The 72,089-nt window shown below is 31.1% G+C and overlaps 2 protein-coding genes across 2 annotated transcripts; one reads left to right on the top strand and one right to left on the bottom strand.

Annotated features, from left to right (window-relative positions):
* Positions 1-837: 837 nt before the first annotated feature.
* Positions 838-41,609, bottom strand: LOC132720941 (uncharacterized; the record flags this gene model as incomplete). Its single annotated transcript, XM_060705187.1, has 4 exons — positions 41,324-41,609; positions 7,688-7,838; positions 7,045-7,329; positions 838-995 (listed from the first exon to the last, which is right to left on the bottom strand). Coding segments are annotated over exons 1-4 (653 nt in total), but the record flags the coding sequence as incomplete, so codon positions are not given.
* A 24,434-nt stretch (positions 41,610-66,043) lies between these two features.
* LOC132720942 (uncharacterized) lies at positions 66,044-67,104 on the top strand. Its single transcript, XM_060705188.1, has 3 exons — positions 66,044-66,157; positions 66,350-66,526; positions 66,697-67,104. Exons 1-3 carry the CDS (start codon positions 66,125-66,127, stop codon positions 66,994-66,996), a joined length of 510 nt encoding a protein of 169 aa, XP_060561171.1. The 5' UTR covers positions 66,044-66,124; the 3' UTR covers positions 66,997-67,104.
* Positions 67,105-72,089: the final 4,985 nt, after the last annotated feature.

A 72,089-nucleotide genomic window follows, 5' to 3' on the forward strand; every position in this document is an offset into this window, starting at 1 on the left:
ACAGCAAATTAAAATTTCAGAACAAAAAAAAAATATTTTTATAAGTGAAGTTTGAGCCGAATTAAAATACTCTCACTAAAATATCTCAAATTGCCGTGTAAAGCGAATATAAGATCGGGTCTACGAAAATAAGATTTATATTTGATATAATGTATTTAAAACGTATTTTTGTTATTAATAATTGATTTGTATGAATGAAAAATAAATTTCAGAACCAAAAAAAAAATTTTAAATGTGAAGTTTGAGCCCAAAATACCATCGTATGAAAAAAGCTCAAATTGCCGTGTAAAGCGAAAATAAGATCGGGTCTACGAAAATAAGATTTATGTTTGATATAATGTATTAAAACCTATTTTTGGTGTTATCAAATGATTTGTATGAATGAAATATTAAAGATTGAAATGTTTTGTAATGAAATATTAGACGTCTATGCGGCAAATATGGTAAATCATGGATTTATATGTAATATAAATCCATGGATAAATATTCCAAATTCAGTATAGAAAGAACGTATGAACATATAACCAAAATAGGCCATATAAAATTAACATGGTTCATAACTTATATTTTAATTACACTGAAAGGATGTTCTAACAAGACCTTATTTAAATTAAAATTATTCAATAATAATGGTAAAATGTATGGACTTTATTATTTGCATTAATTAATTACATGGCCAATGCTTTTTAAAAGTCATGAAAATCATCGACCGTGACGATATTCCAATGTGCACGTGCCTTCATGTGTAGTTTTATAATTATGCACGAGATTTTGTGAATTCAGTGCTCAAAATCGGTGATGGTTTGGGCTTGGATTTCCTTTCATACTAAGACCAACCTTTCGTAGTCATCCGTGGTAATCTCAACGCTTTTTGAGATATCAACAGGAGATTCTGATTCCGGAGGCCATTCCTCACCTGCGTGTCGGTGGGCGAGGTATGGTTCTGATGCAGGATGGGGCGACCCTGCACACAGCCTGCGACCACGGAGAGGCTTCTACGACAGCAACAAAGTGAGAGTTCTTCCATGGCCGTCTAAATCCCCGGACATGAACCCCATTGAGCAATTTGTGGGATGAACTTTGGCCGCCGTGTTCGGAACGGACCGAATCCGCCCGCAAATCTTGTTCAGTTTAGAGCAGATGCTGATCCAAGAATGGGCCAAACATTCCTCAGCAGACTATTTCAAACTATGTTATGTCGATGAGACAACGATGTGCTCACTTACTGAGAGCTAGAGGTGGTCACACCAAATATTAAACCAAAGAGTTTTACCAGGACAGTTAAGTGATATTGTTGAGTGACTTTCCACATTGTAATTTTCCGCCATTTTGCGACTTTGACTTTTTATAAGACTGTTTTTTTCTGTTAAGTTTGACATTTTATCGAAATGTGATTTGAATAAAATTCTACAGAAGTATGCATCTTATGTGTAGTAATAAATATCCGAAATATAACCTAAATTGATCAATACATTAAAACAATATAGCTGATTAACCAAAGGTCTAGTTAGAACATCCTCTCAGTGTAGTATTAACTTTATTTTTTATGATTTTGCAAATAAATTTTATTGGAACTCCACTGAGGTTTATAAGCCTAAAAACATGATATTTTAATTTTTCACATAGATGATATAACACTTAAAACATATATTAATAAAATATATCTAAGAAATACACAAGAAATACATTGAAATTCATATGTTTGTGCTATTGTCAGTCCGATTTGAGTGAAAAGCGTTTAAACCCTTTTCAATTTTGGGTCATTTTTTACTATGATAATAATTGTCCTGGAAAAACGGAATAAATCTTAAATTATTCTTTTTTTAACAGAGTGAACATAATTGATTTTTAAAGTATTTCCTTAACAATACTTCTCATTAGTATTATCATTTATCTGTTGTGTCATTTCTAAAGTAAAACATATTACAAAGAATATGTTTTCTCTTGTTACGAGCAACATTTGTGTTAATTGAATACATTTTGTAAAACAATTCAAATATTGAGATCCATTTCATTGTGTTAACATTAACTTAAAATACTTACACAAGTTAAAAAGAAAACAAAGAAGTGAACATCAGGTTATGATGATGAAATTCGTTTTGGAATAAAGAAGAATTATTGCAGATGGAAAGCTTTGTATCTAAATTTGCTGACATTCAAAACACTTTTAACAGAGTCTAAATTCATACATAAGTGAGATAAATTTCTTAAGTTAGGATATTTTGGGCATACTTAAGGAAAGTGGTACTCGTTTTCTATAACATTCATACTACGATTTGAACATATTCTTTCATTTCTGGGAATATTTAAACGTCTTCCTTTTTTAATCATTAAATCATGGGATGATAGTCGGAATCTTGTCAGAGCTATTTTAAATTTACTATTTGGTATTACATCTAAATATCGTTCTACTTTTAATTCTTTCTTATACCAGCTATATGACTGTAATCTATTTGAAGTTCTAATTTCAGCATTCCATGATTGTTTATATATATCTTTATATATATCAATATATATCAATTATTCTTTGTTTAATAGTTGTTTGTAAAGATACGATGTCAGCATTTATGAACAGCCAAATGTTTGACATACCTATTTCATCGAAAAATTTTTGAACATGTCCGACCCAATTATGACCATTATAGTTATTACCATCATTAAAATCATCTTTAAGCATATTGTATGTCATTTTAAGTAATGTATTATCATTCGTATCCAAAATCTAATCAAATTTATTTTACGCTGTATCATCATAGGATACCTTCTTAATTCACCATATAATGCAACAAGGTTTGTACTTCTACGAACGTGTAATACACACGAGATTCCAGTTTCAAACATTTACACGGTTTTTCAATCGCTTTCTACGCCATTAGGCATCTTTGTGTGAAACGTTGCTGTTTTCGTTGCTAGACTCGTTACAAAATATCGAACAGCTAATTGACAATGGCGTAGAAAGGAATTTAAAGACCGTGGAAAGGTTTGAAACTAGAATCTTGTGTGTATCAGATGCTACTGACAGTTGTGAGTGGTCCAAATTAATGTATTTAGTAAATTCAAGTGATTTTGACCCGTACACAGCTGACATACATGTATAAGTCTTTTTTACGTACCGAATTGTTGTGCCGCAATTCTGTCTACCAAGGATTTTTAGCACGAATTCGCTCTTTTCCTGATAGATATTTTATGAACAGGAAGGGCTAGAGACTTTGGGTCGGTCTCATTTTGAAGCAAACGTGAATTAGTTTAAATAGTGATAAAAGTTTTTTTTAATTGTCTTGCCAATTGTTTTCACATCGGCCCGGGAAATGAATCCCTTGCTCGTAGGCTCAAATCTGGAGTTTCCGGCCTTCTCTTTACTATTAAAGGGGTCATTATTACATTTTTTTAATTATGTGACCATATTAAGATGAACACAGTTTTTTTTATATCAATCTGGTCATATTTTTTCTTCCGATACTCGTGCCTGTGAGAGTACACTATAGATTTTATTTTCATACATATTCTATATAAAGTAGATCTTATATTCTTGTAGAAGTTGTTTCTGGTTTGTTTGTTTTTTTTCGCACTAGTTAATTCTTGCTTTTATTTTGATGCTTTTTCACACCACTACCTTTTCTTGTTTTATAAGAGAAGATTTACTTTTGCAATTAATACAATTTTATAAGTTATGATCTTATTTTCGTAGTCGCCCTCTTGGGTTATTTTTGCATGCCTTCTTTCTACACTATTTTAGATATTTACCATATTTACCGAACAAACGTTTTATATTTCATTACAAAACATTTCATTCTTTATATTAAAATCAACCAAAAAATGCATAAATATAAAACTTACATAATTATTTAAACAGATAAATGCACTATTTCAAAAACAAATCTTATTTTCTCTTATTATCGCGAAAATCGATTTATGATGCAAATAAATATAGGGGTATTACACTTTAAGTATGTTAGGAAAACCTTATAGATTTTTTTTCATCAATGATTCATTTTAGATACTATATAAAGAGGTCAGTACAATATAAATTTTATTTAAAAATATAACTGCCATAAAGAAGTCATTAAAAGCAAATGACCAATCATTGCACCTTAATACAAATCTTAGTAAAACTAGTAATTAAAACGCGATTCCTATAAGATATCTTCATAAAACTCGCCATCTTTTTATTTTACAAAAAAAAAAAAATCAATTTCTTAATTATAGGGCTTTCGCAAAGAAAATGGAAAAACAAAGCTAGTAAAATATTGTGTACAATGTAAAACATATATTTAAATAAATAATAATCCATATCTTTAAATGAAAAAGTGGTGGCACAGTTTAATGTTAATTTATTTGTTAAAGTATAACTGTGACCTTGATCCCAGTAGTCATATTAATATAAGAAGTTAGGACTGGTCTTTAATGTAAAATCCTTTTTTTCTACTCTTACATTAACATATAGACTGCAATATTTATTTACCTCTACTTTAATTTAACAACAGCTGTTTATGGGACCCAGTTTGTATACTCAAGTCCCTTGACACCGGTTCTTATCTCTGGATTTATAATTTTGATAAGCTCGAAACGTAGTAAATAATTCTCCATTTTTGCATTAATTGCCAATTGATAACTCAAATCACCAAATTCCAACTTGGTTAATAGCTACTTCAGCTAAAACAAATGTTTAATAATCATATATGGTATTTAATAAATAGATGTTTACAGATTTTTATGAAAACCAGTGTGACATAATTTGACCCAGTAAAATCACTAATTTAAACCCAAATGGAATTGAAATACCCATATAATTATTGAAACAACAATTAACAACCATCATCGATAAATTTTTAAATCAGCTTAAAGTAAAAAATAATTTCCGTCGAATGCCTGTAGAATTTCAGGTATTTTTACCGCCAATGGCGCTGTGATACCCGTAACAGTTGCCAATTGATATGCAACGACGTCATTTTCGAAACGGGCTTTGATGGTCAACTTTGATGTCGTGTGTACAAAAATTGGCCGAAACTATTGGAATAAATTAAACGGAATGTAATCAGAAACATGGTCAACCTTCTCATGCCAATTTCCAAGACGGTACTTGAAAGTTCGCAAAAGTGTCGCGTTCTACCTTAATAACGGCCTGGCATCGCCGCCGCATGCTGCTGATGAGCCTGCAGTCCTTGTGATGAGGAATCTGGGACCATTTTGTTAAGATTGCATGTCTTAGCTCCTGAACTGTTGTTGTTTTTGACGTGGCGTGAAAAATGGCTTTCTGCAGCGTATCCCTAGCATGCTCAATTGGATATAAATTGGGGACCTCGCTGGCCAATCAATGCGGATTATAGTTGCCTCCTCAAGATATCAATTTGTGATGTGGGATCTGTGTGCAAGAGCGTTGTCAACCACAAGAATGAAATCATGGCCGACTGCGCCAGTGTACGTGCGTACATGGGTGTCTAAGATTTTCATTGACGTACATTACTGCCATCAGTGTGCCGTTTTCAATGATGTGTGGGTCCGTCTTTTTCTGAGCGCTTATTCCCGCCCACACCATGACTTAACCTCAACAAAACGGTCGTGTTTTGCAACGCATGCAACAGCTTAGCGTTTATTTGGACTTCTTTAAACCCTAGCCGTCTGTCCGCGAAGTCAAAACATTGACTCATCGGTGAAGACGAACGGTGTCCAATCATTTACTGTCCATGTGACATGAGTCTGTGCCCATTGGAAACGCTCTTGAATATGGCGTTCTGTTAAAGTAATGCGTTCGAGAAACGTTGGCGTCTGGCCTGAAGGACAATAAGTCGGTCAAAGGCTTGAGTCGTTGAACGTTCCCGACCTCCGGTCATTTGGAATCGGTTCCACATCCTGGAAACAACTCTCTCGGACACCCCAATGACATGGCCAACGTGCCTTTGTAAACGGCCATCCTCCAACATTCCAATACCCCTGTTCATCTCATCTTCACTAAGATGACGTCTAACCTATCGACTTGCTATAGTATATTAATTTCGAACACAGTTTTACAATAAAACGAGAGAAGTGTTGCTGCTTGTATACGTTTATGTGAAAGCACAAGGCCATAAAACAACAAATTTCTATGAGCATGCTTTTCCACGTGCTTATCGTGCAAGGTGTACATGACAAATCGATAACGAAAGTATACGATTACGAGGTCCCGTTCAGGTGTATCGTTAGCGGAAATATGATTTTAACATGATGATAATAGGACTGAAATATGCAATGTCAAAAAGGTGATCCTTAGCAAATTTTTAGTTTTATATATACTCATATTTACAGATTGTGAGTAACGGTGTTAACGAAATCATTTTAATAACAATACAGATCCCACTTTGCCACAGGCTTCAATGTTAACTGTTTGGTTACATGAAACAACGAAACCACGATGTTGAAAGGTCGACAGAACGATGGTGAAAACACGAAATTATATCGTGCATTTACCACCGTGGTGTCGTTATATCATGTTATATGTGTCGCGAAGGCCCCTACGGGGGTACTGTTACACGAGGGATGGAGTTCTTAAGATAACTCCATCCTTTTTGAAACAGTTCATACCCCGTGGTATAGAGTGTTCGTGACTCAATTACTGCAAGACTTTTTGGCTAGGAGTCTGGGTCAGAAAGGCTATCAACGTCCTTTACGAATTTACTTGATCTTGCAAGAAGTGTCAAATCTGCCCTTTTTGTTGTTGTTTTTTTATGATAATCCAGATTTATATTAACACAAATCAAGCTATTTGAATAATCGTATAGATCTATGTAGTTTGTGAAGTAAAATTATATTAAATAGATAATAATTATCATGATGGCAGTGATGACTTTGAGTTTAATACAAGAAAATCATTAACAACTGACGTTTCCAGCTAAGTTATGTATATTTCTCTCTAAGAAAACATATTTAAGTATGAGGTAATTATCGACAAGCCAAAATATTGGTGAAACCTACTTGAAATCATTTATGTAAAAGTTGATATTTATCGAAAATTTTAGGTAGAAATGTTGTTTAAAGACATATATTCGCGAAGAATGATAGGCAACTAACAACCGACGGCTTGCAGTCACAAAAATGCAACTCTGAACACTGTGAAAGGAAAACAATTGACTTACCACCTTTGTGTTTGATATACTCTGGACTTAACACTGCGGTTTTCTCAAGCCGACTCTCTATCTCTTTTGTGTCCTGCCCATTCTCTGCACAAACAATCAGCTCTAATAAGGCAGTCTGACAGGTCTTTCTCAGAAGCTCTTTAAAATCTGTGTAACCATTAGCACCTTTGGATCTTACGTTTTTCAATATCGTTTCATTCTTATCAGTTGGGTCCTTACCCTGTAACATTGTATTTTATCAATAAGATTCACAATTGTTTTATTTTTATATAAATTTAATGTTGATAACGATTCCAATACGTTCGGTATGCGTTTAATTTGTGATTCTATAGTAAGAATAGATTTTATTTTAAAATCACTTTTTGAAATAGCTTATGCGGAAATGATAGGTTGTGTTTGAATAAATGTAAGTTTCAAGCATGATCTAAAATTATTCCTCGAATGCCTCAGCTTTTATACTCAAATATAACAATTTACAATATAAAATAAAATTCACCATTGTCACAAACTCATAAAATACTGACAATTGAATAACGTAAACTAAACTGTACTGGTCTTTAAAATATTTTATATCGTACCTTGATATTCTTTCTGTCTGCAACTGTGAGTAATTCTGTTTCACAATCAATGATAGGATCAGGCTGCAAATACTTCTTGACTGCCACATAATTCTTAACAATGGCTTTACGGAAAATCTCATTATTGCAAGACTCTGCCATCTCCAGCTTTCTTAAATATAGAATTATAATCATCAAATAAAGAGCAGCGCTTTGTAATTTAGTTTGTAGTTTAGGGTCATTGGACTTACATTCGTTTTCTTAAAAATTAGGGTACACAATTAAAATCTATAATATGAAATACGCCAGTTTACTATTTGAAAAATTAACTTATATGTGATCGAACGCAATAATTTCATTCGACATTTTAGTACAGTATTTCAATAATGATAACCTACTTGGGTTGTGTATTGGACATTTTCAATTATTTAACATGGTCGCATGCCAAAACCAAAATGTCGGTTGAAAAGGTTGGTCCGAACGTTCAGTCGTTTTTTTTTAATGTTGCGAATCACCTTCTTATGTTACTTAAATAGCATTTGTTTTACAGAAAGAAAGTAATAGTCTTGATTATCAATTCAATGTTTCCTATGTTAAATTGTTAAAACAACACCCCGTTCAATATCATTTACATGATGAGCAGAGAAAAATCTAATCTATAATTGTGAGGCGTTTATTAACTTTCAACAAGTTACAGATTTCAGTAATCTCATTAATATATATACATACATGATAAAACATATTGCAAAAATAAGTACATATACTTTTTTCTATTGAACTTTTGTCTTTTGGAATAATTTCATCCATCTTTATATTTAATTTGGTTGAAGAGGGGCCTTGGGAAGGGGATACAATTTATATAGCCGACTACTCGCGTCCATCTTTAGTTAAATTCTATTGCTTCTTCTATTTTATGTTTGGTTTTAAATATCATTTTGACTGTCCTTTGAGCCATTGTTCTAAACTATACACCAGTGATACTCAAACATTCTTCTCTATTAATAAATAAAACATACAAGCCAACACGGTAATCAATGAAAATATCATATTTCTGTTTTGCTAAACTACAAGTAGTACTTTATAAACATAATGATTTTAAAATTGGTTATTCAATTTGCGTGGATGAGACCTTACAACATTGATCAATTCAAAATTGATCTTTTTGATCATTTTGTTTATTCGTTTTACTTGATCTGTTTTCTGTTTGTTAAAAATCTATACAAATTGAGTGGTTTGTTTGGCGTAAAGAATAATAATAATATATGATAAATGAAGGTAAACGATTTTCTACAAGATTATTTTCGACAATTCGTTAGAAGAACTACGTGCGAATGGTTACATTACGAGCAAATAACTACGTTTTTAAACTTTCAACCAAATTAAAATTCATTTATTCATCCGATTATAACATTATGAAATTAATATGACATAAGTATAGAAAGGTTATTGGCAAGAATGCAATGGGAGTACAGAGCGATAATAGTAACAATTTCCATGTTGTTTCGCTGATTGTTTGTACTTTTCATATAAAATGATTATGATAAGCCTTAATTGTGTCGATTTTCATTGCTGCTTTGGCCGAAATGAAACAAACTACACCATTAATGCAATTGCTCCTGTTGCCGAATAGAAACTAACTATACAATAAAATACAGTTAGTTAAAATTGATACGATGTTATTACTTCAAATAGTCTTGATACACTTTTCATCATGCAATGTTTAATGCTCGTGACATCTCTTTGAAAAATGGCAATGTTTTTGGTAGTTCAAGAACTATATAATAGTACAAACAGAACATAATAGAATATTAAGTTTGCTTAAAATAATAGTAATGCTTTATATCATTCATAAAATGATAAAATGGGAACATCAGACAGTAATTGTTTATTGATATCTTACGTTTGTGATAATAAGTTCATGTACACAACTATAGGTGTAAGTGTTAACCCTAGACTTAACCCCTTACTATGACTTAGATAATAACATAAATGACAGTTTGTTTGTTTTGAGAGCTAGACCACTCCATGCGTCTCGATAAAGAAATATGCGGTTGACTAATTCTACTTGGTTATTGTATTCAAGAAAATTGAAATATGAAACATGCGATTCCATTGAATCATAAGCGCATACTTTATTTCCAAATAAATGTCATACATGTACTTTGAAATCAGAAGTCAAAGGATGATAATATTTGTTTTAGTTGTTCTTTTTTGGCTGACTAGCACCGGTACTACATGCTGCTTATTAATGGAAAGTATGTAAAACTGTATAATTATGTTTACTATTTTATGATAAGTGTCTACAATGATATTTGATTCACAATATTTAAATGTAGATGGTTTTTTTGGTTGTTAGGTTTATCCTTATATTATTAAGATTCACGCCTACGGTGTCTCGAATAGCAACAATTAAGTTGGTATACAAAAAAGAAATTCGAAAGCATGAATCAAAAACCTGTCTTCAAAATTAATATATTTGCTATTTATTTAATTATTTATATGTTATGTCTGTAATTGACCTAGCAGAAGCAAACATTGTAATAATTTATTTAAAGTTTGATATTACCAACCTTGAATACGAAACTTGATACTAATTCCTCCTCTAAATATTCTATAATAATTAGTTCCGCTAACTGCTTTCTTGTTAAGGTCACGCACACTTACTTTTGTGAAAAGTTTATTTAAACTTTGATATAATGGCATAGCATTTGCTCATATAAAAGCTATACAATTACCAAAAGGTATTGAATATAGCAATTGTATTGTACATATTGAATCGTGAAATAAACGTTGAAGATAGCGATCACATGTTATCTTTTTCAACTATGATAAAATAAAAGAAAGTATATACGTTTTTGTACTATTTTAAATAAAAAACGAAATCTCTGAAGAACGCCCAAGACGGCATAATTGAAAATTCCAAATGTTGCAGTCCCGGTTTGAGTAGATAGTCCATAAACTCTACTGGTAAGTGAAGCCTATCGATTACTTCCACTATGTACCGGTTTTATTAGAATTCAACAGTTTGAAATAAAATTGTTGAGTTTCAAATTTAGAAACACCGGAAGATGTGTTCATACGATAATTTTCATCGATATGACACGTTTGTATCATTCCATGAAAAGTTGCGTATGTTTCCAAATTTTTTAAAAAATCTCGTGCTCTTAAATTAGTACAAAAATGCCCATTACTGAACAAAACGTGAGTAAAATATATGGTGAAGAACTTGCTTTTTGTGTTCCATAATCTTTGAATTTTGGAAAGGATATTTGCGTTATTGTATTGTAGAATAACATAAGTATAAATATGACAATTTCTATTGAAAAGGTCATGTTAAATTGATAGTTTATAAAACTTAAATTGCATGTTAGAGGCAGTATTTGTTTTATAAATAGTGACTCTTTAAGACTTATGTATTTAAAGTATCAGATTCAGAGTCCTTGGTCATGTATGGCAGGCTATTTATCGGCTACATGCTGCTTATTAGCTTGAGAATAATTAGGTATGACAATGATACATTCATTCTTTAATTATTGTTGCCAGAGCTGTAAAAATGTGGTTTACATGGTAGACCGTTCAGAAGTGGCCCTTTGAGATATGATCCATATGGAGTTTTAATTTAAGTTTTGCGATGTTGCCATTTTATTTGGTATATACGAGTACATTCATTTTCAAATGAATGATTCTTGGCGCGGCGCATGCATGAAAAGATATATCTAGCGAACAGATAAGAACCTACATTCACAGAGTGAATATGAATTTCGAGGACTCCTTTATATTTTCATTTTTTAAATAAATGTCCCTCTTTGTATTTCAAAGTTTAAAGTTACATTAAATAAATATGTAAAAATATTTTGCCGTCGGCCTAAAAATCAAACATTCTACAGTTTCATTAACCTGTTTAATAGTATTGTTGTAAATCTCATCAAATATTGTTCATAAATTGAGATTTTAAACGGGAAACCCCACGGTAACACTAAAGTTCGTATACGAATTTTAACATGCAAATGAAGACTATAATGAGCTCGTGTATGCGCTACGTCACAGTTTTATAGTTGTTATCCGGAACACAGCAAATGTGATATTTTCTTGTGCAAACACAGTTTTACCGTTTAAGCTTCACGGTGCACTAAACCTGGGATTCAGTAAAAGTAATCATCTCGTAAAAAGATTAAATTTGTATGAAAACATCCGTTACAATGCGGAAATATACCGTTAAATTAGGACTGCCACTTATAGTCATGTTTGTTGATTTAATATTGATGTACGGATGATCCGAAGGCGGGGTTTCTCATGCAAACAGAAATTGTACTTCCCATTTCGCCACAATGAGGCTACCTATTTTCATGCTAATAAAACTCATTTTGGTTGTTTGGACACCAAAATAAGACATGGAGTCGATATTAAACCCAATTTATTAATGAAATGTCGCTATTTATTTTTCTATGAAATTTATTAAATGTATCTTTAATTCTTTGTCCTAACAACCTTCCTCTGATAGTCATCGGCAGTAAAGATTACATTTCAACAATTTAAATTTTGCTGTTATTTTTCTTTACTTTAAAAAATCTTTGTCAGTCATACATTCCACACATATCTTTTTCCAACGTATATAGAACCAGTTCTCTGCTGTCTGATCGTCATTAATCTTCACACGCTCCTCTGATGTTATAAAGACGCAAGGCGTTTTAATTTTCAACTGAAATCATCTAACCAGGTACTGACATGCCATTGGAAAGTGATGCATATGGAAGGGAGCAAATCAAGTAAGTCTACCTTCATAAAACAATTATTATAAAATAATTATTACAAATTATTTCACGCTATTTTCTATATTCGCGTGAAATAGTTTGTAATAAATGTTTTTGTCATATTTTAGATATTTTGGGATCCATGCCATTTACGTTTTCTATAATAAGTGGTGATAGCTAAATGACTTGTAATACGGTCTATACAAAAATGTACTTAAAATTATCTTTGAAGGTAACGAGTTAGCTTTTCATTTGTCTTATAATAAATATTCAGATTGGCTGTTAAAATTGATGAGTTTTTAAAGGAAAATTTCAGAGTTTACTCTGCAAAATGTTTATAGTTACTGACGCATGTTTAAATATCGCAGTTATTCTTTTGTGCCTGTTGTGAAAATTTCAGTCAAACATTTTTGTTTGTGTCCTAAAAATCGAGAAGACAAAGGCAACGTTCATAGGACGCAGCAAACCCGATTTAAAAAAAAAATGGAATCAGGGATATATGAAGACTCATTGCAATCGTAATAATAGCACATTAATATTCAATGTGTTACTTACCTTTAAGTAAGGTCTATTTATATTTAAGCTTTACCAGGCCGGTAATGATGTTTTCGAAATAAAAAAGATACTCTGCTTACGCAGTAGCTCCTTTTATCCATTGAATAGATATAGAACTGTATATATATATACAGTTTCGCCTTAACGTCTCTGTCACATGTATTGATTAAAGGGATAAAACTTCTATTGTTTATACGCGTTTAGATCTCTGCTGTCTTTTGTTATATATTGCCTGCTAGCGTGTAATGATATATATATAGAAATGAGAGAATATATACACACAGACCACCACATCGATATGCCAGTCCAATTACGGCACAGCGCCTAGCAGAACAGTCATGAAAGCATAGCCACTGCTCATCCAACATCACAAAAATGATGGTTTCAGAACAGCTTTATATACAGTCACAAACTGCACTACACATTGAAACAAGCTCAACATTCACATATATATAGAGTTTGTTCTCTGTTATCATATCTCACAAATCAACGATGACATTTTTATTGTCTTCTTCAATGATTGGGACCAGATAACTATATATCTATTTTCGAAAGTCAACTGGATCACGTAAGATCAAGTAGATCCGTAGGATACAATGAATTTAGACAGATAAAGTATATATAAAGGGAGATAATTAAATTCAATACAGTTATACTTTCACCTGCGTGGGATCACTTAAGATACAAGTGTGCAGATAAATTGATAGAAATGAGAGAATATATACACACATACCACCACATCGATATGCCAGTCCAATTACGGCACAGCGCTTAGCAGAACAGTCATGAAAGCATAGCCACTGCTCATCCACCATCACAAAAATATTGTTTCAGAACAGCTTTATATACAGTCACAAACTGCACTACACATCGAAACAAGCTCAACATTCACATATATAGAGTTTGTTCTCTGTTATCATATCTCACAAATCAACGATGACATTTTTATTGTCTTCTTTAATGATTGGGACCAGAGAACTATATATCTATTTTCGAAAGTCAACTGGATCACGTAAGATCAAGTAGATCCGTAGGATACAATGAATTTAGACAGATAAAGTATATATAAAGGGAGATAATTAAATTCAATACAGTTATACTTTCCCCTGCGTGGGATCACTTAAGATACAAGTGTGCAGATAAATTGATAGAAATGAGAGAATATATACACACATACCACCACATCGATATGCCAGTCCAATTACGGCACAGCGCCTAGCAGAACAGTCATGAAAGCATAGCCACTGCTCATCCACCATCACAAAAATGATGGTTTCAGAACAGCTTTATATACAGTCACAAACTGCACTACACATTGAAACAAGCTCAACATTCACATATATAGAGTTTGTTCTCTGTTATCATATCTCACAAATCAACGATGACATTTTTATTGTCTTCTTCACTGATTGGGACCAGAGAACTATATATCAATTTCAAAAAAGTCAATATATATATTTAAAAAGTGGCTTCGATATACAGTTAAAGAAAGGACACCTAGCTCTCTAGATTAACAACTAAATTGGTACCAAGTTTTGGTAACAATTCTTTGTTTTGATATTAGTAAGTCAAAAAGAATATAAAATTTCATCGCTAAGTTTGAACCAAAAATCATTTCAGGCATGAAAGTTTTTATCTGTTTGAGTTTGGCATCCGTTAGAACACAACAAGATCCTTCGACATAACTTTTCTTTCACTCTGTTTATTTACACTGAGCCTAAAAGCATGTGCTTCGATATGTCTATCTTTGGAAACCGAAGTGACCGAAAAAGATGTATTTGAATATCCCAATACAGAAAACTGTACACAAAACATGACATCTGTTATTCCATGAAAAGAGTTTACCTGATTACAAAATGTGCAAATACAGTACAAATAAATAACTACATCAGTTGACTAATACAGAAAGATTTATGATTCTACATGTATTAGACAAGTTAAAATATATTTCTTACGGTAAAGTATCTTCTTTAATACATTTACATTGTTTTGAATCAAGTGGTATCGAAACTGTGCACAAGGTTCATCTTTAAAATGTTTTCAATTCAAATGTATAAATGAAGTCTCATTATTGCATTTTGTCATATAAAACTTATAACTTTATTCTCTTAAAGAATGTAGTTCAATGTATTCCTCCCTTTTTTTGAATTTAAATGGTTGTTTGAACGCTATTATACTCGCGCTTGATAAAAAAATCCGCTTGCCTATTAGCCAATGAAAATGTAACAACTCATACCTTAGTGCAATACCAAATCAAATGGTTTATTTAAAGATATTACCTATGAATGAATAAAACAAGTTGTTGAAAGACAAATATCATGTTTCTGTTTGGCTTGTTAAAATCATTCAAATGGTGTATTATTAAATCAATTGATTTTGTAAATATATTTGTGTGCTATCGATCTTCCAACTTGATGTAACGTGTTAACCTTGCTGTCTGACATGTATTTATTGAACATAATTTAATACTTCATTTGATCAAATATATCAATCGTGTAAATATTTGATTTTCTTTAAATTGCTTTGTCACAACCTTATATTTAAAAATACACAAAACTTAAAATATAACCTTGTTTTGCAGACATTGTCGTTTAAATAAAAGTTTTGTTATAATTTAAACATTGAGTGAATAAAGAAATATTTAAAAGAACCTGTTTGCAGGTCGCATATCTATTTATTTATTCATATAATTATCAATCATGTTCTGCCAAATTATACGATTTTATAAAAAAAATGATCCTGTTCTTTTTTTACGATGGTATCTTAACAATAAAAATGAAGAAATATGGATCCAACTCCCATGCATTTATATGCTCAATGGTTACCCACAGTAACATATCAAAATATCTAAGTTTATTTATAATTTCATTTATGGTCTATGATTCGTATTTGCTGTAATTTATATGAAATATATAAGCTAATGATTTAAATGACTTACAAATGTATCATTATAAATTATTAATTTTTAGAATAAACGTTTTCCCCCTTGCTGAACCAGCAATAGCAAGTTGTTTTCTATCGCTGTTTGCTTTGATGCGCCGTTATCATCAACATGGTAATCGTTATCATTATCATCTTCATAAAAACATCATCACGTTTATCATTATCAATATCATCATCATCACCATCATGATCACCATATCACCGGGGAGCTATATTTGTTGAGAGTTGTATGTAACATACATGTAACACTGTAATATATCACTTTGGTTTAAACATATTTATTTAAGCTCGATTGCGAAACAAGTTCTTGCAACTTATATTAATCACTTTCGAACCAACCAGTACTGGTGTCATATGGAGAAACATGGTCGTGACCCGAGTAGGGCTCGAACCCATGAACTCTGGGTTGAGAGGCAGACACCTTAACCACTAGACCACCGCTCCCCTTAATGTATCACTTTATTTTTGTGATTTCATAACAAACAAATATAATTATGGTATGAAACAGAAAATGAACACCGAAACGACGAACTAAGCGTTACTATGTGACTTATAAATAAATAAATAAATAAATAAATAAATAAATAAAAAATAAATAAATATATGAGATTTCAAATTAGTTCCTCATTTTAGATCATTTTTACGCATATTGTTCAGTCAATATGCACTTACAAAGAAGGTATCCTATTCATTTCATTCATTCACAGTGTGAATTAAATTCTATTTTGGTAAATGAAAGTCACAAGCTATCAACAAAGCGTCGTTAAATCCTCTGGCATAGTATATAGTATGCAACATAAATCATACATATGTGTTCAAAGGTTATAAATCGACTTTCAGGGGACGTGAGGGTTGTGGCACTTTTTCATTTTCCCTCATGTACAGACTCAAACATATTGAGTCTGTAATTTTCATGTAATGTTGCTGTTTTTAATGTTTCCGAGGGATAACTTTCTTCGGATATTTATACATTGTCAAGTGATGTGTGGCAGCCGTTTAATGTTGCCCCGTACTTCAGGGTTGTTATATTTCTGGTCCTTTGGGATAATTGAGTCCAGCAATTTTAAGTGTTGAGAATTGAGTACCGTTCAAATTGGTGCTAGGGACGTGAGGGATGTTGCTCCTCTCCATTATCCCCCATGTATAGACCAAATCAAACCGAGTCTGCATTTTTCATGTAATTTTGCTGTTCAAAACCAAGGTTAAGGTCAAAAGGCAATTTAAATATTTCATGTAATGGTATACATATCCAGGCTACCAGCTCAGTTAAATATCTCGGTGCAACTTTGGACCAGAACCTTTCCTGTGAAGAAATTGCACGGTCAGTGGTTACGAAAGCAAATGACCGGCTGAAATACTTGTATAGGAAAAGTCAATTCTTGGATCTCCACACTAGGAAACTCTTGGTCATGTCCTTTATTCAATGCCATTTTGATTATGTTTGTTCTTTTTGGTACTCAGTTTTGGAAGAAAAGGTTCCAAACAACCCAGAATAAATTGGTTCGTTTTGTTTTGAATAAGGACAGCAGGTCACATGTTGGGCCAGAGCAATTTAAGGTTCTTAACTGGTTACCGGTCTCCAAAAGAGTTGATCAGATAACTCTTTGCCATGACCATAAAATAAAGTCTGACACAGCCCCAAAATACCTTAAGGAGCATTTTGTACCCCTTAATCAGGTCCATGACCGCTGTACCAGGTCCAGAGTGTCTGCACTTTCAACATCAGATTCCTGTATAAGCTATTCTTTTAGTGACACAGGACGATTTTCTTTACCAAAGGTTGGAAGCTTTGGTAGAAAATCTTTTGCTTTTAATGGTATTTCACTATGGAACGGCCTTCCTCAAAATCTTAGAGATATTCAATCTTCCCACACCTTCATGCATGTCATCAAAGCCCATTTAATGGCCAGTTAATTTTAGTTTATTTTTCAATAGTATTTGAATCTTTTAATAGTCTTAATAGAGTCCCAGATTTTACTTATTCTTAAGTTTAAGCACAACACACATATGTTGTGTCCTTTAGTAATTTACCCATTTTTAGCTTGCACATTTAAGGTGACAACGGACACTTTCCGTGGTACTCACATAAATGTCATTTAAACCAAGTTATTTTAGTAATAATTGTTATTTATTTAATCTTTGTGCATTAAATGTCGTTGATCATCATAAAAAATAACATATTTGAAAAAATGCCTTTGTAAATGATTGATTTTGAATAAAAATCCTAAAATTTTAAATTGTCATATCAAAGTCATTTTTTATTTTTTTGTCATCAAACTTTTGGAAAATAACCTTACTTATATTATCTGGGAAACCGTATCTCAAATTCTTTCTATCTTTTCTCAAAAAAATATATCGTAACGTCAAACATTTTATGCGACTTTTTCCACCATACATATTACGTAATTAAAGATAATTAAGTCGCTGATTGAGCAAACAAAAATCCCTGACACGGTTCCCTCCGTAAATGAATTTCCTTTCATGTGCTTTAAACCGCATGTTAATTGCTTGATTATTAAAAAAAGTTATGCCGATTCAAAGTTAGTCCGAACCGCATCAAACGAAGTGTCATAAATCGGCTGTTCTCTTTCGGACCCCTACGTTTCACGCTAAATAATTGCATAATACACAAATATCGCACCAGATAGGGTCACAAGTTGCGGTAACATACTCTAACAACATTTTATGACCCAGTGACATCTGATCAATTAAAAAGCTGCTGATTAATATCAGTTTATAGCCGAAATTTCTTCAATTCTTAACGTGATTTACTGTCCGTCTGGTATCTGTCGCACATGTCACGTGACTATCGGTAAAATTTGAGGGACTCAGTGGGGGGGGGGGGAATGGAACGCATTTACGCACCGCTAGCGGGGTATTTAATTGTTTCCTTTTTGAAGTTTATTATTATTATCATCAGCATTATTATTGTATTTTACCCGTGTCACTCTGTCTGTGTATTCGTGTATGAAATTCCAATAAAATATAAAATAAAATTGCAAAAAAAACTGAGCTTCTGACAGTCTATTAAAGTCCATGGTAGATGTACAAATAAGAACGGGATATTATATATTTGTTCCACCAAATTGACAATGCTTCACATATTTTAATAGAAAAAAAAGGTATTACAAGTTCATCATGATCTGGCCTTCTTGACTTCTATTATGAATACTATGCACGGCATAAAGATCCAGTTTCTACCGGGATAGACAATTAATTTCATACTTTGTCCCAGATTTATTAGTACTGTGTCCGATTTACTGGCGAACAATTTATTTTCACTGAGAATATATTTTAATATCTTTTTTTATTCATAGAGAACACGGATTTACATTACTTATATATGTAATATAAATCCGTGATAGAGAAATTATCATCCTTAGACAATCTAAAATGGTTTAGAAATTTGTCAGGGACACCTTACCACAAGTCATATAGGCGTTCACATAAAAAATGTTGTCTGTTATTTTTGTTGTTGTTTTACTTGACATTGTTAGAAAACAAGGTTGAATGTAAAGGAAGCCCTTGAATCCGTACAAAAGTCTATCATTCAATGTAATATCTATCAGATTAACGGGACAGACAAATTATTTATACACATTATGGATATTATAGCAACTACATTTTCAATCAACCCCGTGGTCGTGCGATTTGCCGCTATGCTTAATTATTTATGTTTCATAATTATGTTACGTACATTGGCCGACAATTTCTTAATTTATAAAAAAGGCTAAATGTTGAGATATTCATAAAAGATGTACGGTAGTTGTACGATACATGTATTACGAGAAGTATGGGCCAGTGTGGGTTCAAAAACATTTTGTATCACTAAATCAGAGTCAAATGATAGGAACACTGCAGGAATGATTTAAATTAATATATTTAATCATCCTAACTATCTATGGTTCTATTTAATCAAACATTTCTGCACTCACTCAAAATTTATCATAAATGCTTTTCTTTTGTCATTCTTGGCATTGAAGTAAAAGTAGTCACAATAATCTGACAATAAATTTAATCAATGACTTACTCTATTGTTTACTTTTTCCTTAATTTGTATGACAGTAAAGACGTTAACCTTGTCATTTCGAATGATTTATAGACATTACTAACATTGTCCAATACACAGCGAATACCAGAGACGATATTTGCCGTTAATTAGATATTGAAATGATAATAAGCAATTGTATTAAAACTAACAAAGAATTCACTTCAATATTTTTTTAAGGAAAACAAGTTCGCTCCATGTCCTAAATCAATTTACTATACACGTTCTGGTATGTTTCTCTTATTATTTGAGCTCTTTAACTTTTGGTTTTTAAATGTTCCTCTTTTTTTATTTTAATGCGTTTATTTAAGGTCGCCGCCGGAAAGTCCATATGGGCGACCGAACACTCAAGTCGGGTCATCCTAGAGCGTCCCGCCGAGATTTTTCGTTGTTTTTTCCATCTTTTATTGGGGGAGGAAGACCCCAGGTGCCCCTCCGGGCATTACTTCAGGCACGAGCGGGCACCTGGGTAGAACCACCGACCTTCCATAAGCCAGCTGGATGGCTCCCTCACATGAAAGATTTCGACACGAGTGAGGATCGAACCTACAGCGGTTAGGGACCTGTGATCTCAAGTCAGCGACCTTAACCACTCGGCCACGGAGGCCCCCTTGACTTTAGACTACGACTTTTTCTAAATCAAATATCTATTTTTTTCACGCCTCAACACCCCTATGTCAAATATATAAACTGACGAAAATATTAAACAATGTTTAGTATCGTTTAAAGGGACGCAATAATTTTCATTTTAATTCTACATTTGAATAGTTATTCAAGACACTTCTATTGTATATGGTAAAAGTGTACATGACAGGTTGTTAATATGCTCTTTGTAAAGGTATCGATATTTTCTAATTTACAGTTAAATTAATTAAATTAAATTGAATTTTATTGCGTACATCTCACGGAACTTTTCAAAAAACTATTGAACATTAATGTATTGTGTGCGTTGACCGGATAATCAGTTTGCAGTTGACAGCCTCAGGTTAATAAAACCAAACAATACATTAAAAAGTATGTTGTCTTTTTATGATTAACGTTGTGAATTTTAAATTGTAATTTAGATTCTATTCACCAAAGGTAAGCATTAACCTTAAATCATTGTTTTGAATAACATAACGCAATTAATATGAACATATCGATATAACAAGAAGATTTTTGAGTCTTGATAAGGGATTGTCTATAACTATCTTATTTGATTCGATTGATTCTTCTATTTTACTGTTTGGTATAAATTACTTATTTAATATCAGTTTAACCGCCAAGGAGTCGATGTATTGTACTCCAATGAATTTCTAACGCCTCTGGACATTTCTATCTTTAGACTAAATTACAAGCGAAAACGTTAATGCATATATAAGATTTCTGTTTAGTAGTATGTTATAAATAGTATGGTTATTCACTACGCCTGATTCAAAAACATTGTTTCTTTTGAATAATTTATGTGACAAATCAATGTCCACTTTCCCGGCATCTGCTTTTATTCATATTCTGTTTATACATATCATGTATGATTTAATGCAAATATTCTGTTTCTGCTTTGCTTCGCTACAAATAGTTTTTTTTTTCAAGTCGGTTTTTAATTTGAGCAAAACAAAAACGGATCTTATGTTATAAAAAACGATAAGCTTAATATAGAAAGTATCTGGAAACTTGTTTTGCAATTATTATTTATACCCCACGTAGAGAACCGAAGATATTCAATACACAACGGTCTATTGACATGAATGATATCTAAAGAAATCATATTCAATTGGCGTAACTAAAAACATACAGGTTGGATCGTGAGATTTAAAGAGTTTAAAAAAATAAGAAGCCTCATGTTATGCATTTAATAGAAAAAATGGATTAAAGCAAAATATTTGATTTCCATATCACAATTACACTGACATTAAAATATGTGTTACATTATTTGTTTATATCAAATATGTTCAAACAATAATCAACTCTGATGACTGATTGGTTTACCATTAAGAATATTAATTACGGTATTTCAACAATCGTAGCATAAATCAAACGACTCATAATCCATAAATATCTACACTATTATTTTCCGACTGTTCGTTAAAAAACTACGAAAGACTGCCTTCAATCCGAGCAAGTTACTGCGTGTTTAATACACCCAGTTTTGGTACAGTGAAATTAATAACTCACAGAGACTTCTCACTTATAGTAGATTTAAACATTTAATTGAACTTGAATCATATCTTGATAATTATTCGATAGACAAAAAATTCAAAATAGCACTAACTAGGTTTCGTCTGTCATCACATAACCTAGAAATTGAACAAGGAAGGTATAGTAATGTAATAAGAAATGAAAGAATGTGTCAATTTTGTAATCTTAATATGATTGAAAACGAATATCACTTCCTATTAACTTGTCCATTATACTCAAATATTAGAAAGAAATATCTGCGACGTAATTATTAAGCCATCTTTAAATAAATTTGACCATTTGATGATGACAAAAAATAAAAAAGAAATAGCAAATCTCTCAAAATACTTATACTTTGCAAATAAACTTCAAAAAGAACATGAATAACTAATTTTCAGCTTCCATCTAGCTTTTCTTGAAAAAAAATATTTCATACATTTTATTTTTCCTTTTTACATTTTGTACTTAATCATTTATTCCAATTCTGACTAAACAAAACAGTTTCTCTCTTAAATTACCGTTCTTGTTTATTTGTGACTTTTCTCTTGTCTTATGGTAGTGTTTATATTCCATGTGTAACTACTACAGATGTTTATATGTAGGCTAGAAGTGATGTTAGATATTGCTTTATGCTGAATAAATGTTGTTGTTGTTGTTGTTTATTTTCGCAGAATACAAAATTCATTATTCACCCGATTATAAAATTACGACATTAATATGACACAAGTACAGAAATGTTATTGGCAATAATGTTATGGGAGTACAGCGCAATAATGGTAACAGTTTTTAGATGTGGTTTGACTGATTTTTGACTTTTTATTTAAAATGAATATGCTATTATATGAGGCCTTGAGTCGATTTTTACTAAAACAAACTTTACCATTAAATTGTATAACAAACAAACTAAATCATCAAATATAGCTTGGTAAATAATGTTATGGTATTGAACTACTTTTACAGTTATAGATTTATATAGTATTACGTTAAATGTTCCTGATATAACTTTCATCATGAAATTGTTTAATGCTTATATTAACATCATTTGAAAACAGCCATGTTTCCGGTATATAAAAGTACTAACCGAATTAAGCAAAATACTTACGTCATGCACTAAACAGTAATGGTAAGGGTAACCCTTGCCCTAACCCAATAATTATGGTAAAAGATGATGGCATTCAAGACAACTCCTCTACTTATTTTATTTGGTTATTGTATTCAAGAACATTAAAATATGATGCAATTTGCTCCTAATTAATCATGAATTGTAAGATTTAAACATAAATTTACACAATTATAACCTGTCCCAGTTATGCAAATGTTTGACAGAGTAATGTTGCACTTTACATTATCCCTCATGTACAGACTCAATCAAACCGAGTCTGCAATTCTCTTGTAATTTTGTTGTGATAAATGCTTCCGAGGGATCACTTTATTTCCAGATTTTTAACTGGACTTGTACTGGAATTGTTCTGAAGAGAATATCCCAGATTTATATATATATATGAAGGGCTATTAAAGTGTCCAAAGTTTAATTGAACACAAGTCGTTACTACAACTGATATTTATTCATGTATAAAAAGCTAAATGTAATCGGACTGACACTGTGTGACACACAACAGCAGGTGTCAAGTGCCGTGTGGCAGCCGTAAAAAGTTGCCCCGTACTTCACTTCAGTGTTGTTATATTTTCTGGTCCTTCGGGATCATTGATGCCAGCACTATAAAGTGTTGAGAATTGAGTACCGCTCAAGCCGGTGCTAGGGGGCGTGAGGGATGTTGCACTTATTCATTATCCCTCATGTACAGACTCAATCAAACCGAGTCTGCAATTCTTATGTTATGTTGTTGTGATTAATGCTTCCGAGGGATCACTTTGTTTCCAGAATTTTGTACTTCACAACAGCAGGTGTCAAGTGCCGTGTGGCAGCCGTAAAAAGTTGCCCCGTACTTCACTTCAGTGTTGTTATATTTTCTGGTCCTTCGGGATCATTGATGCCAGCACTATAAAGTGTTGAGAATTGAGTACCGCTCAAGCCGGTGCTAGGGGGCGTGAGGGTTGTTGCACTTATTCATTATCCCTCATGTACAGACTCAATCAAACCGAGTCTGCAATTCTTATGTTATGTTGTTGTGATTAATGCTTCCGAGGGATCACTTTGTTTCCAGAATTTTCAATATATTAACCGTATCTTATGAATAATTTTAATTGTTTTGGCCGATCTAAAATTATAACCGACACATGAGATTGGGCCAACGATCCGAAGACTATTTAAACGATTGTGTCTCTTATATGTATTTATTTTCGGCCTGTTTATTTTGGCTTTAATGTCATGTGACTTTTATTCTTTTTTCTTGTGTGGTTTTGACAAAATTCAATTTTTCATTCAGAGAAAAGACATCTACTACATTCGATGTAAATTATATTGTAAATAAAAGTACTGTATCAGCTGTATGTTAGTACCGTTGTCGTGGAAATTAAACGTTACAACACTGAAAGTAAGTTTTATCTTTGTGTTTACTATTATATGATGCATGCATACAATGATCATTTATTCAAAATATTTATATGTAGATGCTTTTAGTTTTTGAAGATTATCGTACTTTATTCTCATATTAAGAAGCACGTCTACGGTGTCTTGAATAGCAACAATTTAGATGGAATACAAACAAAGAAAGGAATTCAAAATATTCAGATATGTAACAAACGTGTCTTCAAAATCAATATAGTCAATATTTATTTATAAATACATGTTTTGTATGTTAATATACAGCCCTTTGTCCGTAGTTGACGCAGCAGAGACGAAAATTGTAATACTTTATCTGAAGTTGGATATTACTATCCTTGTATATAAAATTTATTAATTACCACCCACCCCCACTCCTCTAAATATTCTTTTATAATTAGTTCCGCCAATAGTTTATTTCGATTTTGATAGAATTGCATAATAGTCTTAGCATAAAAGGCTTCACAATTACAGCACAATTTTGTAATTGCTATTTGACGATTTTTACTTTACAATAAACACATTTACTCTTTAACATATAAATATTTTATTGTAAATATTGAGATGTGACATATCAGTCACTCTTTATCTGTTTCAATTTGGATAGCATTTGGAGACAGTAATAGAGAGAAAAAAACGGAATCGTTTTGAATGCACAAGATTGTAAACTTGAAAATAATACATGTCTATTTGATTGAGCCTGTCCATAATTGCAAGCTAAGAATAACGCCCCCATCCTTGCACAGGCATAAGCAGAACTCAACATTTGAATATGTAATTGATAAATTTTGAGTTAAATTAAACAAATGCAGGTGTGTTCATTAAGCTCTTTCTCATCTTATCCATTGAATAGATATCAGGCTAAAATTTTAAGTATATGAATACAGATTCGCCTTACCTTGCTCAGTTAAACATATGCATTGAATATTGTGACGAACCTTTCAAATAAATATTCTACATATAATTAAATATTAAACAGTTTCAAGTTTGCATCCGTTCAGATCCCCATGTTCATAAGATTAAGGTGATAAAGGCGTCTATTGGTAATATGCGTTGTGATTTCTGTAATTGGTTTGTAAGGTTGTGTTCGGCATGATTTTGTAAAATATCGTCTGCTACCGTGTATTGATTACAAATGAATACATAAACAAAACATAGTGGATTTTTTGTATATATAAAGAAATGATCCCCTGCCCTCTAGATAACAACAAATACAAATAGGTTCATTGTTCCGACACCAAAGCCTCGGTTGTGTTTTAAGTATTCGTCTTAAAAAGCTATTTTTTAGTATTATATTTTATGGATAGTTTTTAACCAAAAGTGTTTTTACGCGTGCAGGATTTCATATACCGTTTGGCTTTGGCATCCGTAAGAACACACAGAGATCCTCCATAAAATAGTAATGGACACACAAAGAGTGTATTCACAAGGATGAATATTTAAATCAATCGGTTTTATAAACAACTGGTATGCGATCATTTTTCCATAAGCCACTTAGAAAAAAACACTTGATTTAACGTAAGACGCTTGCTGTCAGACAAATCATTTGAACATTATTTGATACGTAAATTGATCATAAGCATCAATCGTGTAATTGTTTTTTTTTCTTTAAATTTCTTTGTAGATTTTATATTTAAAATGCACAAAACTTAAAATATTACCTTGTTTTATCTCTAAAATTTAGTTTTGTTATATTCTTAACATTGAATTTACTACAGAAATATTTAGAATAACTGTTTTTGCAGGTCGCATTGTTAATTCATTCATCCATTCATTTATGCATTGAACGATTTGTGCCTAATTATACAATTCTAACTCATATACATTTATATGCTCAACTGTTACCAATAGTAACATATTAAAATCTCAAAGTTTATAGTTTGCTTTTTGGTCTATTTTTTCGTATTTGTTGTTATTAATATCACATATCTAATTGATAATTTAAATGCCTACAAAAACATTATTATGAAATATTAAATTAATTTCGAATAACGTTTCCCCCAATAGTAAGTTGTTTTCGATTGCAAAATGCTATGTAGCACCGTTATTATTAACTGCATCATCAACATCATCATCATCAAAAACATCATCATTATTTGAATCATTATCATTATCATCATCATCATCACAACCACAACCACCACTACCAACACCATATCATCATAATAATCTCTCCGAAGATTTATATTTTTTGAAAGCTGTATGCGGCGTACATGTAACACTGATATACAACACGTTATTTGCGAGTTCACGTGTATAAGAATCAAATTTATGATATTAAATCGAGACGACGAACTTCATGTTACTTTGTAATTTATAAATAAAAACATGAATAAATGACAATAAACAATTGGAAACATGGGTGAATAAATCAAAGAAAGTATCAAAAATGCGAGAAATTTCAAATAAATTCTTCATTTTATATCCTTTTTATATTCCCCTATATTTTTTCAATTAATACTTACAAAGCGGATAATTTATTCAAAACATTTATTCAATGATATTTTGGAAAATAAAAGTCACGTGATATCATGATCAACACGTCGTATTTAAATCGTCTGCTATAGTGCTTGGTTAATTATTAGTTAATAATAAGTTTGTAATATTGGAGCTTTCAGCATGAAGACAATGGTAACTAAAAACGAAATTTTAAAAGTATATCAGACGTTGTAAGCCTTCATAATGTTTGCAACGGTGACAAAGGAGATGCACACTAAAAGTCAACTCATTGATCAAATCAAAATGAAACTATCTACACAGTCCTTTCAAGAAAGAGTTGAAGGGCTAACGATAATGTTGTAAAAACTTGCCCAACCCGTCTTGTATATTGTGTAATTTCGTTGATGTAAATGAATTGATGTATATCAATATATGCAATAAAATAGCATGGTTATTGGGTCGTTTAACAAGAATTTTATCTTAACTGTCAAGCGATACCTGATACTGATATACCTTAACCATTACTCTATTGTTTCTTTTTTCCTTTACTTTGTATGACAGAAAAGACGTTAGCCTTGTCATCTCGAATAATTTATAGACATTACTAACATTGTTATTTAAAAAACAGCGAATACCAGAGACGACATTTGCCGTTATATAGATATTGAAATGATAATAAAAAAATGTTTTAAAACTAACAAAGAATTCACGTTAATATTTTTGAAGGAAAACAAGCTCCTTTATCCTAAATCATTTCACTGCACACGATTTACTGGCTGTAGGTCGTCTTGTTTCTTTCTGGTATTTTTCTCTTATCATTTTAACTCTTTACCTTTTGGTATTTCAATTTTCCTGTATGAACAATTTGCCTTTAGTTTAAATTTCTCTAAATAATATCTATTTTTCACGCCTCAACACCCCCTTTGTCAAATGTATTAACTGACGAAACGATTAAACAATGGTTAGTACCGGTTAAATGTATGCAATATAATTTCCATATCAATTTTACATTTGAAGAGTAATTCAAGAAACTTCTATTTTATATGGTTAGTACTATTTAAAGGTACGCAATTCAATTATTATAATATCAATTTTACATTTAAACAGTTATTCATAAAATTTCTGTTGTACATTATATCTTTCCAAGGATTAGTACTGTTTAAAGGGACGCAATTCAATTTTTATGTCATCTTCATCCACACTGTGTTTTCAATATATTAACCGTATCTTATGAACAATGTAACCAGTTCGTAGCATTCAAGGAAAACGGGATATCATCCCCAAATAGCCATGTCCTTAGCTTAAACGAAAACGTATTTTGCAAAAGTTTATAAAATACCTGTTGAATGCGAGTGTGCGTATAACTAAATGTTTTTCTTATAGCATTATGTGATGCAATTTGTGGGGAACTAAACCCCAGTTCATTGTAAAAAAAGCAATTTAAAGAGAAGAATCGACGCCCTTGTATGTCAATACTGATGTAAACAGATAATGAAAGGAATAGCAAATAGCAAATTAGAACTGTAGTGTAAAAATTTTTTTACTATTATTTCTTACTGAAATTTTGAAGGCAACCTTAGGTATGGTTTTGTATTAATATACTCAAACAAGAAACCCATTACTCTACGTTCTTTTGACCATAAACATATCTGTAAAGAATTGTTTCATTCAATTTACATTTCAGTTAGAAAATATTGAAAAAATCGGGAGATTTAAGACGTTAACAGTTTCAAATATCAAAAGCTTTATTTAAGGTATCAAATGTGTAAAACGGATCAAAGCTAACGTTCCTATTCCAGTATCAAAATACTGTGCTTATACTAGTTATGTTAACCGTTGATATTACATTTGTAAATTAAGCATAACATGGTAATACCGGAACGATTGTTTTATATAAAAACACCTATCTGAAATCTTAAACAAAGACACTGAGAACAACTAATTGATTAATAAATTAATTGCTAACAGTCAGGTTTGTTTACGTTAAAGAATAATTACGATATAATTATATGCACAATCTAAGGATAAAATAAACAACAAATTATTAAGTGTACCCGATTATTGTTCGATTGTTCAATAAAATAACTGCGAACGCTCAGCATAAGCTAGAAGTAACATGATCAACTACAGCCAAGTAATATTTATCTGATATGTTGCCGAAAAAGCGTTCATATATTCAGCCGGTTATAAATTTATTACGTACATGTAAATATTAAATTGCTTTTACCAACGGAAGGTAATTGACAATTTTTCAATGCTAAAACAAGTACGGCGAAACTATGATAACAGTTGTATAGGTTGTGTCATTGATATTTTTTGGATTTTTATTGTTTAAAGTTATTAATTTAAATTAGCCACTGTGTCGTTTGTTTCTAATTCTTTGTCTAAAATGAAACAAACTTAACTACCAACGTCTTCAGACAGATATATTAATAGAAAATGAATGATAACAACTCCTTGTAAATGGTCAGGTTTTGGGCTGTACAAGAGCCATATAAATGTAAAAACCGAACGAAATAACAAGATCTAGTATATAATCATATGATGACATAAAGAGAACATTAGTCTGTCATTATTATTGATCTCTTCATTACGTTTGTGATAATCACTTCATTCATACAACTATAGTGACAAGGATAAACCCTAGTCCTAACCCATTACCATGACAAAAGATAATGACAGTCATGATAAATTATATTGCCTGTTTATTTATTTGTTTGACAGCTCGACATTTATATACGTTTCGAAATTTTAAATATACGGTTGACTGTATCTATATGGTATTCAAGAACGTTAAGTACTTATTTCGGTTCATAAGTAACATAATGATTGTATTGTTGCTATTTTGTTGTTCTAATTGTTTGTTTGTTTTTTGTGTTTTTGTTTTGTTTTGTTCATTTATGACTGGCATCGATGATACATGCTGCTTATTTATCACCGATTGTAGGATCTAAACAATTTACTCAATTCACCTGTCAGATCATGACAATAGAATTTCAAAAGCTGGACACTCCTAAAGTGTTCTAAAGAGAATTCCCAAGACTTTTTGTAAACGGTTTACATCCCGGAGGCAATGGTGACCATTTTATTCCAATTATATGTTTACTCGTATTGTCTAGCTAATGGGTACGGCACTGAATTGACAGGATTAAAGTCAAACAAAATCAAATTGAAAACTAAACTTTAATGTGCTTAGGAGACTTTTACCTAATATACTTAAGCAGTCATTGTACCGAAGTTGACATTCATGAGGTCCGTGTTCCCCTGTATACATACATGTATAACCACACTAAAGGTGACAACAGACACTTTCCGTGGTACTCACATAAATGTCATTTAAACCAAGTTATTTTAGTAATAATTGTTATTTATTTAATCTTTGTGCATTAAATGTCGTTGATCATCATGAAAAATAACATATTTGAAAAAAAAATGCCTTAATAAATGATTGATTTTGAATAAAAATCCTAAAATTTTAAATTGTCATATCAAAGTCATTTTTTATTTTTTTGTCATCAAACTTTTGGAAAATAACCTTACTTATTTTATCTGGGAAACTGTATCTCAAATTCTTTCTATCTTTTCTCAAAAAAATATATCGTAACGTCAAACATTTTATGCGTCTTTTTTCACCATACATATTACGTATTTAAAGATAATTAAGTCAATGATTGAGCAAACAAAAATCCCTGACACGGTTCCCTCCGTAAATGAATTTCCTTTCATGTGCTTTAAACGGCATGTTAATTGCTTAATTATTAAAAAAAGTTATGCCGATTGGAAGTTAGTCCGAACCGCATCAAACGAAGTGTCATAAATCGGCTGTTCTCTTTCGGACCCCTACGTTTCACGCTAAATAATTGCATAATACACAAATATCGCATTAGAGAGGGTCACAAGTTGCGGTAACATACTCTAACAACATTTTATGACCCAGTGACATCTGATCAATTGAAAAGCTGCTGATTAATATCAGTTTATAGCCGAAATTTCTTCAATTCTTAACGTGATTTACTGTCCGTCTGGTATCTCTCGCACATGTCACGTGACTATCGGTAAAATTTGAGAGACTCAGTGGGGGGAAATGGAACGCATTTACGCACCGCTAGCGGGGTATTTAATTGTTTCCTTTTTGAAGTTTATTATTATTATCATCAGCATTATTATTGTATTTTACCCGTGTCACTCTGCCTGTGTATTCGTGTATGAAATTCCAATAAAATATAAAATAAAATAGCAAAAAACTGAGCTTCTGACAGTCTTTTAAAGTCCATGGTAGATGTACAAATAAGAACGGGTTATTATATATTTTTTCCACCAAATTGATAATGCTTCACATATTTTAATAGAAAAAAAGTATTACTCGTTCATCATGATCTGGCCTTCTTGACTTCTATTATGAATACTATGCACGGCATAAAGATCCAGTTTCTACCGGGATAGACAATAAATTTCATACTTTGTCCCAGATTTATTAGTACATGTACTGTGTCCCATTTACTGGCGAACAATTTATTTTCACTGAGAATATATTTTAATATCTTTTTTATTCATAGAGAACACGGATTTACATTACTTATATATGTAATATAAATCCGTGATAGAGAAATTATCATCCTCTGACAATCTAAAATGGTTTAGAAATTTGTCAGGGACACCTTACCACAAGTCATATAGGCGTTCACATAAAAACTGTTGTCTGTTATTTTTGTTGTTGTTTTACTTGACATTGTTAGAAAACAAGGTTGAATGTAAAGTAAGCCCTTGAATCCGTACAAAAGTCTATCAACTCAATGTAATATCTATCAGATTAACGGGACAGACACATTTTTTTCACACATTATGGATATTTTAGCAACTACATTTTTAATCAACCCCGTGGTCGTGCGATTTGCCGCTATGCTTAATTATTTATGTTTCATAATTATGTTACGTACATTGGCCGACAATTTCTTAACTTATAAAAAAGGCTAAATGTTGAGATATTCATAAAAGATGTACGGTAGTTGTACGATACATGTATTACGAGAAGTATGGACCAGTATGGACCAGTATGGACCTGTAATTCACGGATATATGGAACTACCGATTTCCCTCATTGATGCCTCAACAGGGGGCGGAGCGTTACCGATAATCGACAGGTTACGCGAATAGCAGATACAAATAGTATAGGTACCGTTTTAAAACGTTTAAAAACACATTTTTTGGACTAACTGCTTCCAAAATTAAATCACGAATGTGTTCAGAAAAGGTTCATAAATATAATTAGCAAAAATTCTCACTTTAGGTATTTTCAGTGATAATTGACTCCGTTGTCACCTTAAATTGAACCCCAAGACGTTATTGTCAATAATGTTTATTCTCGTAAAAATGTGTTAAAAAAATCAGACACTATGTTTAGAAAACACCAGCCGTATATTCTGTCCCGATGTTTTTTCAAAAACACTTTACTTGGTTTAAACATATTAATTTAAGCTCTTTACTTGTAAGGCAGATTTAAGATCATAACTGACATATGATCCATTAGTCTTAGATTTGTCAATTAAAAAAATGTTTACATTTTTTCTTTAACGTTTGTTATATGAAATTTCATATTTATTAATATGTTTAAATAGGCCATGTATATTTTAAAGTTTAATGCAATTATTCAAGGATTTCTCCTTAGCCATTCTTGCAATAAATATGCTTGATGATTACGAACAAATGACGAAATCAAATATATAGTAAAAATTACGTTGAACGTTAACCTTGTATCAATTTGAGTTTTTTTTATTAAATGCCCTTTTTTGACATTCAAAGCTATGATTGCCGCTATAAAGAACATTATCGTAACATAATTATGCCTATTTTTTGTAAATAAGAATTTGACGTAAATTGAACAAGAGATAAAAAGCTTTATCAGCTTTATTTAGTGTCGTTGTCAATGGAAGTAGACATAACAGCACTGAAAAGAAGCAAAGTTGTATATTTGTGTTTACTTTTTTTATGATACATATTGACAGTGATCTTTGATATAAACGTTTTAAAAGTCGATCTTTTATGCAGTGTTCCTATATTATTATGTTATTGAGGCGCACACCAATGGTGTCGTAAATAGCAACAATGTAAATGGTTAACAGAAAAACCAAGAATTAAATAATAATAATTCTAAACTATGTCATCAAAAGTATTAATTTTCAGCAATTAATTAAAAGTTTTATATAATTAAACTTGGATACCAAGTTTGCCAATGCAATTTTTTATGAAGAAAATATGTATACAAAACAGCATTTAGTTTCTGCATTTATGCATACAATATCATTTTGATATTATGTGTGTCTCCTGGTATATGGGGTTGAGTCAAAACCTGTAAATGCCACAAAGAAGAAGATGGAGAGATTTATACTAAATCTCAGTCCCCGTACTCATATAGAGAGGGCTCAGTTTGAGGGAGTTTCTTTGTTACCAGTGCATTTGAGGATGAAGTTCATCATCCATGGTCATGTACATAGGATACACAATAAAATTGCACTGAGCATTTTAATGGATAACATTCTAACTCAACTCGTTAAAGAGATAGTAACAGTTATACTATTGTCAGAGTTCATTGGTTGTTAGGAACGGCACAGGTTACCAACACATCTTAGGTCCATAACAGGTCGTGGTCATGTTCAAAGGACCATTTCATGCATGCAGTATCTGTCTAGTTCTTAATCCAGTCAATTTACTCATTTTTCTTTTAGTTTTTTTGTTTTTTTTGGTCAGTGTAAAATTTTAGTAATACCTATTCATTGTCAGACTTGTTCTGACATAATTATGATTACAATACATGTGTAGAATTTGAGATGTAATTACTTGTGTAATAATTAGTATAAGAATGTTAACATCTTGTGATTGAATAATTTTTGAGTGAACTATTTGATTATAGTAAGTAATTTGCCTTTCTTGTGTCATATAATCATTTCTAAAGACCACAAAAGAAAAAGTCGGCTTTATGCCTCTTTCTTGTTTTATCTTTGGTATTGAATATATGGCATCAACACATGCACTTTTATCTTCACATGTATTTCTTGATATTAACATTGTATTTATGACATGTATTTTTACCTTAATAAACAATCGATTTATATCTCTCCCTCAAAATACTATATGACAATCAGTACGAAATTTGCTTTTTTGATTAGGTTAGTATCACAAAAGGCTTTACACACCGCAAAATATTGAATTTTGCCAGTGGTATCTTTTTTTTTGCTGGGCTACCTTTGCATTAAACAATTTAACTACTCTTTTTTATGAATCTTGAATTGCCGATACCAAATTATCAATAATCGTAAAGGATTGCAACCGCACTTTGACTGTTTCAACTTGGATTTAATGGAAGAAAGTATTGAATAGTGAAAGACGGAATCAGTCCTGAACGCATAGGCAGCATAATTAATAAAAAAAAATGTTCAGGCATTGTTTATTGAAACCTGATCATGGCTACAACTTGTATAACATGGACAATTTTTGACGTAATAAACAACTGCAGATGTGTTCATGTGACGGTTATATTCTCGCCCGTTCGCACCATTTCATAAAAACAGCAACACATCCCAAAATAAAAATTGCTTGTGCCAAACATTTAACGGAAGAAGGAAAAAACACACTACACATTTCCACATAACGTCAGAAGGGAATCGATCTTCAAGGTTAAACAAATGACTTATAAAACATATCTGTTATTAAGTGTTATTGTTCTAGTTAGGTCCAGGAAAAGAAATACGACTTCCACGCTAATGTGACCGTGAAATATAGTTAAAATATAATCTCTGAAGTAGATCAAACAAGACAAACAAGAAAATATTGAAGTATCGGTTTGATTATCTTGTTTGTAAACGGTTCTGATACGGATCATGTTTATTGGGCAGATTGAAACATAAAATGGTGAAATTTGAATTTGATGTGTTCATACGGCAGTAATCAAGGAAGCTTAAATTTTACATGTTACTGTCGATGCATTAAAAGTCAAAGTATCGAGAAAACAATTACCGGTAACAGTACTAAACAGAAATATCTGTACAATATGGTTCAACAGGTTTTTGTGCAGACATTTTCAAGTGAAGTTCGTTATAAAACGTATTACTTATTTAAAGTCGCTTATTCCGTTTGTATGAAGAGGACAACGCAATCATTACAATGTTGGCCAATGATTGCCTGCTATAATTTTAGTTTAAAACTATTTCCTTCTTTTGTTTAATTTTTGGTACAAATAAGAGTTGCATTTACCGTTTTTCCATGCTGATAGCTTATGAAGTATTCAAATTTTATTTATAGAAATTTTGTTAGAACATTATAACACAAATCGCAATTTTGTTTTTCTTCGCTTCAAGTAGTGTTTTATAATTGCTCCTCATTTATTCATTCTATTTGAGTGCATACAAATATTTTATGTTCAAATAAACATGGTATAAAAAGAAATTATTTTCAAAATAATATTTCTATTCAAAAAGACGTCATTTAGAAGCTTTTGTATTATATCGCTGATATTTTGAAGGGCATCTGTTATTTACTACACTGCGTTTTATTGAAAAGATGGTGTCTGTTATAAAACTAGTTTTTATTCAATTTAATTCTCATAAGAAAACTATAGAAGGGATCGTGCGATTTAAAACTTGAATAGTTTACCACTTATGTTATCAATTAAATCAAATTATACTGTATAGGATACATTTTGCCAAAAAAATATTCATTTATTCAGGTTGTTATTTTAGAACAAGCAAGTTATAACGTGTTAAAATACAGTTAAGTATATTTTGTAGGTCATGTACAACATAATCAATAACATAAAAAAGTCCATTTTTAAAAATACCATTGAAAACCAATGATATTTGTAAAGTTGATAATTGTCCCATAATGATTGAAAAACCGCAAAATATAACAGGCAGCACTTTCATGTTGTTTTATCGGCGCGTAGTAATATTTAGCAAGATCAATTACAGCATACTATACTGCATAGATAATAGTTTGCCTCACAAAAAAACATTCAATTATTCAGTCAGTTGTATAATTATGAAATTATTTTAAAAAAAAGGGGTTATTGGCAATGATTCGATATTTAAGTGTATACAAGTAAAGCAAATTTATGGTAACAGTTTGCATATGTTGTGTCACTGTTTTTTTGTAGTTTTCTTTTAAAGTTATATGACCTTTTGTCTCCACATTGGCTGAAATGAAACAAGCCCATTGTGTTCTATTGCTCTTTTCGTCGAAATGAAACAAAATAAACAATTTTATATAGTTTGGTAAATAATGAAATTATATTGAACTTCTAGTACGGTTATAGATTGATATTTTATTACTTCAAATGTTTCTGATAGTATTGTCATCACGCAGTGTCCAAATCTTATATTCTTATCGTTAGCATGATACTATTGCTGAAATTGTCACACTACATTATGTCAAAACATAGATATGTCTCAACGTAACTCTAAATTACCAAGGTTTGGGTAGAACAAGTATCATACAAAAGTACAAACCGAACAAAATAAACAAAGATCAAGTTTGCTTAAAATAAAGGTTAATGTTTTACACCATTCATATGATGGCATAAAGGGAACACCAGTCTGTCATTGCTAATTGTATCCTGTACGTTCGTGATGACCACGTCATGCTCACAGCAATCACAGTAATGGTTTACCCTAGTCCTAACCAATTACTATGGAAAAAGATGATAGCTCCAATAATATGTTGCCTGTTTTTCTTTTTTTGTTTTCTGACAGGTCGGCATTTCAAAATATGCGGCTGACAAATTATATTTGGTTAAGGTATTCAAGAAAATTAAACTATGCAACAGGTTATTCCGTCAAATCTTGATCATTAACGCATATTTCGTTGTCAATTATATGTCATACTTAGGAATAATAAGTAAAAAAAATTATTGTTGTTGTTGTTGAAGGTTTTGTTTTGTTGTTGCTGTCCATTTCTGATTAACAGGCAAATATGTTACATGCTGCATATAAAACAATGGTTGTAGTTCTAAACATTTTACACAATTAAAACATCCTGTTAGAGATTTGCAAATGTAATTGATTTCCTCGACACTTAGAAATAATTGTTATTATTTTTAATAAGAGAACATCAAAGATTTGTTGTTAAAAGTTTTTATGTAGGAAACAATGGTGGTCATTTTTTTTCGATTATTTGTTTACTAGTATTGTTTTACTTCATGACTTAGACATTGAATGGACTGGATCTAAGAGAAGCAAAATGTACTTATAAACTACAGCGCGAACGAAAAATGTCTATGTGGTTAAGGAACCTCTTTTCAATCCATTTAAGGTGTCAATGCACCATAAATGACATCAACAAGGTCTGTTTGCCCCTTCATATAAATAACCACATTAAAATTTAACACAAAGACGGCACTGTCAATTATATTGTTCCCTGTACAACTTGCTCAATGTTAAAAGACACTATGTTTTGGGCAATCTGTTTTCAAAACACAAATTTATCTTATGTTTCGGTGTCTGTTCAAAAACACTTTAATTGATTGATCAGACCCATAAGTCAAAGATTTGTCAATCAGATTATCTAAACGATTTTTGTCTTTTATATTTATTTCTTAGATCTTGTATTTTTATTAATACGATTAAATTGCCAGATATATTTTAACTTCGTATAATTGCCTAAGTCTTTTTTGCAAAGAAATGCTAATTGATTACGAACAAATTAAAAATCTAAGATGACATATACAAAGATAAATAGGTAAATTACTCCCAACCTTAAACTATGAACAATTTTAGTTTTCTTCTCAATTCAATATGACAAAGCAAATGATTACCGCTATAAAAGATAATGATTCTAACATAATTAGGCCTTATTATTGAAATCAAGAATTCGACATGAATTGAATTAGAAATAAAAGTGCTTTATCAGCTTTATTTAGTACCGTTGTCATTGGGAAAACCTAACAACACTGAAAATAAACAAAGCTGTATACTTGTGTTTTCTATTTCATGATACATATTTCTTTGTAACTCATAATTCAATGCTTTAGCGGTGTTCCTACATAAGTGTGCTATTAAGAAGCACACCGTCGATGTCGTAAATAGCAACAATGTAGATTGTAAACCAAAAAAAATGAATTCAAACGGGTATACGAAAATATTTTGTCCGTAATAAGCAACGCAGAGACGAAAATAACTGACTCTATTTAAAGTTTTATATTACTATCTTTGAATGCGATCAAAAATATCCCCATTTTAATATTCTATAATATATATACTATTGGCCGATTTGCTTTCATGATTAGAATAAGCACACTTACTTTTGAGGATATTTTACTTCGATCTTGGTGGAATGAACATAATATTCTTACTTAAAAGATTTTACAATTACCGAAAAATATTGAATATTGCCGAGGTATTTATACATTTTTGCTGGACCACCTTAAGATTAAACAATTTTTCTTTTTAATGAATATTGAATTGTCGATACTGTGTTGCGAATAAACGTTAAAGAGAGCGACACATTTTGACTGTTTCAACTCAGATGAAATGAAAGAAAGAATTGCATGGAGAAAGACGGAATCCGTCATGCATAACCAGCAAAAATGAAAAAAAGATTGTTTAGGAGCCTGTTCATGAATGGTTCTTGTATCAAGTGGACAATTTGTAAGTTAATAACAACCGCATGTGTTTATGCTGCGGTTACAATGGAACCAACAATCTGGCCCGTTCGTACGATTCCATGAAAAATGGCAAATCATTCGAAACTTTGATATGCTTGTGCCAAAAGCAAAATGCACGAAGCACAACTAAATACAATTCGAAAAGGTATCATAGGTTATAAAGCCTTTATAACTTATGTAAGGCGTCCGAAGACAACTTTAGAAAACAGACGATATATCTGTCACAGGGTCAAGTATACATTGTCCGAATTGCTAAGTGCTGTATATTTTAGTCTGTTCGTGTCCATGCCTGTTTCTGTATATTTATATGTTAGTGTCCATGTCCTTTATTGTTTTCAGTAGTTATTTCTTTAATTCATATACTCATAGCTCATATCTCATGTCCAATAGCCGTTACCTATACATAATAGTACTTTATAAACTTTGCAATCTCTTCTATTATCTTTTGTCGCTAAAATTTCAATTTCCCCGCTAATCTGCACAACGCATGCGCACTTGAATTGAGAAATGGTTGGCGCAGGCCACGGTTTTGAAGTAGTGACGAATAAATATTTTGAGTAGCGCATACTTGTCTTTTTACAGCTAAATAGACTTTTGCAGATGATGCTATTATTATTCATATATATTTTGCCATTCATCGATTTTTGCGATTTTCATATTTTACACTTGAATTGAGAAATTGTTCGCGCAGGCCACGGTTTCGTTGTAGTGAAGAATAAATATTATTCTAGCGCATACTTGTCTTTTTACAGACCCCTTTACCCCAGGTCCAGAACTCACAGCAGAGTCAACGAGCCCTTTGTTTCGTTTGAGCTGCGACATATCCTAAGCTTAAGGAGAAATACAAGAACTACATAACCCCAAAACGAACAAATAATATCGCTTACACATCAATAACATCGATCTTTAAAATCTAAAATATCTTCTTTGAATGTACTGGTTCTATTTACGTCTGGGGGCGATGTTTTACGACCTCCATACACTTCATAAAACGCAAGTGTAACAATAAAATAGAGATGAAACAGCATCTACAAAATGCAAAATCGAATATATTGTAGTCTCGGTTTGATTGTCGTGTATGTGTATAAACGGTACTAACGGTACTGGTACAGCTCATTCTCATAAGGCTCTAAATTAAGCAGAATTTAACATTCAAATATAAAATTGTGAAATCTTGAAATGAAAATACACCCACAGATGTTATGTACGGCGGCTATATTGGACCTGTTATATCATTAAAAGCGGGGTGTGGTGTCCATGTATGTAGAGAACAATTATCATGACTGAATAAAACTTGACTCATGTAACTATGCTGTTTTTCATTACCATGTACTCCTAAAGATTGTTTACGATTTTGCTTACAGTCTCCATTACTATATAATTAACTGTTGACTTTTCTGAAAAGAAGTATAATGTTTTATTTCTATAGAATATACATACCATTTAAGTGATATATATTTTCAGAAAATGATGACTGATATACTCTAAGGTAAATTTTATTACTTCTTATTATCTTTTGTCTCAAGGGCGAAAGAGCTTTGACACATGAATAATGTTATTAATACATCATTTGTCATGAATATTTATTTAATTGTATGCTATGAGCTCCTTTTTATAGAAATATCTCATCTTTATATAAAGGTATACGAAACACGAATTTAATAATAATAATAATATAAAGTAATTTTAAACATGATTGTAAATGTACAGCATGCCATCAGTCGCGCGGTTTCTTTTCGGTAAGGCTGATATGTTAATGTTATCACCATTTCAAACAAATTATTAAAATATGTATGTATTTAATCAATTATTTGTTAAGCAGATGTAATTTCATATACGTTTACAACTCTAATCATTTATCAAGTATAAGTTTTGGTATATATTTATATCAAATGATAATAAACATATACATGCAAGTTAAACACAACATTAATGTATTTTTACTTGATAAAAATGTTATGTTAATTAATCCATATTCATGTTTAGTATGTCGACATATACACTGTTCGTTGTCTTGCATTTTGTTGTTATCATGTCATCATGGACTTATAAGCCTTATATTCATGAACTAAAAGTATGAATATGTCTATAATGTTGCATTGTTGAATTGTTATGTGTACGTATATATGTATTCTAGCAAATACCTTCTTAGTATGATTCTGATTTTTGAATTTTTCTTGAAGTAGTAAGGTTCAATAAACATTTCAGAAAGCTTTTCTGATATTGCATGTAAAAGGCATTTATGCAAAAGTAACTCTTAAAAACTTGTGGATTTAAATTAGAGCCTTTGGTCATCATGTTTGACAGACTGGTATCGTAACCACATGCTGATTGTAAGTAATCAAGTTGTCGGATTAAAATGCTGTCATAGCTGTGAAATTGTGGTTTGTTTAGAAGACCGTTCAGAAGTTGCTCTTTAAAAATATCATATTCTAATTCATGCTTGTTTAATTTGGTTCATGCTTGAAAAGTAAACCCATCCAATAAGAGACATCTGGTTTTCTATGAAAAAGATTATGTTTGCTTTAGAAAAGGAAAATAAAGCACAAACATAATTATATAAAACATCTGATACAGAAACAGGTTAGATACATAACAATATTTTACTTACGGTAAAGTGTCTTCTTTAATCCATTTACAATGTTTTGAATACTGCGGTATTAAAATCATGCACAAGGTAAATCTTTAAAATGTTTGAAATTCTACTCGTAATTGTTTAAATGAAATCAGATAAAACATATTCGATCACAAAAAACGTATACTAATATTTTTGGAAAGAATTTAGTACTTGTCTACATAATGTCGCCTTTTTTTTTAAATCAAACACAAGTTTCAACCCTTTTAAATTCGCGTTTCGGTCGACGAAGTCGCTTTCCATTTAGCCAATGAAATTCCAACAACTCACACCTTAAGGCAAATCAATATCAAATGGACTATTTATGGATATTACGTATGAATAAATGAAAAATATATCTATTGAATGACGAATATCATGTTTCTCTTAGGTTTGTTTAAAGACATCCACAAGGTTGATTATTAAATAAATCGATTTGGTTTATACACTGGCATGCGATCAATCTTTTTTAAGAAAGGGAAACTTGATGTTTGCTTGCCGACATAATATTATGTAGCTGTTAAGCATAATATAAAAATATATCAAATATAGTTTTGTTTAAGGATCCTGTAACTCATGTTTATGGTATTCTATCATAAACACAATGCTTAAATGAAGATAACTCAATATTGTAAGTTCCAAAAAGGAGTTATTTGTAAAGATATATCCGAATTTACATTTTAGTAAATAAAGGGAGGTTATTAGAAACTTGTTTTCTATAAAGTCTATGTCAATTTTTTCAATAAGAAATGAATGCATAAATTTTAATGATTACATATTATGTTGACAAATATTTGTAGTACATATTTTACATATTCTTTGATGTTTGAAAATTGTTTTAGAAGCATAACTATAAACATATACACAATTTCACTTGAGTGTGGTTACAACCTTTACTTCAACATACATGATCGTTGAATGTATCAATCATAATAATGTTTCAATTTCTTTCATTTTCTGATTTACAAACTTCTCTTGATAATACGCGAGGCTAAGAAAAGACCCAAAATTTGTAGTAAATTACGTTTCAATTAATAGTTTGGTTATAATTTAGACAATGAGAATGCATTTATTTACAAGGAACCAAAGACATATGAAATAAAAGGAACGAACATAGCTCTGATAAGACGCCGCTTGCAAGCGGCGTCTAGTAGATATGAATTTGGCCATACAGCACTGGGGAAAATTTTAGACTTGATTTTGTGTATTTTTTTTATTTTAACAAAATCTCAGTGTTTTCAAATTTTCTAATAAAAAAAGCTTTTCTGATGTACAACATGTCATGGAGCTTTAAGGGATTTGAATAAACGTCTAACTAAAATGATAATGCTATGTGTGAATATCATATTCTTTTTATCATTATCTAATTTTATATACATAATAAATAACGTGCCAGTGAGCCAGTCTATAGTCGATCGTTCTGAAACTTTACCGTTGAAAGAGGTTACATGTACGACTAAGGCAGTGCCATTTACTTCATTTGCTCCGCCTTGTTAAAGTTCGGCTCCGCCTAAAATTGTCGCAAAAAAAATGATGCTCCGTTTGCTTGCATTTAGTCTTCGTTGACGGGGCAGAAGAGAACCAGGACAACTTTGATCAATATCACTTGTCGAATTATTAAATTACAAAACACAAAGCCTAAACCACGCCCGTTATCAGAGCGCAACCGTGAACTCGTTACGCTACAGCCAGTTAGGGGAGATCACTGCAGAAAAGTTAGTCCTCAAAATCTTTCGAACATTATGCAATTCGTACCAATATTTAAATGGATATATTCTCGGCATATATTATCTTGAACTCATTTTAAGTATACCAATCATTTCAATTTTACTTATCCAATTTATTTTGCTTCGACCAGACGTTTTAATCTTTGTCGCATCAGAAAAACATTTTAGAATTTCAGACATGGCATTACTTTGTAAATTTATGCATTAGGTTGTACTTTTTCACCACAAAAATATGCAACTTTATTATTCAACAACGAGCACATAACAAGAACATGGAGAAAAAATTGATTTGTGCTTCGGATATTTTTCTGTAATAGAGAACGATTGTCAATGCTGATTGACTGTTAACATCATTTGGCGGCGTCTTTGATGTGCAGCATCAACATTTAAATTGTTTGTAAATGGAATACATCGACTTCAAAAGTGATGCATCGGCGAATTAAGCTCAACGTCAGGAAGTTGGTAAAAAAAACAACTATATTAAAATTTATAGATTATACATCAAAATTAAAATAAACTTGACTCATTCATCAGCATCAGAATCATCATTAAAAATTCATTATCATCACTGTAACAATAATTACCATATAATCTCAATTGGGAGCCGTATTTGTTGAGAGATGTATGCTGCGTACATGTAACACTGCTACATATATCTTTATTTGCAATTCTACATCTTTAACCATAAGATACAAATACATGGTTTTTATAGAAAATAAACTCAAACGCGACGGACTATATGTATGCAATCTCAAAAGTCATAGATGAACAAGTAAATTTATAGGTAGAAATATAGGTATGTAAAAATGATATGATAAAACAAGTGGATAGGCTGATAAATAAATCAAAGTACTAACCAAAAAATAATATATTTTAAATAAGTTCCTCATTTTTGACACCTCCCTTTATGCATAAATTTAAGGAATGCGGGAGTTTTCGAGACTTACGCAAATAGTACGAATCGTACAAATATAATGTGTCCAATATATTATTTGAATGTGCCACAATTTTATGTGTAGAAACTTTCACAGTTTCAAAAGACTGGCATATATTCTCTTTTTCCATGTATTTTAATATAAAACTCAAATTATTTTGAGCTGCGCTATTATCAAAAATGCCAAATTTGTTCTCCAATATCACGTGTTTATTTAGCGCACAAGTAGAAAGTAGACAGAGGAATAAATAGCAAGATTTATAAAACGGAAACCTTTGTGTTCGATTCACATTGATTGAAATACATATGACAATTTAAGTTAATAATATTTCCGCATCGGTTTTGAATGTAATTACTTCTTCAAACATGATATGATACTACCGTTTTCGCTTAACTATTTCAGAAGACCCCGACTTCAGTAAACTACTTAATTGTCTATTTTTTTTTAATATTACGTTTGTCATTTGGATAAATTACGAAAAATGAGAAGATGTATAACATGTTTGGTTTGCTTTGATCAAACACATGCATAAACCAGTTGTACTCCATTGATCCTCAAAAGTGGTCGTCTTTTGTGACATGTTTTATACATTAAACGCTTTTTTAAGCTTTTGAAGGCATAGCACATGTAATAGATCAAACATTGAAAAATCACTTACCATACCTTTTAAGATATATTAATGTCTGATGATAAAAATATATATACTTTAAAAAGAACTGCTCAGCGACACAATATTTATTCAATGAATAGGATTAAAGCTTAATTTTGTCAAATATATAAATACCGATTAAAGGGGCATTCTGCAATTATGATACCAATATACACTTGAAGAGTTAGTGATTCATAAAACTGCTTATTAATTAAAAAAGGTATACTTATGTAGGTCTCTCCAGTTAGTCTAAATGGTTAAATAATACTTATAACTGTCTAAAATCTTAAACCGAAGTTAAAAAATAAGCATTTAATGATACATTTTTATCTCAGTTCAATTAATACAAATATTTTAAAAAATCGGCTATCAAAATATAAACTATTATCATCATATATAATCGCGTCATATCGGATAATTAAAAATATCAGGTTTCTGTGTTACCTTGTATGAAATCGTCATATATCTTCTTGATATTGAACACGGTATAGTATCAAAGTTTAATCATACAAGATTAAACTCTTTTATTTTACATGAATGACACATGTCTTAATATCGATCAGTTGTACTGCGTATCAATACGCATGTTCAGTCTGAGAGCTATATTTAGAACACTATATAAGGAGCTGCTTGAGCCTGCTGCATCCTTTTCGTTCTGGATCTCTTTAAGAAAGGTAGCTGCTGATCATATTTTAAAATTTTTGTTAAAATCTTAATCTAGGTTTTTTAATTTCCCGCCCTCCACAACCCTTTTTTCTGCTGTGCTTTGTTTTACATTTCAGGAGTCAGCTATCACAACGCTTCGTCATGGTTGGGGACACATCTTTTATGCTGGGCGACGGAGTACTTAAATAACAGTCAATTGCTAATCGAAAAGACATTAGTCAATTGCTTGATGCAACCGTTGTCGGTGCTCTTGCAACACTATGATATGATTAAAAGGACATCAAAAATGTTTGTGTAATTATCGGACATACATAACACGTGTAACCGTTGTCGGTGCATTTTAATTGTGTTAATTTTGCAATATTTCATATTTGACTACTCCTCTCAGCTGAAATTTAACATAACGTTTTTCTATTTGCGACCGTTGTCGGAGCAAATATGATGTGTATTTAAAGTTCCTAAATTGCTTTTATACCCAGTCATGATGGAAATTATTCGCCAAAAGAAATAAAAAAATTATTACAAAAAATTGTTGTATTTTCTTCTTGTATAAGACTGATTTGCGATGTACAATGGCCTCTCGGGTTTAAACAAGCAACCTTCGTCCAGAGCACTCTTTATTATGCATTCATTGGAAAATAAATTATATTTAACACCTTTCAACTTTATCAGATAATTTATATTTATCTTTTGTATCTGGTCGCTATTGGCTAATCGTTTTTTTTTCTTTTCATTGGGACTGAATATCTAGTTGTGACTCTATACAAATTTATAATTTTACCTGTCATATGATATTTGTTTTTTTAGAGTTGTTTTATTTATTAACTAGCGAATTTCTCCTGTTAAGTTATCGAAACAAGTCTGAGGTATTGTATTCATCTCAAAAATGTAATGAATTCAATTATGGTCATTCTCGTCATAGTTTCAACATATGTTGTAAAATAGTCGTGACTTCTATTTCTTACAGTGTTAGCAATTTCTTTTTCATTTATGAAAAAAAATCGATTGAATGTATGAAATGTCCCTGAAAGGGAAAAGCAAACAATTATCTTAGACATATAATTATAAATAAAATTAATAATTGCGTTGTCTGCATGTTTGTTATATTCATATATTAATATTTTGGATACATGACTGTGTGAATTTAGTATTTTGCATATTAACGAGTCATTTTACCATCAAATAACGACTGCAGAATTATATTCTTATACTAGATTATATGTTTGCAAAGCAATACCCTGTTAGTATTTGAAATGTCTTTACATATTATTCAATCAATACTATTAATTTGTAAAAGAGATATCTGTACACGAATTTCGTTTTATAATATTGTAGCAGGAGCGATATTTTCTATAGTATAGTGTTCATTCCATACTATCTATAAAACCATATAATTATGTTGGTATGGCCTATTTTGAACTACTTTTCTTCAGTACACCTAGTGAGGGTTTATTAAAGGTATACACCTTGATGTTATATGAAGTACATTCGATGATTATACATGTATGCATAAGTTAACTTCTTCATGTTCTTTAATACGTTTCAGTAACGCAGTTATAACCCTGGCTTTTCATATATTTCAATTGTATAGATTATTTGTCCTTAAACTACATGTTTATACGGACCTGAAATCATTCTTTTTAGGCAGTTTCCTTACATTATCAGTGTATGGTTATACACCTTTAAGTTACAGTATAGTGTACTTGTACTTGCAGCATGAGATTTTCATGCTTCTTGTTTTTCCTTCCAGAGGGTTGTTAAATAATAACATGAACTATATGTACAATTAGTTTCACTATAGTTTTATATATGCAGTCTAATGACATTACTAGATTTTATGTTTATTTTGGTAATGTCCCTCAATTTTTGGCAGGAAATCCCTGGCATAAATAGGCTTCCAGCCTATGCCCAGCGGTTACTGCTTTGGTCGCCGAGCTGAAGGTAAAGTGTTACCTAATTCATAGGCCTTAGAACTGAACCATCTTTCTCTCTCTAATTTTTTCTATTTCTCTTTTTAATTAAGATTTTAGGTTCAATTTTGTTTGGCTCTTAGAGAAACATTTATTTAATTCATACAGATTTATATTCAAAAATACTTGTTAGAAGTTTATTTCAGAATTATATAAAATCTGGTATTATATTCAGTTATATATTTCATACATGTACAGCTTGCAGCTTGTCTGCTTATAATAAAATTGTGATTGTAAAGTTATTACATTTAGTTATTTCTTTGCAAAATAAGCACACACTATAAAATATAGATCGAACCTAGACTGCTAGCCCGTTTCCCCCCGTACTTCACGGTTATCTGGATATATTTCAGTAGAACCGGCTTAAACTCCGTTATGAGGAAAAAAATATTAATTTGTCCATTAATTTATCAAGGCTAAATGGGGCAGGTTTGAGAATAAAGTATCATGCATGTGTTCTACAATCAATATTTTTAATTATTCATTAATAAGTGGTTATAACTATTAGTAAATAAATTATCGATATTGATTTGTGAAAAAAATCAACAACAAAATCGAATGTGAAAAATACCTCTCAGTCTCATCAATTTAATCAAATCTTTACCAGACTTATAATGATGTTTTGAAAAAGCAAATGATACCCTTCATTGTATGTTGTTTATAAACAAGCTTTTCTTATCAATTGAATAGATATCGGGATAAAATCAAAATTATATTTATACAGTTTCGACCTATCTTTCTTTGTTAAACCTATAATCATATTTTATATTGTAGCGTTCATTTTTATTTAATTATACTTCTTTAAATATTCAACAGCATCAAGTTTGCAGTCGTTAAGACCTCCATGTTATATTCATGCTTAAGTTGAATAAGCCGCTAATTATAAAAATTACGTATGACTTCTTTACAAATCAAGAATTCTAGTTATTTAAAACGAATATTATGTTTCTGTTTTGTTTGCGCAAAAGAGTGTATGCACAAGGTTGATTATTAAATCAATCAATTTTGTAAATATATCGGTATGTGATAAAATCTTGATATAAAATGCAAATAGAACTTTGAATTGAAGTACATAATCGTTTCAATAAATTCTTTGGTCATGATATATTTTTATTTCTTTCAAATGTAATCATTACGTCGAACAAGAAACTCGATCTTATTATCAATTCAATATTGACTTATTGTTTGGTCGAGAAAACTAAGAATATGAAGTTAAGGTCGTCATTATCGAATCAGTCCAAACAATTATTACATGTAAGACGATCCAGCGTTTTCATAATGATTGACTTTTAATATTGTTTTTGTTTTCATTCCAAAGTTTTTAAATGTCAAACATTCAAAAACCGTTATTCCCTGAAAAACCTAACGTTAAAAATAAAAAGGTGAAATTTTAAATTAAGAGAATTCGACGATGTGCGCATAAAGCCATGATACAAGAACCTTCATTATGAAATCAATGGCAACGAAGCAAATACAATTTTTGAAAGAGTATCAGAAGTTATAAGCCTTCAAAACTTCTAAAAGGATGAGAAAGATGATATCAACTAATTATCAACCAAAATAAAAGTTCTAAACAAGCCTTTCAATATACATGTAGTATCATTGAGTCGTCATCAATGTTCAGTGGATTCTCCGTCTTTTTTTTTCTTCACTTTCAATTCGAGTCCATGGTAGATCAGAATTAATTTTTTTTGCGACTAACGTTCATGTCATGAATTATTTAAATATTCGTAATTGTATGTTGTATATTCAACAGTTTCGTTTTTTTATTGTCACTTGTATGTTCAACAGTTTCGTTTTTTTTTATTTATTTATTTATTTTTTTTTGTGTGTGTTTTTTTCGCTGAGCCACTTTTAAATTTTGAACACTGAAATATTATCTCCTTTTTAATATATTATTTTAAAATTTTAGCAGTAATGTTAATCTTGTCCTGTAATTAATCATGTCATGATCATAAAAATATTATTGAATTTAATGTAATTACTGAAACCCTTTGAAGATTTGTATATCTATTTATCTCTCTATCGATTCCCACTAAATTATACGAATATGAAAACATTATTTGATTTCATACTTAAACTTTACAATTTAAATAAAGATTAAGGCTATGTCCTTCCCTGTAGATTTGTATGAATATTTTAATGTTTATCTGATTTTGTAGCTCTACTGTAAAGCGGCGCCACCAAACAACAGCACTAACATTAAAATATAGAAATTTAACTGTCATTAAGATTTACTTATGACTTACTCTTTTGGTCTGCTATAACTATATCACACTATAAGTTAATACTTTAAGCGTATCGTCAATGGCAACAATATACATGTATAGAAATGAAAGTGATTAGTTTATGATGTCAAAACAATTAAGAAAAGAAAGAGAGGAAGGTAAAGTTATTTTTCTATAAATAAAGATTTATTTTAGAGGGTTATGGAAATAAATATTTCATGAATGTCAGTAGCTACGATTAAAATATGATTATTTTCATGCCACAAGATGAAGATATATCCTATATTTAAAGAAAAATAATCTTGAATTTTCTGTTGATAATTACAATTCTTCTCTTACTTTTTACATTTCAATTGGAAATACTTCCCCTTTAACTGAATATCTTGACATGATTTAGCAGAACCTAGTCCGGCGAGACACCAGTGAAAATACATGATTGAACTGAGATAAATGTACCATTTGATGTAGGTTAAGACCACTAATCTTTGTGCAAAATTTCATTCGCGCACTTCGTTTTTCCAGGATAATTCAAATTGTAAAAAAATGACACAAAATAAAAAGCGTTTAAACACTTTTCACTCAAATCGGGCTAAGAAAAGCATAAAAATACGAATTTCTATTAATTTCAGAGTATATTTCTGAACAATCATTGCATATGTTTCTGTTTAAAGTGCCCCAGCTCATTTATGTAAGAAATTCAAATGTAATGTTTTTAGGCTTTTAAACCTCAGTGGAGTCCTTTCTTTAAATAATTTCATTTGATTTATGTAAGTTTATATATTAAAATGAAAATAGGCAGTTGTTATCAGATACAAACAAATTCAAAATTCAAACAAATATTACTTCCTTATTTTATTTGCCATTTTGATAAATCAATATTACTTTATACACTCGTCATCTTTGTAAGTCAGTTGCTGATTAAATTATATTTGCATATTTTTTACCTCCGTAATTGAAGAAGTTTTAACTTCACTGCATTGAACACATTGATTTTGATTATGGCCTTTCTTCTAGCTTTTTAAAGTGTGGAACAGCTTATTGATGTACTTGTTTTCGTGTTAATCTTAAGCAAATATTTACAAGAAAAATAACTCTGAATGAGCTATTGGACTAACGATGACTATGTTTTTGCAACAGTTTTTTATGACTACAAAGCAGCTATGCAACTAAAGCTTTACACGTCCAACAGTAGTGACCTGACACTTCATTAACTTTAATAAATGTCATTGGATAATCAGACGTGCTACCTAACGAATATATCAACATACTTATTAACTTCATACATCATTGAGGTTTGGTGTATTGGTGCAGATGCCGGACAAGTGTCTTTGATTCGATATCTAACCAACACCACGTCATGAAGATATGCATTTTTTTATTTTATTTTAGAATTTACTTGCAAAAATTAATTTGAAATCGTATTACTATATCTGGTTTTAGGATACCTTATAAGTAGTGTTTTTCACAGTTATATGTTTTATATTATTACATTATCTTGAATAAAAGTACAGCGCGTTTATAATACAAATAAAAATACTACATAGATTAAATATACACGCATAATCAAAACGGTTTGAGAAAAAGCAATTTTAAAATTAAAATAAGAAAATAAGAAAATAAAGTGACTGAATCAGGATTCGAACCTAGGAGATTACTTCTATATTCTTGAAGTGAAAGATCTTTATGGGAGTATTTACTTACACCATTTAACAACTGGTTATACATGTATACATTCATATCAACCTACAAGAAGATCGTAACGTTTACGGAATTTATCGACTATAGGGTCAAACACAAGAGTGCCAGCAAGCCAATATTGATAGTTAAAAGGACGCAGTACAATTATTATATACATTTTGAATGTGAATAGTTATTTTTGAAACTTCTTTTGTATATGTGTATGCTCAATGGTTACAGCTCAAATTCGCTAATGTTGTCGATAATTCTTATATAAAACCAAACAATTTATCGACTAAATCTGTTACCCCATAATCAATCATTCATTTTATGCCTTTAGCATAATAACGTAGTGAAAGGGTGTTCGCTCTGTGAGTATAGAGACCCTGGTTCAAACCCTGGAAAAGATATTTTCCTCGGAAATTTTATTCAAACAATGCTATTTGAGAACATTTAGTTATACACACATTCGCATTCAACATGTTAAGTATAAGACAACGCAGTCATTATTAGGGTGATAAATGAGCAATGAAAGGATATATATATACAAAATGAGTCAAAATTGTTAAAAATATGGCGAATGGAATAAGAGTAAAATTGATAACACTGTTCAATCTGTTCAATGACAATAAAAAATCAAATACATCAAATTTTGAGTAACCGTCATAAGTTTAAATTGTTCAAAATATTATAAAAGGACAAATGAAAAGTTAAGTGACACAATATAATAATATATTCTGAAAGTAAAACCCATACTCAAGAAATGTGCACAATTGCAGATTTGAACTCGAAAAAAAAGTACATGTTCATTACCTGAGATCTTTATAATCTGAAATCTTCAATCACTACTATCCTCGAATCTATGTGTGTGTATCCATTTGTATTCTTCTATATTGTAATAAAAATAAAAAAAAATGTAATAATTGAAGATGTTGAACCACCCATTAAATCGTAATGGTACGACCGATTAATGTAAACGTACTCGCGTTCGAATTAAAGTATCGTTTAAAGGTTCGTAATATAATTATTATATCAATTTACATTTCGTGAGTTAGTCGTATATATAAACTCGAAAATAAGGAATAAGCATATCTACTTGAATTTATGTCAGTTTGTGTAATTTGTTTTGCTTTTAAGGCAGGTGAAAAGTCGTAAATTTAAATACATTTTACATGAAACGCTGCCCCTATGTTGCACCGGTAGCACGCGTTTTGAATATATGCTGATATCATCTTTTCCAGACTTTTATCTATCTGTTTTTGATACTAATTACAATACAGATTTAACCCGTTGTCGACGAATTTTTATGTAATTGGTTTTCCAAGCTTTGTATATGTAAAAGTTCGTTCATTTCAATATCAAAATACTAAAACAATCAAATTGAGTAAAGAGTACGATCAAGTCACATATGAGCAGGCTGACCTCGTTAAAAAGCTAATCACTTTCAGATGCAGCAGGGAAAGGGTTAATGGTAAAAACAGTAATTTTTGTGTTTAATCTTTATATTGTAGTTAATATGATGCCATACATTTTAAAGACCTCACTGGCCAGTCAACTTTAACAGATTCCTAATCAAATGTCCTTCATTGTCAGAACAGAACAGAAAATACTCATTATTTGTAAGACACAAATTACAAAATATTAAATTCTCCAATTACATATGTGCGAATTTGTAAACAAATAACTGTAAAATGTACATACAAACAAAGTCATTATACAATAAATATAACATGTGTATTAATTGTTATGACTATTTCTAAAAGAGATAGCCAATCTTACATTAAAAGATAGTGCTTGTATAAATATTGTTTTTTTTCTTTTTTACCAATGTGAAATTTAAGATGTCACTGGATGGACATAGAAAATATATAATGAAATTAAAGTTGGTTGGTTTGGTGTTTAAGAAAATAGCAATAAAAAAGGAAACTTAAATAGAATGAAAAGGGAGAAAGAAGAAAAAAATGCATACGTAGTATTAAATTGACAATTACTGGACAATAGTCATTTCAACATTTTTAAACATATTAGTCACTATCATGGTGCATGAAAAGCATTCGACAAAATGAATATACTATTTCAGTTAAAATGCGAATCATTTTAAAGGTATAAATGGAGAAGTCTTATAATAGAATAGAAATTCCATGAATACTTAAATACTCTCAATGTAATGAAGTGCGCATATATGGCAGATGAAGGGAGATAACAAAATATAAATTAACATGTCAGATGTGGCTGCATTTACTTCCCTTTAGATACAGTTAGGTAAAAATAGATAAACTCTTTCAAATGTATTATCATGTAAGTGAATTTAATGTATTTCATACTGCCGTGGACAATTTTACCAGTTATAATGGAAATAATGGTTAACAGTATCCAAATAAATTAAGCTTTATCAAGAGTTGAATTAAATGCAAAGAACTACAGTGTTCCATTCTGTATAAAATTCTAGCATGTTTTTTAGTTGGAATGCAGGAAATATGCATAAAATAGACAAATCACGTTGAACTTAATGGTTTTGATTCGCATCAAGGTAACTGGAATCGTAAATTTAAGGAAGCTATTCAATCTTGTACGGGTTTTAAAGTGCTACGAAATGACAAAAAAAAAACAAACAAAAAAAAAAACAACTTTATTTAAAAAAATTAACAAACATTCAGATAATAAGTCATGTATAGTAAACCAATATTAGAATGTAATAATGTAATAAGTAAGCATTATTTTTTAATACTTTTTTTCTTCATACAACTGATTTTTTGTCAATATTTATGATGTTAAGATGATGTTTAAGGGTTTGTCGTTTGTAGAGGACTAGTGTAAGTCATGAAAACGTGTCGAACACGCACGCACGTACACACACGCACACACAAATAAACGAAATTGTCTTATGTATATAAAAGGCATAATAAGACTTTTAACCCTTCGCCGATGTGGGTTCGAAACCCGCCAGGCCTCTAGGGACTTTGCATTCTTTTATGTGAGGAAGCTACCCAGCTAGCTTACGGAACGTCGGTGGTACTACTAGGGTAGCATTTTTTTGCCTGAAATAATGCATGGAGGGCGTATGAGGTTTTCCTCCAAAAGTAATACTTCAAAGTCACTTCGTGACAAATGTCGATGTGACGTAAACTTTATACAAAAATAATAGCAATCAAACATCTCTATTTAGTTCTTAAAAGTGGATAGGTCAACAATGGGCACTTTTCCCATAAAAAGTTTAAAAACATGGATATTTGTGAACATTCATATGATAAATTAAACTATTTTGTTTCAGAATAATTTATCACGTGCTCTATATAGATATGTCATATCAAGTCTTACACTTAGTAGCAAGATTCATGTACAATTAGTCAATATTTTGTTGTCATATATGATACTATTATTACTTTTGTTAACACAGACCTTCCAGTATGGAACTATTCACTTTAAAGGGTAACACAGACCTTCCATTATTGACAATTTCACTTTAAAGGGTAACACAGACCTTCCATTAATGAAACAATTCACTTTAAAGGGTAACACAGACCTTCCATTATGGACCAATTTCACTTTAAAGGGTAACACAGACCTTCCATTATGGAACAATTTCACTTTAAAGGGTAACACAGACCTTCCATTATGGAACAATTCACTTTAAAGGGTAACACAGACCTTCCATTATGAAACAATTCACTTTAAAGGGTGACACAGACCTTCCATTATGGAACAATTCACTTTAAAGGGTAAGACGGTAGGTTGTTTTAAATCAAAATCTGTATGTTCAATATTTGAAATAAGTAAGCAAAACAGGAATTCGTGTAAATTACTGTGCTATCGTCAAAGTTAAGTCATTGTGTAAACAAAAACCGTCAATTCTGTTTTAACTTCTTCATGTACTCTATCAGTAAACAATCGGTAATAAATGTTGAATAAAATCTCCTGAATATTTTCACGCGTTACACTATCATTGATATCCCCTAAAATATCAGGATATCAGATATCTCTGAATAATCATAACCATTATAAATATCTGTTAAATTATCATAGTCATTACAAATATCCGTTAAATTATCAAGACCTTCATAATTATCCACTGAATTATCAAGACCATTATAGATATCAACTGATTTATCATAACCATTATAAATGTCCATTAAATTATCATGACCATTATAAATATCCATTAAAGTACCATAACCAGCATAAATATCCATTTAAGTACCATGATCATTATAAATATCCATTAAAGTACCATAACCAATATAAATATCGATTAAAGTACCATAACCAGTATAAATATCCATTTAAGTACCATGACCATTATAAATATCCATTAAAGTACCATAACCAATATAAATATCCATTAAAGTACCATAACCAGTATAAATATCCATTTAAGTACCATGGCCCTTATAAATATCCATTAAAGTACCATAACCAATATAAATATCCATTAAAGTACCATAACCAGTATAAATGTCCATTTAAGTACCATGATCATTATAAATATTCATTAAAGCACCATAACCAGTATAAATATCCATTAAAGTACCATAACCAATATAAATATCCATTAAAGTACCATAACCAATATAAATATCCATTAAAGTACCATAACCAGTATAAATATCCATTTATGTACCATGACCAATATAAATATCCATTAAATTATTAAGACCGTCATAAATATCGACTGAATTATCAAGACCACCATAATATCCGTTGAATTATCAAGGCCATCATGAATATCCACCGAATTATCAAGACCATAATAGATACTGCCTTAATTATCAAGACCATCATGAACATCCACTGATTTATGAAGATCATCAAAAATATCGCCTGGATTATAAAGACCATCATATATATCACCTAAATTGTCAAGACCATTATATAAATTCACTGACTTAAATATTCCCTGAATTATTAAGAGCATCGTAAATATCCCCTGAATTATCAAGACCATTAAACGTATCGCATGAATTATTAAGACAATCATAAATATCCTCTAAATTATCACTATTAGGTTGGTGTTCTGTCCTTATTTCTTATGTCTATGTATTCTTGTCACGCAATATATATAATTATATAAGTTAAGTAAGTGAATTTGAATGTCTTGGAAACTTACTCAAAACTGTCTTAACTAATTCACAAATTTCTTAACAGCACTGTCAAAATCCCGGATTGTACGAGTGAAACATTTATAATCTAGCATTTTGTATGTATCAGTCGAAATTAGCAGGAGACCACGTGACGAATGATTCGTGATGTCATATAGATGTAATGGTATCTGGCTAGTATCTCTCTACAATGATATTTTGTACATATTTCTTTAAATTACATGTTTCTCTGTTTTAACACTTACAACTTCTTTTTTTCATTTTTATCGTCACCTTTGTTAGATCTGGAGAAATTTAGAATATACGTTTAAACACGATTAATTGCAAATTGATATTGACATTTTGTTACTTAATTTATAGCATTTAAGTTGAGTGGCCGATTTTATTAAATTCCTCGTTCTAAGGTGTCATTATTATTCGTTTTGTAACTCTTCTTCATGCTCTTTTTCAGATTTAATCGGTTTCTTTTAAAAGGTATATCATCCTGTACCACTTATGAATATTTTAAATCTCATATCGTTCATAAATGGTAGCGTATATTTTAAACCTAACACAATTACTTTATTCTGAGAATATAATATCAATATAATCGATATATACAATACATCTAAATATCTCTATTAATCTAAAATATAAGTATTATATACGCTTGTTAATACATAATCAAGTGATTAATCATATAATAAATTGTTAAATAGCATCTCACTGTCAACTTAAGGTAATACATTACATTATAAATGGCAACATTAAACAAAAACAAAAAGTGTATCACATACTTGTGACATGGAAATTATAAGATGAACATGTACCTGTGGACACACATGTATTCCATTTATTTTATTTTTTATCTAATTATGACTTGTATTAAGTTTCGGTTCTTTTTATGCAATGATATAATATACAAGAGTTAACTACCGTGAGGTTATCAAGCTCATTTATATACCTATACGTATATTGCCGTATTTTACATTGATATAATATACAGAAGTTATCTACGGTGAGGTTATCAAGCTCATTACTATACCTATACGTATATTGCCGTATTTTACAATGATATAATATACAAGAGTTATCTACCGTGAGGTTATCAAGCTCATTACTATACCTATTCGTAAATTGTCGTATTTTACAATGATATAATATACAAGAGTTATCTACCGTGAGGTTATCAAGCTCATTACTATACCTATACGTAAATTGTCGTATTTTACAATCATGATATAATATACAAGAGTTATCTACCGTGAGGTTATCAGGCTCATTACTATACCTATACGTATATTGCCGTATTTTACAATGATATAATACACAAGAGTTATCTACCGTGAGGTTATCAAGCTTATTTCTATACCTATACGTATATTGCCGTATTTTACTATGATATAATATACAAGAGTTTATTTACCGTGAGGTTATCAAGCTCATTACTATACCTATACGTAAATTTCCGTATGTTATACCTATACGTAAATTGTCGTATTTTATACCTATACGTAAATTGTCGTATTTTATACCTATACGTAAATTGTCGTATTTTATACCTATACGTAAATTGTCGTATTTTATACCTATACGTAAATTGTCGTATTTTACAATGATAAAATATACAAGAGTTATCTACCGTGAGGTTATCAAGCTCATTAATATACCTGTACGTAAATTGCCGTATGTTATACCTATACGTAAATTGTCGTATTTTATACCTATACGTAAATTGCCGTATGTTATACCTATACGTAAATTGTCGTATTTTATACCTATACGTAAATTGCCGTATTTTATACCTATACGTATATTGCCGTATTTTATACCTATACGTAAATTGTCGTATTTTATACCTATACGTAAATTGTCGTATTTTACAATGATAAAATATACAAGAGTTATCTACCGTGAGGTTATCAAGATCATTAATATACCTGTACGTAAATTGCCGTATTTTATACCTATACGTTAATTGTCGTATTTTATACCTATAAGTATATTGCCGTATTTTATACCTATATGTATATTGCCGTATTTTATACCTATAACTATATTGCCGTATTTTATACCTATACGTATATTGCCGTTTTTTATACCTATATGTAAATTGCCGTATTTTATACCTATACGTAAATTGCCGTATTTTATACCTATACGTAATTTGCCGTATTTTATACCTATACGTAAATTGTCTTATTTTATACCTATACGTATATTGCCGTATTTTATACCTATATGTAAATTGCCGTATTTTATACCTATACGTAAATTGCCGTATTTTATACCTATACGTAAATTGCCGTATTTTATACCTATACGTAAATTGCCGTATTTTATACCTATACGTAAATTGCCGTATTTTATACCTATACGTATATTGCCGTATTTTATACCTATACGTAAATTGCCGTATTTTATACCTATACGTAAATTGCCGTATTTTACAAACAATTTATAGAAAACATTATTTTATTTTCTCTCTTAGAAAAGTTGCATGTTTCCAACGCCTAATTATACGACTGGAGTTGTCCTCCAATTATCAGGTGATGCAGTAAACGACAGTTCAAAACGTAACACACATACAGTAAAGTAATGTTTACCATGCAGTTCTATATTAAACATGTATATGTTATCAGGTAAAAGTGCTGATTTCTTTATATGTTTTCCAATAGATGATATATGAAAGGAATTACTTTCTACCACTTATACTTTGTCTTCAACAAGTTTTATCTTTTTTTTTCTTTTTCAAAACTAAATATATCATAAATTATCTTGTAAAACTAGTAACGACATTTCCATGTCATTATGTTTGCTTTGTGATCATTTTCAGTGATTTAAAACAATAAGTATTGTATTCGGACAATTTACAGGAATGGACAATTTATATGGTGATAAAGCATTTTAAGTGTAAGAAACTAAGCTTCATATAGATTTTACATTCATAGACATTATGTTCTTTTCACAATGTTAGAATATAGATATTTTATAGATATATTGTTTTCGGACGAAGTCCATCTGAAAATGGTTACATGTTTTGTTTTTGTCCAAAATAACGAGAAAACCAATATCGCTTAGGATCCTGGAAGCTCATATGCATGCCGAAAGCAACTACCAGGTCTGAAAATAAAATGCTATGACAAATCTTCGAAATAACCTATGCAAGTAAAAGCAGTTTTACCTCGTCCGAGTATCTTTTTTTAAAGATACTTTTTGTTTCTGTTCCTTTCCGCTAAATCACAACATATCTATAGAATAATGTAAAGCATGTTTTTCGTCGTTATCAATTTATCAATGTATAATTCGTTCATTAATTTGTAGACACTGTTCTAAAGGCCCATTATGCCAAGTTTATTTCTCAATTTTTTTTTTTCGTTTTCAGTTTCCAAAGGAAAAATACATTTGCCACAGATCTTATACATTTACTTTTTTATTACTTACTTGAGCTCTGATGTTTATGTGTATGATTTAAGTGAATTTGTTTTTTGTAAGAATGTCACAATACTACTTAATATACATGGTCCTACGTTTAAATGAAATAACTGCTCGTTCAACGCAACTTTCTTCAGTTTTTCATTTGTTAAACATCTAACATACTGTAATTTTATCTTTAAGATATTACTTAACACATGCTCACATTTTCAAAGAATCAAAAATATACATTTCTAATACATAAAGCGACTTTAAAAAAATGATAATAATAATCAACATAATACACAAACAGGTTCGTCTTCTTTGCAAGTAAGATTGACATAAAATATATCGAGACAAGAGATTGACTTCATAGATGTTAGCTTGTAAATGCTATAATATGAGGTATTGTTTAACTGCTACTGTGTGTTAACTTTGTCATTGTTACTGCGTGAAAACTTTATGTACATAACATTGCCACTGTGACTGAGTGCCTACTTTATGTACATTACTTTGCCACTGTGACTGAGTGCTTACTTTATGTACTTTAAGCTTGATAAGATATACGGATTCTAAATTATTATCTCCCTTTTTACAATTTCAACATGTAAGTAAAGAACGTTTTTTTTTCGAAATTCTAAACTTTCACATACTCGTAAGTAACTGTTATTTTCATCCTTATTGTAATTAGTTTCTCTATGAAAATAAATTTATCTTTTGATCCAGTTATTTTATGTAATTCTTTTCGAAAATTATATATGCTATGTAAAAAAAAATACGTATATACATACATATGCACTTGTTTTATTGTATAAAACAGTAATTGACGTTTTATCTTATTGTAATATTATAACGTTTCTTTTACGCGCCAATTGTGACGTCTATTAACGTAGACGTCTGTTTTGTGATTTATGCATCAACTGAGGAAGCTGAATAAAGCGAAACATGTTTTGATACTTTAATTTTGTGTTGGTTTTTGATCCAATTGTCCTACTTTATGTATATAATTTTACCACTGTGACTGAGTGCCAACTTTATGTTCTATTACTGAGTGTGTATTTAATATACAGAATTTTGCCACTGTGTCTGAGGGCCTATTTTAAGTACACAGCTTTGCCTCTGTTACTGAGTGCCTACTTTCAACACAGACCTTAGCCACTGAGTCTAAGTGTCTACGTTATGTACAGAACGTTGCTACAGTGACTGTTACTGAGTGCCCACTCATATACAGAACTTCGCCACTGTGACTGGGTACCTACTTTAAATACACAACTTTGCCAATGTGACTGAGTGCCTACTTTATGTACAGAAAACCTCTAAAATGGATTCTTTAATTTTTACTTAGACCAATTAACAACTGTTATATACAAACATATCGATTTACAAATAATAACTTTGCCACTGTTACTGAGTGTATTATTTAAATACAGAACGTTGCCAATGTGACTGAGCGCTTACTTTATGTACAGAATTTTGCCACAGTGACTGTGACTGAGTGTCCATTGTATGTACTGGACTTTTCCACTGTGACAGAGTGTCTACTTTATGTACTAACTTTGCCATTGTTAATGAGTGCCTACTTTATGTACAAAACTTTGCCAATGTGACTGAGTGCCTACTTTATGTACAGAAAACCTCTAAAAGGGATTCTTTATTTTTTATTTAGACCAATTAACAACTGTTATATACAAACATATAGATTTACAAATAAATCGTAACGTAAACGAAATTTACCGACTAAAGAGTCAAATGCTAGATCGCATGCCCTTGTCCGCCATGTTATATATAATAAAGGAAGATAACAACAACAACAACTACTACTACTACAAGACCAGCTATAACAATTCAAAAACAAACTCATAAACAACAATAATAATAATAATAATAATAATAATAATAATAATAATTATAATAATAATAATAATCATCATCATCATCATCATCATCATCATCATCATCAACAACAACAACACCATCATCAACAACAACAACAATAACAACCAAAACAACAACAACCACAACCACAGCAAATATCTTCCTTTTGATTTACAAATTAAGTTATATCATGTTTACGTGCATTTAGTTTCAAGACATTAAGAAAGAGTTGTCAGTAGTGGAGTCTTCAGTAGAACCACTGCGCTTGAAGGTATTCACGCTTAGAGAATTTTACTTCGCCGGAAGACATAACGAAGTTGAGATCATAGAACAGGAAAAATCCCTCCGCTACAATTAAGTAGTTCTTGCTTCCGTTTCAGAATACTTCGATGCTATATTTCTGTCGGAAATGAGAATAATAATATCTGTCATATGTTGCGGTCTGGACCGGAATATCCGTCCCGAGGGGACCCGCACATTGGGCGGTAACGAGGCTTGCCGAGTTACCGCCCATGGGCGGGTTCCCGAGGGACGGATATTCTGAACCGAACCGCAAACATATGATAGATATTTTTTTCTTGCATATTCTGCCATATTATTTCATATTTAAAATGGTTTACCTCAATATGATATATTTTCATGAAAATTAAAGTCATTTCATCCATAACTATTTTCTTACAATAGCGTATGAACTTACAACTTTAATAACAACGGCGCAATGACGTCATCCTAAGCACATATTTCCCTTCTAAAACGACGTCATTTTACCGCGGTTCATTCATAAAGCGCGCTAAAATGACGTTGTTGTTTGGCACGCGACTCATCTGGCACCCCCATGCCAGATGAAATTTCCGGCATGGGTAAAACTCACGGAAACGCCAGTCTGCTATGCAAGAAATTGTAACGATGACTTTGTGTATCTGCAACAGTTTGAAAGATTTTCTTTTGTTGACGTCCCTGGTTTCATTTATTATGGAAAACTTATAATAAAAGACGATGACTTACTTGTTACAAATGAAGAATTGTTCGTGATTCGATTTTCCGATGGTATAAATTTTATTTGGTAAATTCAGAGCAACATATATGTGGAAACATATCAGCATATCAGAATACTTGTTCTGACTGAAATGCTCATCATTAAAAATTGTCGCGAGATCTTACAAGAGGTGATAAGTTATCAGAAGAACAGTTAGGAATTATTCTCTTCGTATCACGGTTAGGAAGTATGCCAACATGGATAATGTTTTAGTAGTAATAGTCGGATATAACGTTACTCGATTCATTTCTCCAAAATTGAGTGGATATGCTTCAGGGAAGCAGACGACACGCACTTGCATTAGGCGGATTTCTCATTGTTTTTTTAATCTATGATGACAATCAAAAAGAATAACCATGCAAAACGCTTTCGATCAACGACGGTAGCTGTAAGTAAAGAAAATGTATTTATATTGGGTGGTCTGCTAGCAGTTGAAAAAAAAAAACATTGTCCAGTGTTATTATTCTCGTTTAAAAACAACTTAACTCAAAACATTTATTGTATTTTTCTTTTAATGGTACAAACAGAGCAGATAACTCTTCCAAATATACTTGCACATTTAAAAGATGCAAATAAGTTAAAACGCAAAAAAAACCACACAAGTAAGTCAAATAAAAGATGACGTGTTTTAAACTATTTTCCCTTATCTTATTACAGTTGTTTGAAGCTGCATGCCTCCAGATGAGCAAAACTCTTTCACGAAAATCAACATTGAGAAAAACTACTAAAATTTCAAGAAAAGCCAATATTTTTTAAAACATGTCTGCTGAAATAAAATGGGAAATAAGAAAACCTTTCATTTTTTACCTAAATAGGTTGCAATGACACAAGTTTTGTTGATTTTATTTGTACAAAAAAAAATATGACTGATATACTTGTTATAATAGCAGCAACATGTAACAAAGTAATATTTTGACTTCCATACAAAATACTAAATGACTAAATTGTACTTATTGTCAACAGCAACATACTGAAGCAAATTATTGTTTAGGTAGTTACCCTTTGGAAACTATGACATGACACCAAAATTAAAGATCTTGTGACTATAATATATCAAGTTAAGCATATCTGAGGCATAATGGGCCTTTAAAGGAGTTGCATGTTAGCTATCGATTAGATACAGAAAGCTTTTAATCTTGTACACTCTTTTTCCGGAGATAATTGAGATATAAACATGTAATCAATCTTAAGCTCTTGTCGTTTGAGAATATTTCTTAACGACGCTATGCTGTAAGCGTGCACAACTACCTTATACAAAAGTGGTTTTTAATTGCTGTTTGTTGTGGGTTTTTTTTTTTGATTTTTTATTGGTTCATAAATAAAAACTTTTGGTCTTCAAAATTGTAAAAAAAATCGCAGGTATGTGAAGTTCTGAAATTAAGTGGTACTTATATCAAATCGTTACTGTATCTATATATTGAGTTAATCTTTTATGTTTTAGCAAACATTTCATTTCCAGGAACTTAATTTCCATGACCAATAACCAGTTATTTAAATGTTTTAAGCGCTTTTATGTTTTTGCAAACATTCTATTTCCCTGAACTGTTCTATAACATCTACATTACGAGCTCTTGTATGATGAACATGACGAACATGACGGGTGTCTCGGTCAGTAAAATGATAAACAGCGACACAAAAACCGTGTGAAACGTTTAACCGACCGTACTAAGTCTTATAAAAATCGTAGATTTTCAGTCTTCACTTTATTTCTCTATGACAAGATATGACGATTTGTACAAAATGTACGACTCAAATTTATTATTATATATGGATAAACTTTAATATACTGAACGACAGGCATATGACTATAGTAGGGCGTTTTATGAATTTGACATTCATTTTTGACTCATTATTGCTATTTGTACGAATATGATAAATCGATGAACAGCATGATACAGAACAAAATGCTTTTTCCTAAAAGTGTTCTATAACAATTACACAATTAATTAATAAAATAATTATCTCAAACAAGAAAATACAGAGATAACTTCAGTGCTTCAGGTGGGTCATCGTGGTATTTTGCTATCGTGGTAACACGACAAAACAACACAGTATGACAATAACATAGCCGGACAATAGGTCTACGTACATAAGATGACAAGTTTAATTCGATAGAACGATAACACGATAAAATGTTATAAGTGTTGTAAATTTATGTATCTGCACTTTTTATTTGATGGTGTTATTGATAGGAGCTCACATCGGTTCGAATCTCAATAGTATCGAAATATTTTGTTTGTAAGCTACACAGCTAGCTTATAAATATGGTGTTTATTTTTCCCTGAAATACTGAACGACAGGCATAATAGATCTTTCTCCACTCTAATATAAAAGCTGAAAGTCTTTACATGAACTTTGGTATTTTGTACCATCAAACATGACCAATAACCAGTTATTTAAATGTTTTAAAACAATGTACGTAAATTGGCGTTCACAGCCGCATACTATACGATTACGCAAAACCTGGTGTTTAGAGTACCCGTACGTAAAAAAACAGCAAGAGGTGTATTTGTAAATTCATTTAATGAAAGTTAAACTGACAAACGTATCCGAGATTAATTTCAATATCAGCCTCATCAATACATTTTCTCATTTTCATTGAGCGAAAGATCCTTATATTTATAACTCAGTAAAAGCGCTTGAGCATTACATGTATGTAAATCATCAAGTAATAAAGGGAAATAAATACTGAGGGCATAGAATCGATTCACACTAGCCCTGTTCAGCTTATCTAAATTATTTCATAATGAAGCCAGCTTGTTATGGTTCTCCTAATTCGGCAAAATTGTTTTAGATTTTTGGGGGCGCAAGCCCCCAATGTAATTACGATAAATTCAGCTTACTACCTTCTGAACGCATTTAGGCTATCTAGCTGCGCTGAGCAAAAGTAGTTCCAATATTTTGCCATAATATTCAGATCATCATAATACCTTATCTAATTCAAAATTGACTGGTCAATTACTTAATTTTAAATCCTTTTATCACAAAATTACAAATACCATTGCTTTACGCGATTTGAATATTACTACGCTAGCAGTCGATAAAAAATTATTTTTTTTAAATTTTTTCACTGTTATATTATATCCGACGATATTACCGCCCGGTGAAAAATTTTAACACAGATAACCGGCGTACCCATAATTTTCGTACCTGAATGTTGCATACCTTGTCAATAATAATATATAACAGTGAAAAAAAAATATTTTAATTTTTTTTTTTAATATATTGATATTTTATTGTATAAATAACAAAGTCAAACACAAAATTGGTCTTTTTTTTCAATGCCACTAGCACCTGTGATTTTATCAAGTCATAAATTAACTAACTATCAAAGAACACAATAATTCAGGAAGATGAAATACGATTTTCAAATTAGATAGCTTTCAAGCTTAAAATGGTTAAAAAGTGTGAATGACAGAGTAAAAATTTGTATGCGTATGAATACGAACTATTTTCCCTCGCAAGCCGTTTTACCAACTTTTATCCATTCACGCATTCTTAAAGTCTGGGGAGAATGTCAAACAAGTACCGCTATGTTTCGTTTTGATGTCGGGCAAGAAGAGACGAGATTATAAGAAGGTAAATTATTATGTTTTCTGATCTTACATGATTTTTTGCATTTCTTTTTAATGAATCAGTAAATTTATATTTCTTTTATTGGAAAATCCTTGAATACAATGTTAACATAGTATCTTTAAAGTAATTATATTTATACGTCTTGTTCATCTTTATTAAATAAATGCATTACATAAACGATTTTTTACATTGCAGGTTTTTCAAGCTGTGCTAAGGTTAATGCCATCAACAAATGTGGAGAAGTTTGTGTTAGATTTTGAGGCCGGGTTGTGGCAGGGGTTACGAGATGTTTTCCACGAGCCGCAAATACAGGGGTGTGCCTTTCATTTTGGACAAGCTTTGTGGCGTAAAGCTCAAGATTTGGGGTTACAGGTAAACATAATAAAACATTATTTTAAAGCTTTGTATAATTTTAAACCAATTTTACATTTCTCTACAAAATTATTATTGTCACTCTAATAAGTTTTATAAAAAATTATAAATGTAAATAAAAATACACACATTTAGATGTTATGGTCAATAAACTTTTTTTTCTTTTACAGAGTGCCTACAGCAACAATGATAAGGTATATAAACTGATGAGGAAGACATTCGCGCTCCCACTGCTGCCACATGAAGATATTGAGAAGACATTCGATAAGCTACAGAGTCAAAATACCGACGAAACCTTAGGCCAGTACTTTGAATATATCAAATCAACATGGATCAACAGTGACATCTGGAGCCCTGAAAATTGGTCCGTCTTCGGGTGTTCTATCAGAACTAACAATGACGTTGAAGGTTGGCATGCTCGTCTTAACAGACGTGGGACGTCAAGGGTAACCTACCCTTCTACTTGTTAACTACTCTATTGTTCCAGGAAGCCTGTGACATACCTATGATCTACAAACTGGTGAAAGAATCCAAACTTAGAAGAATTCAGCGAAAGTCCACAAGAACCATACAATCTAATTAATGAAGCTATGGGCAGAATATTCCAATAAGACTCTTTCAACAAAGAAATTTCTAGACAGTTGTGCCAGACTTTACGGTCCTGTATATGGAAAAAAAGTGCTGTGTTTGTATATAAATATATATATTTTGTATATGAATGTTCAATGTATGTGAATATATTTGATGTTTTGAAATGTTACATGTTCATCATTCCGTTTCCGTATATCTGTATCATGTCATTTTATCTTGTATTGGTATTGTAAATAATGTGTCTCTTCTCGTCTGTGATGTAAAATTTGTATATAAACTCGTCATTCCTCATCATTGTGTGTATTGTAATACTTGTGTCTTATTGTTTAATAAATTCTATTTCAGTGTTCTTTTTATTTCATGTGTCTGTGCTTAATATGTAAATTTTAATAAAAAAGTTTTGGACTTTAAATATGTCACTTCATTTTTTGTTATTGTGTTTTATTGCAAATAATTTTAATGTGATGTAATTCGTTATCATTGTTATTTCGTGTATTGTACATAAAAAATATATGTTTTTATGTGTCTTATTGTTTAATAAAGTTAAAATTTTAGCAGCGTTAGCGTCTTATACAAACAACGACATTGTAATATCCCGATAATTGGTCAATTATCACCTGCGTAAGTCGACGCAGTTACAAATACTTTCTTGAAAAAAGTACTCTACTCTAATATATATGTTACATATGTCACTTTGAATTAAAATATTAATACGAAGAACAAAAACATCAATAATTTAATTCTTTTATTACATTAATCCTCATATATATACTTTTTTAAATCACGGTCCGCCTCGTCTCGAGTGACGGTCCGCCCTGTCCCAAAATATGGTCCGCCTAGTCTCAAGTCACGGTCCGCCCTGGTACGGTCCGCCCTGTCTCACGGTCCGCCCTGTCCTGCAGTCCCTCTGACGTCATTTTCCCGAAATCGCCATCTTGGTCAGTTATTCCGAGAAAAGGTTGAGAAGATCTGCTATCAATTAGGAAGTCCCAGCTATTACGTTGATATTTTGGTTGCAATCAATTCCGTATGTATAATCAAGTTTTTTTCACAATCTGGTAAAGATATTGATATATTTCGCTTGATAGACTGCAAATTTTAGTGCAGTGTCAGCTCGGCCCTAAAACGTACTCGGCCCCGAGTCAGCTCGGCCTTTTTTCAACTCGGTCCACTTTTCAATTTATTAACAAATAAACATATTGGGTTTTTTATCATTTTTTATTGTTGAAACCACATAATTAATATCTGGACTTATTCAGAAACCTGGAAAGATATTTTCTTAAATTATTATTACATTTTTGACTATACTTTCACAGACGCTTGGGGTTTGGAGCTCAAAACGCCTTTAAAATCCAAATAAAATGCATATTTGTCAATCCCAGGACATGTACTGATCATATATATCGAAAAATCTTAATATATGCCGTTTTGATTTATTAATTCACATGTTGTGCATGGTTGCTTCAAGGGCTAATCAAATTGACATTTTTTTCACACAACTCTGTTGCCGGGGAAACTTGATAAACTTACCTCATTACCTTTGTTGATATAAACAATCAATAAAAACAACTTGTCTTTAGCAGCGGAATTTTATATACATCATATTAAGTCAGGGCTCTCGTTAGCATTTTGAGACTGGGGCCAGGGTCCATGCAGGGGGGAATTTTGCATGATTTTCGAATACTTTTCATTCAAGGGAAAAATTTTTTTTCAATAAGACTTGAAATTATGCCACATTTTGGAATGCTAAAAACTGTCCAGAACGTCTTATTTATATATACGTACTAATTTCCAATTGCTGTTCGCGGAAAACATACTAATTTCAGGTTGCCGATCGCAAAAAATATATTCGCCGATCGGCGTTTTCTATGCCAGTTAAATATTAATTTCAAGGGGGACTTTTTTGATTTTAGGGGAAAAAACACACTTTTTTGGTGGGGGATGGGGCCAATATTCGGCCCCAAATTTTACCAAACGAGAGCCCTGTAAGTCATCATTACTTTTATTGTTTAACATCTATATGATTATTATACTAATAGTATTCATGGAATTGGTAGAGGAATAGGCAGTGGCTAGCAGTATGAACCAGTATTAGCTGTATGCGAGTCAAATACGACTAGCATATACTCACTGTTGAGACTAGCTGTACAGCATTTTGAAAATGAGTTGCCTAAAACAATAATATGCAAACTTGTTTTTCTAAAAGAAGATTTTATTGAATATCATATACAATTTCAGTCAATGCGAAAGTAAAAAAAAAATCCACCCACAAGGACTGGGATCCTAAGACTGATGATTTTTTCCCCGCCCGGACTCTGACAGGTTTTTTTTGTAGGTATGGGGGAGGGATATTGCCATAATTATAAAGAAAAATATTCAGCATATATGAATTATCAGACTCAACTATAAGATACTAAAGAAAAAAATATACAGAAACATAATTGATAAAACATTAGCATGATTCACAAGAAAACAATTTACATGTACAACTTTCAAAGGTTTAATTTTGAAGATTGGAGAAAAAATATGTTTTGGTAAAGAAATTATCCGAGACAAGATGGTGGCTTACATTACTTAGCAAAAACTGGTCGTATCCTGCGGTGATTTTGGTTATCTTGGTCTGTGAATACAAGCAAAAATTAAAAAGATAGATCGATCTTGGAAGCTTTGCATATTTCAGAAGGCCAAAAATTGTTTCAAACTGGCTGAAATTTTATTCGGACATGACAACTGACTGTATCGAAATTTATCTCGACCCTACTGATTTTTAGTTGGCGAGGTCCGAGGACCGACAGCCTTTCGCACAGACTGCAATTTACAGTTGGTATAGTAATTTGTAGTGTTTGATGATCAAAAGATTTTTTTTCCTTCTGAAAATCATGGAGTTGAATAATTTAAATCTGTGTGAAAGCGCAAAGAGAAAGAGACTGAAAATTAATTTATTATTTCTATGGACATTATTATATAGATACATTTGTAATCAAACATGTGGGTCAATTTCCAACAGTAGTTGAATTATGACAAAGTATTTTTAATAATTTTATTTCACTTTTAGCTACTTGAAAATTTCATGCTGGATGTTTGCTTACCATTACATTTTGCATAAGAGCTCTATGATTGACATTAAAGTCCACGGGCCAATTCATTTCTGATATATCTTTCCGATATCTTGTTATAATATAAAAGGCTGAACGTCATCGTAGAATCATTAGGAAAAAATATAATTATATGTATATATTCATTCTTTGTAAAAATGTTAGAAGACTTGCAAGATACCGATTTTATCATTGCATTTATTTATTATTGAAAAAATGCTGAACGGCTATCCTCAACAGTGTGTATAGGCTAGAACTTTCAGTTGCATTTAGGGTCAAAATATATTGTTACAGTCATGACAGCTTTCCCGTTGCTGTCAACAAACTTTAACCTTTCATAACTTTTCAGATCTTGGTGTATTGTCTTCATACTTGGCCACAACAACCCTTCAAATAGACCAAACTAAACTTGACCTCTATATAAACATTCAAGGTAAAATATTTAAATTTTCCTGATTTTTGCTATTAGTGGCTATGACTTTGTTTTTTTTTTGAATGGATTGTCTTCAAACTTGTACGCAACAATCTTTCAGGATAGGACCTTATTCACTCATTAATCTTTGAAGCTTTTGTGATCAGAAGTTGTGTTGAATAATACAAATACAGAACAATTTCATTTACTTGGTTTTGCAATTTCTGAGACAATGGATTTTAAAGATAGTTGTTTTCTTAAAATTTAAGGACAGTATAGTAGATTGAAAAGACATTTAGTACATACTGTATATACACTATAACTACTATAGTATACTATAAAAATCTTTGTTCTTGGACAATTTTGAACAAATTGTTTCTTAAACAGTGTAAGAAATTAGGATTTGAATCGACTAGTCTGGTCGGACTACCAGATTGGAATATTCACTAGCCCAAAAGACATTTCTCTGGCACGATTAATTTGTTCAAAACAGTTGTTTATATTGCCTCTTAAAATACAGTAGCTTGGTCAGGCCTGTTACTGTGAAAAGTTGGTAGCCCGAGGAGAAATTTAGTATTCAGGGGCTATAGGACTACTGCTAATTTCTAACACTGCTTAAATTATTGATTTGACTATTGATTTCAACTAACATAATTATTGGGATACTATATGTATATCTAATAATAATTATATTTTATCTTTCCAACTTTCTGTTTCAGACGGTCGGCCTACATGTCAGATTTGTAAATGTGAACAGCACGATATCGATTTTAAGGATGCTTTAGGGTCAATGAGGATGAAATAAAATGTGAGACTGTCAATCTGACAAACCTTGCAGTGAATAAATGGTAAAATGTTTCTTTCAGTAGCATGGCATTTAAGGAAGCGGTACATGATGATTTAGAAGTGGTTGTATATGATATTTCTTAATTATTATATTCTAATAGCTTTTTAGTCCCCTACCGGTTTAACCAGAGGGGACTTTAGGTTTACCCTCCATCCGTCTGTCTGTCCGTCCGTCTGTCAGTCTGTCTGTCTGTCAGTCCGTCCATAAAAACTGGATCCCGCGATAAATGTACTGAAAATATTTTAATGAAACTTGATATATGGATAGATGGCAGTATGGAGATTATGCACGTCTTTTTTTTCTTCCTATGTTGAAAGTTCTGGTAGCTATGGCAACAAATAGCCTGAAAATATGGCAAATTGAACACATAAACTGGATCCCGCGATGACGCAAAAAGTACTGAAAATATTTTTATGAAACTTGATATATGGTAGATGGCAGTATGGAGATTATGCACGTCTTTGTTTTCTTCCTATGTGGAAAATTCTGGTTGCTATGGCAACAAATAGCCTGAAAATATGGCAAATTGAACACATAAACTGGATCCCGCGATAACGCAAAAAGTACTGAAAATATTTTTATGAAACTTGATACATGGACAGATGGCAGTATGGAGAT

Source organism: Ruditapes philippinarum, unplaced genomic scaffold, assembly GCF_026571515.1.
Source record: "Ruditapes philippinarum isolate M1 unplaced genomic scaffold, ASM2657151v2 ctg3706_1_1_1_1, whole genome shotgun sequence".
In the NCBI taxonomy this organism is placed as follows: Eukaryota; Metazoa; Mollusca; class Bivalvia; order Venerida; family Veneridae; genus Ruditapes; species Ruditapes philippinarum.

Coding starts and splice junctions, on each gene's coding strand:
- LOC132720942 (XM_060705188.1), top strand. CDS start 66,125: ATGTCGGGCAAGAAGAGACGAGATTATAAGAAG. Junction 66,158..66,349: donor AGAGACGAGATTATAAGAAG/GTAAATTATTAT, acceptor TTTACATTGCAG/GTTTTTCAAGCTGTGCTAAG. Junction 66,527..66,696: donor CTCAAGATTTGGGGTTACAG/GTAAACATAATA, acceptor TTTCTTTTACAG/AGTGCCTACAGCAACAATGA.